At 43.9% G+C, this 67673-nt stretch overlaps 4 protein-coding genes across 5 annotated transcripts; all 4 read right to left on the reverse strand.

Annotated features, from left to right (window-relative positions):
- Positions 1-607: 607 nt before the first annotated feature.
- LOC115178569 (zinc finger protein 239-like) lies at positions 608-1825 on the reverse strand (the record flags this gene model as incomplete). Its single annotated transcript, XM_029739824.1, has 1 exon — positions 608-1825. A coding segment is annotated over one exon (834 nt), but the record flags the coding sequence as incomplete, so codon positions are not given.
- A 13326-nt stretch (positions 1826-15151) lies between these two features.
- Positions 15152-19481, reverse strand: LOC115177818 (gastrula zinc finger protein XlCGF17.1-like). Its single transcript, XM_029738801.1, has 2 exons — positions 18889-19481; positions 15152-15992 (listed from the first exon to the last, which is right to left on the reverse strand). The coding sequence occupies exons 1-2, from the start codon at positions 19187-19189 to the stop codon at positions 15418-15420; spliced, it is 876 nt and encodes a 291-aa protein (XP_029594661.1). The 5' UTR covers positions 19190-19481; the 3' UTR covers positions 15152-15417.
- A 7768-nt stretch (positions 19482-27249) lies between these two features.
- LOC115178227 (zinc finger protein 239) lies at positions 27250-43043 on the reverse strand. Its single transcript, XM_029739325.1, has 2 exons — positions 42970-43043; positions 27250-28418 (listed from the first exon to the last, which is right to left on the reverse strand). Exons 1-2 carry the CDS (start codon positions 43022-43024, stop codon positions 27556-27558), a joined length of 918 nt encoding a protein of 305 aa, XP_029595185.1. The 5' UTR covers positions 43025-43043; the 3' UTR covers positions 27250-27555.
- Positions 43044-48909: 5866 nt separating this feature from the next.
- LOC115178232 (gastrula zinc finger protein XlCGF17.1-like) lies at positions 48910-58510 on the reverse strand. Of its 2 annotated transcripts, none has more exons than XM_029739331.1 (2): positions 58029-58510; positions 48910-49747 (listed from the first exon to the last, which is right to left on the reverse strand). In XM_029739331.1, the coding sequence occupies exons 1-2, from the start codon at positions 58261-58263 to the stop codon at positions 49143-49145; spliced, it is 840 nt and encodes a 279-aa protein (XP_029595191.1). In that variant the 5' UTR covers positions 58264-58510; the 3' UTR covers positions 48910-49142. The 2 variants fall into 2 exon arrangements, with proteins under 2 accessions (XP_029595191.1, XP_029595190.1); XM_029739330.1 differs by having other exon boundaries at positions 48910-49750.
- Positions 58511-67673: the final 9163 nt, after the last annotated feature.

Genomic DNA, 67673 nt, shown 5'->3' on the forward strand with positions numbered 1-67673 from the left:
CAGGGTGTCTGTACTGACACCTCTAGCACTGAGATGAAGTGCCTTAGACCGCTGTAATACAGCCTGGAATCGAACCAGGGTCTGTAGTGTCTTAGACCACTGTGATACAGCCTGGAATAGAACCAGGATGTCTGTAGTGACGCCTCTAGCACTGAGATGCAGTGCCTTATTCTACTGCGCCACTCAGAAGCCCATCATTCCCCACTGGAAGCTAATTTGAAAGAAAACCAACTGCATATTTAAATAATAGTTATTTGTAATGAATGGCTTGTTTTGTTCTTACCTCGTTTTGTGCCAGTAGGCTGTGGGTTATTCTGACAGCAGCTAGTTGACAGCAAGCAAGCTAGTCTTTTAGCTTCCAAAATCTCCCCCATGTGAAATAATAAGTTATATACATAATTAGCCACGGTAAAATATTATTCTACTCCCCAGTGTAACCTAAAACATGATGTCAAGTTGATATGCTGCTTCAATGTATTCACACTCATATCAACTTAAAGATGCACTATGCAGAAATCGCTCCACCATTTCCTGGCTCCTAAATTCTAGCAGTTCACCTAATTTCAGTTTGTGACAAAACAAGCAGTCATTGTGTAGAGAATCATTGTACCATCTAAACCACTGAAATATATTTTACACAACCCAATATTGTTCAGCTGTTTTGAAGCTGGTGTACAAAACCTAAAGTAAAAGAAACAAAAACTAAACTTCAGAACAGGGAAGCATAGAAATTGCACACATGGAACAGATCTACAGCTTCTTGGACTTTCTTTCAATGAGACTAACAGATCTATAACTCATATTTCTATGTGAATGTGTGTCAGGTTTGCCCAAAAAGTTACATATTGTAGGTTTAAAATAGAGTGTCATTATATCACCGAGAAAAGGCAAGGAATTAACAATGTGGCAAAGTGGCAGGTCTCAATTTTCAGGGAGCACAAAAAGTACATAAAACTGAGTAAATAAATATGACTTCACACTAGGAGCATTGCTAACGTTTCTCTATGGTGTGGATTCTTTCATGTTCTTTCAATTGCCTTAATGAGGTAAAACTCTTTACGCACAGGGAGCATTGGTAAGGCTTCTCTCCTGTGTGTATTCTCTCATGCATTTTCAGGTTCCCTAACTTGGTAAAACTCTTTCCACACTGAGAACAGTGATGAGGCTTCTCACCTGTGTGTATTCTCTTATGCATTTTTAGACTCCCTAACTCTGTAAAACTCTTTCCACACAGGGAGCAGTGGAAAGGCTTATCTCCTGTGTGTGTCCGCTCATGTTTTTTCAGGTTGCTTAACTCGGTAAAACTCTTTCCACAAAGGGAGCAGTGGAAAGGCTTCTCCCCTGTGTGTATTCTCTTATGTATTTTCAGGCTCCCTAACTCGGTAAAAGTCTTTCCACACTGAGAGCAGTGATGAGGCTTCTCGCCTGTGTGTGTCCGCTCATGCCTTTTCATGTTGCCTAACTCTGTAAAACTCTTTCCGCACAGTGAGCAGTGGAAAGGCTTCTCTCCTGTGTGTGTTCTCTCATGTGATTTCAGGTACCCTAACTTGGTAAAACTCATTCCACACTGAGAGCATTCGTAAGGCTTCTCTCCTGTGTGTATTCTCTCATGTATTTTTAGGTTCCCTAACTGGGTAAAACTCTTCCCACACTGGGAGCAGTGATGAGGCTTTGCTCCAGTGTGCGTTCTCTCATGTCTTTTCAGGTTCCCTAACTTGGTAAAACTCTTCCTGCAGTGGGAGCAGTCGTGTCGTTTTGCTGGTTTGGACGTCTCTGGCTCTGGTTCCTCTGAGTCTGATCTTTCTCCTGCCAAAGACAAACAGAGGGTTTATTTAAACAGAGAGACCTGAATAAACACTAATTGAAAACACTATTGAACTTCACTGTTGTTATGCAAATCATTTGTGGCATAAGCAAACATTTCTGGTCAAACAGTCTTATAAAACATCTACCAGAATTAGTTTGAAACGGTATTAGAAATAGGCCTGCATCAAAACAGTCTTCAAAAATATCTACCAGAAATAAACAGATGTAGAAGGGATCTTAGAAACAGTCTGAAAATGGATGGGAAACAGTCTGAAAATGGATTAGAAACAGTCTGAAAGGGGATTGGAAACAGCCTGAAAGGGGATGGGAAACAGCCTGAAAAGGTATTGGAAACAGCCTGATTGGAAACAGCCTGATTGGAAACAGCCTGAAAAGGTATTGGAAACAGGCTGCATCAAAACAATCATGTTGAAGTAACTATTATACTTAGTTTCAGATGCTTTATTTTCCTTCTGTACGTTTAAAGAGATTCTCCTTCACTTTTGAATACTTTTTTCTTAAAGTAGTGTTCACAAGCCAAAAGTTGTCCATGAAAATCACGCACTGTCACATGTAGATTTGTGCACCACGATATTACTCTCTTTTTGCTCTGCTGTGGGTGCATGATGAGCCTCTTGCAAGCCATCACTCATATGGTGGGGGGCTGAAGCTCATTTGTTGAACTTGAATTGCTAGGGGGCTGGCCCACGTGGGGGGAAATGTAGGGAGAATGGCGCAGCACAACTGTCACTTTTAAACTAGGAATTTTCGTGGCTAATTGAGGTAAGATATTGATTCTTCTCATAGATTATGCATGTATGAACTACACAGACACATCCGGCTCAAAGAGGAAGGTTTACAAAACGCTTAGTAGTCACCAAAGTTCCGGAGCATGTCTTTAAGAAAGTGGTGGCAGTGCCTTGTCATTTTGTCACTAAAAACAAACATATCATTAAAATATTTTGAGGAGGGTGGATAATATAAGTTCACATAAGTAACAAGTAAAAAGTAGACCAAACAATAACATAGTGTTTTAACTGATATTCAATTGTGTTTATGAATTATTTAGTGATTAAAAGTTATCATTCTGTTACTGCCCAAAAAATCAAGCCTTTTATTTCCATTTACTGTAACCAGCCCTCTCACCCACTGAGCACCGACGGACACCAGACATCCATGGACGTTGAAATACAGTATAGCAGAGCACACTTGAGTACCTGTTTAATTTATTGTATTTTACTTCACTGTACTTTACTGAACTGCACTATACTGAACTCTACTGAGCTCTACTCTACTCTACTGAGCTCTACTGTACTGAACTATACTGAACTCTACTGACCTCTACTCTACTGAACTCTACTGAACTCTACTGAGCTCTACTGAACTATACTGAGCTCTACTCTACTGAGCTCTACTCTACTGAGCTCTACTGAACTATACTGAGCTCTACTGAACTATACTGAGCTCTACTCTACTGAGCTCTACTCTACTGAGCTCTACTGAACTATACTGAGCTCTACTGAACTATACTGAGCTCTACTGAACTATACTGAGCTCTACTCTACTGAGCTCTACTCTACTGAGCTCTACTGAACTATACTGAGCTCTACTGAACTATACTGAGCTCTACTCTACTGAGCTCTACTCTACTGAACTATACTGAGCTCTACTCTACTGAACTCTACTGAGCTCTACTCTACTGAGCTCTACTGAACTATACTGAGCTCTACTGAACTATACTGAGCTCTACTCTACTGAGCTCTACTCTACTGAACTCTACTCTACTGAACTCTACTCTACTGAACTCTACTCTACTGAACTCTACTGAGCTCTACTCTACTGAACTCTACTGAGCTCTACTCTACTGAGCTCTACTCTACTGAGCTCTACTCTACTGAACTCTACTCTACTGAACTCTACTCTACTGAACTCTACTGAGCTCTACTCTACTGAGCTCTACTCTACTGAGCTCTACTCTAATGAGCTCTACTCTACTGAACTCTACTCTACTGAACTCTACTCTACTGAGCTCTACTCTACTGAGCTCTACTGAACTCTACTGAGCTCTACTGAACTCTACTGAGCTCTACTCTACTGAGCTCTACTGAACTCTACTCTACTGAGCTCTACTCTACTGAACTCTACTCTACTGAGCTCTACTCTACTGAGCTCTACTCTACTGAGCTCTACTCTACTGAGCTCTACTCTACTGAACTCTACTCTACTGAACTCTACTCTACTGAACTCTACTCTACTGAACTCTACTCTACTGAGCTCTACTCTACTGAACTCTACTCTACTGAGCTCTACTCTACTGAACTCTACTGAACTATACTGAGCTCTACTCTACTGAACTCTACTGAACTATACTGAGCTCTACTCTACTGAACTCTACTCTACTGAACTCTACTCTACTGAACTCTACTCTACTGAGCTCTACTCTACTGAACTCTACTGAGCTCTACTCTACTGAACTCTACTCTACTGAGCTCTACTCTACTGAGCTCTACTCTACTGAGCTCTACTCTACTGAACTCTACTCTACTGAGCTCTACTCTACTGAACTCTACTGAGCTCTACTCTACTGAGCTCTACTCTACTGAGCTCTACTCTACTGAACTCTACTCTACTGAGCTCTACTCTACTGAACTCTACTCTACTGAACTCTACTGAGCTCTACTCTACTGAACTCTACTGAGCTCTACTCTACTGAGCTCTACTCTACTGAGCTCTACTCTACTGAGCTCTACTCTACTGAACTCTACTCTACTGAACTCTACTCTACTGAACTCTACTCTACTGAGCTCTACTGAAGAGTAGAAGCAGAAGATGTGGTTGTTCTAGCTATCTGTAAGAGGCTCCAAGAGAATCTGGAAACGCAGCCACTATCTGTAAGAGGCTCCAAGAGAATCTGGAAACGCAGCCACTATCTGTAAGAGGCTCCAAGAGAATCTGGAAACGCAGCCACTATCTGTAAGAGGCTCCAAGAGAATCTGGAAACGCAGCCACTTCGTTCATGTAAAAGTCCAAAAAAAGCATGTACCAAAGGCAGATTGCCCCTTGAACATTTTTACAGTACTGAACAACATATTCAAGTGTAGGATTTCAGTTGAATAACTCTTCAAAACGACACATTAGTTGAACAACTGCAGTGTTTGTGCCCCTGTTTTAAAGACGGTTCTCACTGTAGCTGCTTTTAGCAATGCTGGTGTATTTACACTAGTGTTGCTCGCAATTGCGTTGCACAAAAAAACTGGACAGTCAGAAGCCAGAAGTGAAATAAAATGACATTTTAACTTACTGAGTTGGTGAGCTGGACGATTGGTCTTTCAAACGAGAAGAATTTGAGACAAAATAGCTAACTCCAAACGTATTATTAAAACAGACTTTCCAAACGTTCCAGACCCACTTTCTCTCTGCTTTCAAAATAAAAGTTATTACTTTTTTGTGCACATATGGCACAAGTGCAGGACTTTTATTTTGATAAAAGCAGATATACTCACTGGTGATCATCAGATCTTGTTCAGTCTCCTCCTCCTCTCTTTCCTCATCCTCTTTCACTCTAGAAGGCTCTTCCTCTTTTTTCAATATAATATCCTCCTCCTCTTCTTCCTTTTTGATCCTGAAAGCTTCTACCTCCTCTTCTTCTTTCACTCCAAACGGTTCTTTCAATGTGATATCCTCCTCTTCCTCCTTTTTAATTCTGAAAGCATCCATCTCCTCCTCTTCCACAATAACAGTCTCTATCCACTCTTCCTCTTTCACTCCAAACGTTTCTTTCTCCTCTTTCACTGTAACATCCTCCTCGTCTTCTTCCTCTTTTATCATTTTGAAAGCCCCTTCCTCTCCTATCACTGTAATATCCCCCTCTTCCTCTTTTACGACAATGTTCAGCCCCAGAGCTTCTTTCTCCGTCCAACAGACCTCCTCTTCTTTAGCAGAGGAGTAGCTTACTGAGCTCATTTTCGGGGACGTTAGCTAGCTAGCTAGCTATTAGCATTAGCGACTAGCTTAGTGCTAGTTTGACTATCAATTTCAACAAATTGTCAAATACGTTTAAGTTAACTAACGTTACTAGACACGTAAACAGAATTGTGTTTAAAACACAGAGTAATATATCCAAAATGGGCTAAAGCGCTTCAGTGTTTCGCTTTTCTGTTGGCTAGCAAGATACCGAAGTGGTTAAATAAGCAGCTTTGTTGTTGAAGTCCCGTCCACTAGATTATGCGTCACACAAGTAGCATTCACCTGAATCTCACAACGTCATCTGCTGATTGGAGTGGGTAACGCAGTTTAGAAAAATATTCACTGCATTGTTTATTCTGGCCAACAATGTCATAAAAAAACATTTTCTCCTTTGCCAAGATAATCCATCCACCTGACAGGTCAAATACAGTGAAAACAGAGAAATCAAGTACAGAGAGACAGATTTCTCTGTTTTCACAGTATTTGATTTTGCTTTCTGTCTTATTTTGTCTCTATAAAGTGTGCTGTGACTTTGTTAAATGCACTTTAAATAAATTGTGATTTGATCTAGATGGGGAAAAGAACAAACATATTTTTTGAACAATTACTATTCTAGCATTAATTCATAATGTACATACAGTGAGGGAAAAAAGTATTTGATCCCCTGCTGATTTTGTACGTTTGCCCACTGACAAAGAAATTATCAGTCTATAATTTTAATGGTAGGTTTATTTGAACAGTGAGAAACAGAATAAGAACAAAAAAATCCAGAAAAACGCATGTCTAAAATGTTATAAATTGATTTGCATTTTAATGACAAATAAAAATGTAAAAAACAAATAATTACAGAGCAGCAGTAAAATAACAGTAGCAAGGCTATATACAGGGGGTACTGGTACAGAGTCAATGTTAGTCAAGGTAATTGAGGTAATATGTACATGTAGGTAGAGTTAAAGTGACTATGCATAGACAATAAACAGAGAGTAGCAGCAGCGTAAAGGGGACGACGACAATGCAAATAGTCTGGGTAGCCATTTGATTAGCTGTTCAGGAGTCTTACGGCTTGCGGGTAGAATCTGTTAAGAAGCCTTTTGGACAAAGACTTAGCGCTGCGGTATTGCTTGCCGTGCGGTAACAGAGAGAACAGTCCATGACTAGGGTGGCTGGAGTCTTTGACAATTTTTAGGGCCTTCCTCTGACACCGCCTGGTATAGAGGTCCTAAATGGCAGGAAGCTTGACCCCAGTGATGTACTGGGCTGTACGCACTACCCTCTGTAGTGCCTTGCGGTCGGAGGCCGAGCAGTTGCCATACCGGGCAGTGATGCAACCAGTCAGGATGCTCTCGATGGTGCAGCTGTAGAACTTTTTAAGGATCTGGGGACCCATGCCAAATCTTTTCAGTCTCCTGAGGGGGAATAGGTTTTGTCGTGCACTCTTCACGACTGCCTTGGTGTGTTTGGACCATGATAGTTTGCTGGTTATGTGGACACCAAGGAACTCTTACCTGCTCCACTACAGCCCCATCGATGAGAATGGGGGCGTGATCGGTCCTCTTTTTCCTGTAGTCCACAATCATCTCCTTTGTCTTGATCACGTTGAGAGAGAGGTTGTTATCCTGGCACCACATGGCCAGGTCTCTGACCTCCTCCCCATAGGCTGTCTCATCGTTGTCGGTGATCAGGCCTACCACTGTTGTGTCGTCAGCACACTTAATGATGGTCTTGGATTCGTGCCTGGCCATGCAGTCATGAGTGAACAGGGAGTACAGGAGGGGACTGAGCACGCATCCCTGAGGGGCCCCCGTGTTGAGGATCAGTGTGGCGGATGTGTTGTTACCTACCCTTACCACCTGGGGGGCGGCCCGTCAGGAAGTCCAGGATCCAGTTGCAGAGGGAGGTGTTTAGTCCCAGGGTCCTTAGCTTAGTGATGAGCTTTGAGGGCACTATGGTGTTGAAAGCTCAGCTGTAGTCAATGAACAGCATTCTCACATAGGTGTTCGTTTTGTCCGGGTGGGGAAGGGCAGTGTGGAGAAGAATTGAGATTGCATCATCTGTGGATCTGTTGAAGTAAATGAAGTAAAAGTAGGAAAAATAAAGTAAAGTACAGATACTTAAGTAGTACCTTAAAGTATTTTTTCTAAAGTACTTTACAGAACTGGTATTAGCATGTGTGTGTGTTCCATTAAGTGTAGTTTTATCTGTTTTTTAAATCCGATTTTACTGCTTTACTTTGAGTTACATGACGTGGAATAGAGTTCCGTGTAGTCATGGCTCTATGTAGTACTGTGCGCCTCCCATAGTCTGTTCTGGACTTGGGCACTGTGAAGAGACTTCTGACAGCATGTCTTGTGGGGTATGAACAGTATGGGTGTCCGAGCTGTGTGCTAGTCGCTCAAACATACAGCTCTGTGCTTTCAGCTTGTCAACACCTCTCACAAATACAAGCAGTGATACATCTCTCCTCTACTTTGAGCCAGGAGAGATTGACATCCATGTTGTTGACGTTAGCTCTCCACATACATAAGGGCCAGCTGTGCTGCTCTGTTCTGAGCCAACTGTAATTTGCCCATGTACCTTTTTGTGGCACTTGGCCATATGACTGGGCAGTAGTAGTAGTAGTATGTCCAGGTGCAACAAGACTAGGGCCTGTAGGACATGATAGCAATGCCAAGAAAACAGAGCAGCGCTTTATTATTGAGAGACCTCTTCCCATCTTAGCTACTATTGCAACAATATGTTGACTATTGATATGACAGTTTACAACCCAGGGTTACACCAAGCAGTTTAGTCTCCTCAACTCAGTCAATTTCCACATTATTCATTACAAGATAGTTGAGGTTTTTGGGCTTAGTGAATGATTTATCAAGTGATTTCAATTGCTGTAGTAGCTGTCGTGTAGAATGTTGAGTCATCGGCAGACAGACACACAGGCTTTACTCAGTGCCAGTGGCAGGTCATTAGTAAAAATTGAAAAATGTAAGGGGCCTAGACAACTGCCCTGTGGAATTCCGAATTCTACCTGGATTATGTTGGAGAGGCTTCCATTAAAGAATACCCTCTGTTCTCTGTTAGGCAGGTAACTTTCATTTCTTGCTACCCACTCCGAAACTAACTGCAGCTCCTTGTTAAGTGTTGCAGTCATTTCAGTCGCTGTGGTAGCTGACGTGTATAGTGTTGAGTCATCCGCATACATAGACACACTGCCTTTACTCAAAGTCAGCGGCATGTCGTTAGTAAAAATGTTAAAAAGTAAGGGGCCTTGACAGCTGCCCTTGTGAATTCCTGATTCTGCCTGGATTTTGTTGGAGAGGCTTCCATTAAAGAAAACCCTCTGTGTTCTGTTAGACAGGTAGCTCTTTATCCACAATATAGCAGGGGATGTCATAACATACGTTTTTCCAGCAGCAGATTATCATCGATAATATCAAAGGCTGTACTGAAGTCTAACTAAACAAGCTCCCACAATCTTCTTATTATCAATTTATTTCAAACTATCATCAGTCATTTGAGTAAGTGCTGTTGAGTGCCCTTCACATATAAGCATGCTAAAAGTCCATTGCAAATTTGTTTACTGTGAAATATCATTGTATCTGGTCAACAACAAAAAAATCCTAAAGTTTTCTAAGGGTTTGTAACAGGCGTTTGCTAATCTTGGGTAGCAGAATTACTTTTGCTTCTCTCCAGGCCCGGGGGAAAACATTTTCCTATTATTGAAAAAATGGCAAATAGGAGTGGCAATATAGTCTATTATAATCCTCAGTACTATTCCATCCAAGTTGTCAGACCCAGGTGGCTTGTCATTCTTTAAAAAAAATATATTTTACCCCCTTTTTCGTGGTATCCAATTGGTAGTAGTTACTGTCTTGTCTCATCGCTGCAAGTCCCGTACGGACTCGGGAGAGGCAAAGGTCGAGAGTCATGTGTCCTCTGAAACACAACCCAACCAAGCCGCACTGCTTCTTGACACAGCGCACATCCAACCCGGATGCCAGCCGCACCAATGTGTCAGAGGAAACACCGTACACCTAGCGACCTGGTCAGCATGCACTGCATCCGGCCCACCACAGGAGTCGCTAGTGCACAATGAGACAAGGATATCCCTGCTGGCCAAACCCTCCCTAACCCAGACGACGCTGGGACTATTGTGCGTCGCCCCATGGGCCTCCCGGTCGCAGCCGGCTGCGACAGAGCCTGGGCTCGAACCCAGAATCTCTGGTGGCACAGCTAGCACTGCGATGCAGTGCCTTCGACTACTGTGCCACCCGCGGAAGGCCACGGCTTGTCATTCTTGATAGACAACAATTATTTTTTTCACATCTTCCACATTCACTTTGCGGAATTGTACATTACAATGCTTTTCTTTCATAATGTGGTCAGTTACACATGAATGTGTAGGTTTAAAATTAGTTGTTGGCATGTCATGCCTAAATTTGCTAATCTTGCCAATGAAAAATGATTAAAGTAGTTGGCAATATCAGTGGGTTTTATGATTAATGAGCCATCTTGATTCAATGAAGCATGTAGCAGAGTTTGCTTTTTTGCCCAAATTTAATTTACTAATATCCTTTATGACCTTTATCGGTCCCACTTTAACCAATCTGGTTAAAGTGGAATCGCGTGGCGCGAAATACAATACCTTCAAAATGCTATAACTTCAATTTCTCAAACATATGACTATTTTACACCATTTTAAAGACAAGACTCTCGTTAATCTAACCACATTGTCCGATTTCAAAAAGGCTTTACAGCGAAAGCAAAACATTAGCTTACGTCAGGAGAGTACCCTGCCATTTTCAAAGCAAGCATATATGTCACAAAAACCAAAACCCCAGCTAAATGCAGCACTAACCTTTGATGATCTTCATCAGATGACACTCCTAGGACATTATGTTATACAATACATGCATGTTTTGTTCAATCACGTTCATATTTATATCAAAAAACTGCTTTTTACATTAGCATGTGATGTTCAGAACTAGCATACCCACTGCAAACTTCCGGTGAGTTTACTAAATTACTCATGATAAACGTTCACAAAATACATAACAATTATTTTAAGAATTATAGATACAGAACTCCTTTATGCAATCACGGTGTCAGATTTTAAAATAGCTTTTCGGCGAAAGCACATTTTGCAATATTCTGAGTATATAGCCCGGCCATCACGGCTAGCTATTTTGACACCCACCAAGTTTGGGACAACCTAAACTCAGAATTACTATTAGAAAAATTGGATTACCTTTGCTGTTCTTTGTCAGAATGCACTCCCAGGACTTCTACTTCAACAACAAATGCTGTTTTGGTTCCAAATAATCCATAGTTATATTCAAATAGCTCCGTTTTGTTCGTGCGTTCAGGTCACTATCCGAAGGGTGACGCGCGAGCGTATTTCGTGACAAATAATTTCAAAATATTCCATTACCGTACTTCGAAGCATGTTAAACGCTGTTTAAAATCAATTTTTATGCTATTTTTTTCGTAAAATAGCGATAATATTCCAACCGGGCGACGTTGTATTCATTCAAAGGCTGAAAGAAAAAAATTGAGAATTCTCGTGAACGCGCCTCTCAGTCTCACTGTCCCCAGGCTGACCACTCACAAATTCTCCTGCTGTTCTTCGCTCAGAGACAGCAGACACCCCATTCCACTTTCTGGCGCCTTCTGAGAGCCAATGGAAGCCTTAGAAAATGTCACGTTACAGCACAGATGCTGTATTTTCGATAGAGATGCAACAGAAGGACAACAAATTGTCAGACAGGGCACTTCCTGTATGGAATCTTCTCAGGTTTTGGCCTGCCATATGAGTTATGTTATACTCACAGACACCATTCAAACAGTTTTAGAAACTTTAGAGAGTGTTTTCTATCCAAATCTACTAATTATATGCATATTCTCGTTTCTGGGCAAGAGTAGTAACCAGTTTAAATCGGGTACGTTTTTTTATCCGGCCGTGCAAATACTGCCCCCCTAGCCCCAACAGGTTCATGCAGCTTATAAAGGCATCATAAAGCCTTCATAAGCACTACATAAATGTGTCACAAAGCATCTAACCTAAGGAAACACTTACCTTGATGAAAGCCCCCCAACATAAGGAAACTCTGACCTTGATGAAAGCCCCCAACTGAAGGAAACTCTGTCCTTGATGAAAGTCCCCAACTGAAGGAAACACTGACCTTGATGAAAGTCCCCAACATAAGGAAACTCTGACCTTGATGAAAGCCCCCAACTGAAGGAAACTCTTACCTTGATGAAAGTCCCCAACTGAAGGAAACTCTGACCTTGATGAAAGTCCCCAACATAAGGAAACTCTGACCTTGATGAAAGTCCCCAACTGAAGGAAACTCTTACCTTGATGAAAGTCCCCAACTGAAGGAAACACTGACCTTGATGAAAGCCCCCAACATAAGGAAACTCTGTCCTTGATGAAAGCCCCCAACATAAGGAAACTCTGACCTTGATGAAAGTCCCCAACTGAAGGAAACTCTGTCCTTGATGAAAGTCCCCAACATAAGGTAATTGACAGTAAACCAGGTTACATGTTCCTCAAGTACACAAACACAACAATATAACAAGCCATACCGTTCGGTACTGGGCCCAGTCAGGTCTTAGACACATTCGCCCCCCGCTGCTGAAATGATCAGCCACAACATGTTGTCACCATTGTAACAGTTTGTAATCGAGCCCTAGTCTCCAGCATGGGAATAGAAGAGGAATGCATGGTGCTGTAATCTCAGGTAGGACTACTGCAAATCATCTGGGCTCTGATACAAGCACACACACACACACACACACACACACACACACACACACACACGCAAGCTTTGCATGGTGCTGTAATCTCAGGTAGGACTACTGCAAATCATCTGGGCTCTGATACAAGCACACACACACACACACACGCAAGCTTTGCATGGTGCTGTAATCTCAGGTAGGACTACTGCAAATCATCTGGGCTCTGATACAAGCACACACACACACACACACACGCAAGCTTTGCATGGTGCTGTAATCTCAGGTAGGACTACTGCAAATCATCTGGGCTCTGATACAAGCACACACACACACACACACACACACACACACACACACACACACACACACACACACACGCAAGCTTTGCATGGTGCTGTAATCTCAGGTAGGACTACTGCAAATCATCTGGGCTCTGATACAAGCACACACACACACACACACACACACACACACACACGCAAGCTTTGCATGGTGCTGTAATCTCAGGTAGGACTACTGCAAATCATCTGGGCTCTGATACAAACACACACACACACACACACACACACGCAAGCTTTGCATGGTGCAGTAATCTCAGGTAGGACTACTGCAAATCATCTGGGCTCTGATACAAGCACACACACACACACACACACACGCAAGCTTTGCATGGTGCTGTAATCTCAGGTAGGACTACTGCAAATCATCTGGGCTCTGATACAAGCACACACACACACACACACACACACACGCAAGCTTTGCATGGTGCTGTAATCTCAGGTAGGACTACTGCAAATCATCTGGGCTCTGATACAAGCACACACACACGCACACGCAAGCTTTGCATGGTGCTGTAATCTCAGGTAGGACTACTGCAAATCATCTGGGCTCTGATACAAGCACACACACACACACACAAGCTTTGCAGGTCAATCAACTAATTTAAATACCTCTCACGCCCTACAGTAACCTGTGGATCACGAGAGAACCTTCACAAATCAGCAGAACGTTAATAACCTATTCCCGGAAAACACAGAACAGAAAAAAATTAATTTGGGAGAAAAAAAAGTCAAAACTTAGGCCAAAAATAAAAACATATATTTTTTTATGTGCATGTCTGCACTTTAGCGTGTGTGTTATCCAGCAGCACAGCATTTTGGGTAAAGTTGAGGTCAGATCCAATATTAGCTTGGCACCCAAGAGGGAAAGAGGTTGTGTCATCCTGCAGCACAGCATTTTGGGTAAAGTTGAGGTCAGATCCAATATTAGCTTTATGCACCCAGTAATATAATATAATGGGGGAAGTAATATAATACAGTGGGGGGAAAAAGTATTTGATCCCCTGCTGATTTTGTACATTTGCCCACTTACAAAGAAATGATCAGTCTATAATTTTAATGGTAGGTTTATTTGAACAGTGAGAGACAGAATAACAACAAAAATATCCAGAAAAACGCATGTCAAAAATGTTATAAAATGATTTGCATCCTCCTTCTCAACCATACCATGTTTAAATTCCTCATCAAACCACAAGGTTTGGACAGATTTTACAGTCGTTTTCTTAATGGGCGCGTGCTTATTAGTAACTGGGATATGAAACGTCATAAATGTGTCAAGGGCAGCGTCTGGTTGCTCCTCATTACACACCACAGACCAACAAATATTATTTACATCTTCAACATAGGAATCACTACAAAACCTCTTGTATTACCTCTTATACACTATGTTAGGCCCAGCCTCTAGTTTTCCTACATATGGCTCCTATATTGTGATCACTACATCCGATGGATATGGATACTGCTTTAAAGTAGATTTCTGCAGCATTAGTAAAGATGTGATCAATACATGTGGATGATTTCATTACTGTGCTGTTTGTAAATACCCTGTTAGGTTGACTGATAACCTGAACCAGGATGCAGGCACTAGTTACAGTTGGAAGCGTTTTCTTGAGTGAACAGCTTGATGAAAACTAGTAAATATTTAGTCACCCAGAAAATATACCTCTGTTGACATCGCATACATTACCAAGCATTTCACACGTTATCCAGATACTGACTGTTAGCACTTGGTGGTCTATAGCAACTTCCCACAAGAATGGGCTTGAGGTGAGGCAGGTGAACCTGTAGCCATAGTACTTCCACAGCATTTGACATCCGATCCTCTCTGAGCTTAACAGTAATATGACTGAGTATAAACATTGAAATTTCTGTCTCTTCTATAGAGGTCGTAACCATGTATTGCTACCATTGATTCATCAAAGCTATTCTCTAAGTGAGTTTCAGAGATAGTATATGAATGTTATCTGTTACTAGTGACTTACTGATTTCATGACCCTTGTTTCTAAGGCTACACGTGTTAACGTGGACTATTTGTAGCACTTTTCTCAGATTCGAATTGTTACAAGCATTTCACTACACCCACAATAACATCTGCTAAACACGTGTATGTGACAAATAAAATTGGATTTGGGAAGTAGACATGCTCATGTTATTAATGTTAGTGCAGGGTGATATGCACACAGTGGACTTCTTACGAGGGCAAACCATCTCAGTGTTAATAGTATAATTCTGGTTTATAGGCACATGATTGCTGCATACAATAGCTGTTGAATTGACAGAGACACTCAGGGGAGTTAGAGGAACATAAATTGCATAAGGGAATAGACTCTGATTTATTATAAACAATATGATTTAATGTGGCATAACCAAAACCACAAATTCTCAGTCAAAAACATAAGTCAGAACATAGCCTCTCTATTCTCTCATGTGACTTCTGGTCCTCTGACTGGGAAAATGTCTTTCCACAATGAGAGCAGTGGTATGTCTTTCCTCCAGAGTGTCTTCTTTTATGCATTTTCAGGCTCCCTAACTGAGTAAAACTATTTCCACAGTGGGATCAGTGGTAGGGCTTTTCTCATGTGTGTGTCCTCTTATGTCTTTTCAGGCTCCGTAACTGAGTAAAACTCTTTCCACAGTGGGAGCAGTGGAAAGACTTTTCCTCTGTGTGTGTCATCTCATGTGATTTTAGGTACTGTGATCGTAAAAATCTCTTGTCACACTTAGAGCATTGGTAGGGCTTTTCTCCTGTGTGTATTCCTTCATGCCTATTCAGGTTTCCTATCTGGGTAAAACTATGATCACACTGGGAACATTGGAAAGGCTTCTCTCCTGTGTGTATTGTCTTGTGTGTTTTCAGGCTCCCTAACTGAGTAAATCTCTTTCCACACTGAGAGCAGTGGTAGGTCTTCCTCCCTTCTTTGTGTATTCCTTCATGCCTTTTCAGGCTCCCTATCTGGGTAAAACTCTTATCACACTGGGAACATTGGAAAGGCTTCTCTCCTGTGTGTGCCATCTCATGACGTTTTAGGTTCCCTAACGTAGAAAAACTGTTTCCACATTGAGAGCAGTGGTGTGGTCCTGCTGGTTTGGGCGTCTCTGGGTCTGGTTCCCCTAAAGGACTCTTCTCGCTGTCAGAGTCTGGTCTCTCTCCTGCCAAAGACAGAGTATTTGGTTAAACAGAGAGACCTGAATGAAACCTCCATTAAATAAAACTGTCTTCCTATTAGGTTTAATCTGGACTAGATCCCTCACTAACCTCAGGCCAGTCTTTGCAACATTTCATAAAATTCAGTCATGTTATAGGCTGCATTTTATTTCCTTGATATTGTTTTGCTGGTGGCCCATTTCACAGTGCCTATAGAAAATCTACACCCCTTCGAATTTCTTTTTCCAAATTGTCTTGCGCAAGAAAGTGGGATTGAAACAGATGTAATTGCAATTTGTTTTGTCATTGATCTACACAGATATCTACACATAATGTCAAAGTGAAAAGAACATCTAGAAATAGTTGTTGCATAAGTATTCAGTCCCTTTGTTTAGAAGTACAATGTAGCTTAACAAATCACATAATAAGTTACATGGACTCTTTGTGAAATAATAGGGGTTGACATGATTGTTGAATGACTAACCCTTCCTCTGTATGGTCCCTCAGTCAAGTATTACATTTCAAGCACAGATTCAACTACAAAGACCAGGGAACTTTTCAAAAGCCTCAAAGAAGCACGGTGATTAGTCGATGGGCAACAATAACAAATCAGACATTGAATATATACTTAAGCACGGTCAAGTTAATAATGATGCTGTGGATGATGTATTAAACCCCCCAGACATATCAAAGATGCAGTCGTCCTTCTGAACTGAGCTGCAGGACAGGAAGGAAACTGCTTAGGGATGTCACCATGAGGCCATTAGTCAGGTGGTCTCAATTAAATAGAGTAGGCTATATGCATGGGTGTAGAAGCACGGGGCAGATATCTTCACAAGGAAATTTGCATCTATAGGGATGTCACCATGAGGCCACTGGGGATTTTAAAACAGCTCTGGAGTTCAATGGCTGTGATGGGAGAAGACTGAGGATGGATCAACAAAATTGTAGTGATTTAAATGACAGAGTGAAAATAAGAACACAAATATACAGAATACAAATATTCCAAAACATCCATCTTGTATGCAACATGTTTATTTGGCCTAAATACAAAGTCTTATGTTTGGGTAAAATCCAACAGCACATCACTGAGTACCTGCCTCATTATTTTTCAAGCATGGTGGTGGCTGCATCATGCTATGTGTATGTCTGACACCTGGCAAAGACTAGGGAGTTTTTCTGGATTTTTCAGGATGAAAATAAATGGGGATGGAGCTAAGCACAGACAAAATCCTAGAGGAAAACCTGCTTCAGTCTGCTTTACACCAGAGACAGGGAGAGGAATTCACCTTTCAGCAGGACAATATCCTACAACACTAAAGCCCAAATCTTCCCTGGAGTTGCTAACCAAGAAGACAGTGAATGTTCCATAGTTACAGTTTTGACTTAAATCTGCTAGACAATCTCAACAGTATTACAGGGCTACATCCTCTTTGACCTTTTTAAGATGTTGCTGATTGAAAATTAAATAAATAAAAACATTCTAATATCACAATAGGATTTTATTCTCCACCCCCCTGAGTTAATACTTGGTAGATGCACCTTTGGCGGCCATTACAGCTGTGAATCATTTGGAATAAGATTCTACCAACTTCTCACAACTCTTAGGGCAACATACACTGAGTGTACAAAACATTAAGAACACCTTCCTAATATTGAGTTGCACCCACTTTTGCCCTCAGAACAGCTTCAATTAGTCGGGGCATGGGACTCTACAAGGTGTCAAAAGTGTTCCACAGGGATGCTGGCCCATGTTGACGCCAATGTTTCCCACAGTTGTGTCAAGTTGGCTGGATGTCCTTTGGGTGATGGACCATTCTTGATACACACTGGAAACTGCTGAGAGTGAAAAACCCAGCAGCGTTGCAGTTCTTGACACAAACCGGTGTGCCTGGCACCTACTTATTTTAAAAAGTATTTGTTCCCATATTCCTAGCACGCAATGACTACATTAAGCTTGTGGCTCTACAAACTTGTTGGATGCATTTGCTGTTTGTTTTGGTTGTGTTTCAGATTATTTTGTATCCAAAATAATTCAGATTATACTTTATATCCAGAATCTCACAAACCCACTAGTCTGTCAGCAGCGGTGTCTAGTTGCCTACTTGTATAGCCACCTGCTGTTGGTCTGCAGTACATCTCAGTGGCCCTCGAACTGTCCCGGGACAGGGCGAGAGCATGGAGTGGTGAATGTACTGCTAAACGGGTGGGTATAATTTGTGGAACGTCACAACAGGAATCTGTTCCAAAATCTTCGTAAAGTACAAGGTTGCCAACAAACAACGCATACAAATTAGCATGAATAATTCACCTAGCTAACTAGCTAACTGACTAGCTGCCGAATAGGTATCAACTCACCATGTAGCTTATCCTTAATGTTTGTCCCCAGGCTACCAGAGTGAGGACAGACATTTTTCGGGAATAAACTCCTTAACCAGTATCCTATTCTGCCACTATACAACTTTGTATGAGCTGTTTGTTGGCAACCTTGTTATTTACAACGTTTTTGGAACAGATTCCTGTTGGAATGTACCACAAATTATACCCACCCCTGCAAAAACTAACGTAGCAGGCGTAAAAGAAACGCAACGTGCTGCTAACAAGACAAATCCCGGGGGGGCGCAGTCAAACATAACTTACAAACAACTGTTCATGATTCCACTCATTGGCCAAGAGGCAGACGCGATAAGAACTCCGATCAAGAATATAAACGTTCTGAGCTCTGATCAACACTGGGAACGCAATAAGTGGGTAAACGCCAGTTAACAAAATAAAAATGTGTTGAAACAGTGCTTACAGTCCGCTACATCCCTGGTTTTAATGTCTGAATTCCATGGTGATAAAACACACATTAGTTCAACAAGTGTTGAGTTTTTGCCCTGTTTTTAAACCAGTACTCACTGATGTTAATCAGGTCTTCTGTCTCCTCTTCCTCCACCCCCAATACGTCTTCCTCCTCCTCTTTTATTGAGATAGCCTCCTCTTCCTCTTTCACTGCAAAAGGTTCTTCCTCTTTCAATATGAAAGCCTCCTCTTCCTCCTGTTTTATTCTGAAAGCTTCTTCCTCTTCTTTCACTGTAATATTCTCCTCTTCTTTTACGACAATGTTCAGACCCAGAGCTTCTTTCTCCGACCAGCAGCCCTCTTCTTCTTTAGCTGGAGGAGAGTAGCTTAGTGAGCTCATGGTCGGGAATGTTAGCATTAGCGACAAGCCTAGTGCTTGGCTCAGTATCAAACTTAACACGTTTTTTGCAAAGTTAACAAGCAAATTACTTTTAAGTAAATCAGTAGATACGTAAACATAATTGTGTTTAAAACACCTAGATTAATATACGAAAAAATTGCCAAAGAAACGTCAATATTTCGGTTTTATGTTGGCTAGCGAGGTGGTTGAATCAATAGCCTTGTTGCTGTTGAAGAAGCGTCCCGTCCACTAGATTATACGTCACGCAAGAGGCCTCAACTGAAAGACTTAAGTCGCCATCTGCTGACTGGAGTGAGTAACGAAGATTAGACAAATATTCACTACGTTGTTTATTCTGTCGTGAGTCATTGCAAAACAACCAGATCTCATGTTCTCTTACTTCTTACCAGTACTTTTCTATATGCAATGACATCATTTTAAATTGTATTTGTAATGTAATATTATCTTATGTTGTCTATAACAGTTGTGTAAACTGTCATGCATTTATTTGTTTTATGTGTATCTCAGGATGAGTTGCTGCTGCAATAGCTAATGGGGATCCTAATAAAGTTAACACACTTAGACCTGAGGCATACAGAAGAAAGCAGGGTCAATGAGTTAGCCAGCTTACTTGCCTAAATATTCTGAGGGGAAAAAAATTAAAATACAAGCTTGAAATTGACTCAACCAAAAACGTTTTGTAATGAACCAGAAAATCAGTAGTTATTTGGGGTTCTTTATCAAAGTTAGCCGTCTTATTGATACTCCTCTGAAAAAGCCACATTATGTAAGATAAAATATGCAAATAGCACATGATTAACACATACGCACAAACACACACACACACACTGCCAGAGTTTGATACATTCACCTCAATGTGTATTTACACAGGGAAGCTAAATTACAGAATGGCACCTTTTATTTAAAGAAAGTTTTCATCTGTTTTACCGTTTAAAATAAAATGAGGGCATTCTATGGATCTAGTCCATGTGAAGTCATGAGGACAAATTAATTTATGATGTATTCATGTCTGGTACCATACTCCTCTCAGTCACTGACCACATCAAGCTTTTGAGTCTAAAAAAAACGTGTTGGATGTATTTGCAGTTTGTTTTGGTTGTGTTTTGGATTATATTTTGCCCAATAGGCCTTAAAAATGGTGAATAACATATTGGAGTCACTTTTATTGTAATTTTATTGTGAGAATAGATTATGTTTCTGAACACTTCTATACTGAACAAAAATATAAACGCAACATGCAACAATTGTACTGAGTTAAAGTTCAAATAAGGAAATCAGTCAATGCAAATAAATTAATTAGGACCTAATCTATAGATTTCACATAACTGGGCAGGGGCACAGCCATGGGTGGGCCTGGGAGGGCATAGGCCCACCCACTTGGGAGCCAGGCCCAGCCAATCAGAATGAGTTTTTCCCCACAAAAGGGCTTCATTACTGACAGAAATACTCCTCAGTTTCATCAACTGTCCGGGTGGCTGGTCTCAGACAATCCCGCAGGTGAAGAAGCTGGATGTGGAGGTCCGTTTGGACGTACTGCCAAATTATTTAAAACGAGAAATGGTAGAGAAATTAACATTAAATTCTCTGGCAACAGCTCCAGTGGAGATTCCTGCAGTCAGCATGCCAATTGCACACTCCCTCAAAATTTGAGACATGTGGCATTGTGTTGTGTGACAAAACTGCACATTTTAGAGTGGCCTTTTATTGTCCCCAGCACAAGCTGCTTGTCACGCTCTGACCTATGAGAGCTGTTTTTTCTCTGGTTAGTTAGGTCAGGGTGTGATATGGGTGGGCAGTCTGTTTTTTGTTTCTATGTTTTGTTCTTGTTTTTCTATTTCTAGGTTGAGTTTTGGATGATCTCCAATTAGAGGCAGCTGGTTCGTGTTGTCTCTAATTGGAGATCATATTTAAGTTGGGGTTCGTCTATGGGGTTTTGTGGGTAGTTGTTTTCTGTTTTGTGAGTATCACCTGACGGAACTGTTGGCTGTTGTTTTGTTTAAGTGTTATCATTAAAGTTAAGTATGAGCACTCTACACGCCGTGCCTTGGTCCCCTTTATATGACCCCTGTTACACTGCTGATCATCCTTGAGATTTTTCTACAACTTGGTTGGAGTCCACCTGTGGTAAATTCAATTGATTGGACATGATTTGGAAAAGCACACACCTGTCTATATAAGGTCCCACAGTTGACAGTGCATGTCAGAGCAAAAACCAAGCCATGAGGTCGAGGGAATTGTCCATAGAGCCCAGAGACAGGATTATGTAGAGGCACAGATCTGGGGAAGGTACAAAAACCTTTCTGCAGCATTGAAAGTCCCCAAGAACACAGTGGCTTCCATCCCTCTTAAATGGAAGAAGTTTGGAACCACCAAGTCTTCCTAGAGCTGGCTGCCCGGCCAAACTGAGCAATGGGGGAGAAGGGCCTTGGTCAGGGAGGTGGCCAAGAACCTGATGGTCACTCTGACAGAGCTCCAGAGTTCCTCTGTGGAGATGGGAGAACCTTCCAGAAGGACAACCACCTCTGCAGCACTCCAATAATCAGGCCTTTATGGTAGTGGCCAGACGGAAGCCAATCCTCAGTAAAAGGCACATGACAGCCCACTTGCAGATTGCCAAAAGGCTCCAAAAGGACTCTCAGAACATGAGAAACAAGATTCTCTGGTTCTGATGAAACCAAGATTGAACTCTGTGGCCTGAATGCCAAGTGTCACGTCTGGAGAAAACCAGGCACCGCTCATCACCTGGCCAATACGATCCCTACAGTGAAGCATGGTGGTGGCAGCATCATGCCGAGGGGATGTTTTCAGCGGCAGGGACTGGGAGACTAGTCAGGATCGAGGGAAAGATGAACGGAGCAAAGTACAGAGAGATGCTTGATGAAAACCTGCTCCAGAGCACTCAGGACCTCAGACTAAGGCGAAGGTTCACCATCCAACAGGACAACGACCCTAAGCACACAGCCAAGACAATGCAGGAGTGGCTTCAGGAGAAGTCTGAATGTCCTTGAATGGCCCAGCCAGAGCCTGGGCTTGAACCCAATCAAACGTCTCTGGAGAGACCTGAAAATAGCTGTGCAGCGATGCTCCCCATCCAACCTGACAAAGCTTGAGAGGATCTGCAGAGAACAATGGGAGAAACTCCCCAAATACAGGTGTGCCAAGCTTGTAGCGTCATACCCAAGAAGACTCGAGGCTGTAATCGCTGCCAAAGGGGCTTCAACAAAGTGCTGAGTAAAGGGTCTGAATACTTATGTAAATGTCATATTTCAGTTTTGTTGTGTATATATACACATTTGCAACAATTTCTAAAAACCTCTTTTTGCTTTGTCATTATGGGTTATTCTGTGTAGATTGATGAGGGGGAAAAACTATTTAATCCATTTTAGAGTAAGGCTGTGGGCCTCGAGTGTTGCAGCAATCTATGGGACTGCATCACAGTGCTTGAGGCGTCACTACAGACCCGGGTTCGTTCCCGGGCTGTGTCACAACTGGCCGTGACAGGGAGTAACGTAGGGCGGGGCACAATTGGCTCATCGTCGTCCGGGTTAGGGGAGGGTTTGGCCGGGGGTGCTTTACTTGGCTCATCCCGCTCTAGCGACTCCTTGTGGCGGGCCGGGCTCCTGCAGGCTGACTACGGTTGTCAGTTGAACAGTGTTTCCTCCGACACATTGGTGCAGCTGGCTTCCGGTTTAAGCGGGCGGGTGTTAAGGAGCGCGGTTTGGTGGGTGATGTGGGTGACTCGACCTTTGCCTCTCTCGAGCCCATTTGGGAGTTGCAGCGATGAAACAAGATAGTAATTGGATATCACGAAATTGGGGAGAAAAAGTGGGTAAAATAAACAATTTAAAAAATGAATAAGGCTATAACAAATGTGGGAAAAGTGAAGGAGTCTGAATACATTCTGAATGCAGATGCAGGTACAGCAACAGAATAATACGGGGTGGAGAGAGACATCAGACAAGACACAGAGAGAAGAATAGGGGATGGAGAGAGACACCAGACAAGACAGAGACAGCAACAGAAGAATTAGATATGACGGAGAGAGACACCAGAACAGGTCATAACAGAAGGAGACAGTAACAAACGAGAGCCTGAGACAGCAACAGACAAGACAGAGAAAGTGACAGAAGAGGGTAGATGGAGAGAGACAGAAACAGACAAGACAGAGACAGCAACAGAAGAGGGTAGATGGAGAGAGACAGAAACAGACAAGACAGAGACAGCAACAGAAGAAGGTAGATGGATAGAGACAGAAACAGACAAGACAGAGACAGCAACAGAAGAGGGTAGATGGAGAGAGACAGAAACAGACAAGACAGAGACAGCAACAGAAGAGGGTAGATGGAGAGACAGAAACAGAAGAAGGTAGATGGATAGAGACAGAAACAGACAACACAGAGACAGCAACAGAAGAGGGTAGATGGAGAGACAGAAACAGACAACACAGAGACAGCAACAGAAGAAGGTAGATGGAGAGAGACAGAAACAGACAAGACAGAGTCAGCAACAGAAAAGGGTAGATGGATAGAGACAGAAACAGACAACACAGAGACAGCAACAGAAGAAGGTAGATGGATAGAGACAGAAACAGACAACACAGAGACAGCAACAGAAGAGGGTAGACTAGAGAGACAGAAACAGACGATCCCACCATGTTGAGGGAACAAATAGAGACATTAAGCTTAGAATCAAGAAATGTAATATTCAAATTAGGTAGTCAAATTCAATTAGCAATATCCAAATCATGTAGTCAAATTCAATTAACAAGATTCAAATAATGTAATCAAATTAGCAATATTCAAATCACGTAATCAAATTAAATTAGCAATATTCAAATCATGTAATCAAATTAAATTAGCAATATTCAAATTATATAGTCAAATTCAATTAGCAATATTCAAATCACGTAATCAAATGAAATTAGCAATATGCAAATGAGGTATCCAATCAAATGTAATCAAATTCATTTCCCAATATCCAAATCATTTACAAAATACAATTCAATCAATCAATCACATTTATTTATAAAGCCCTTTTTACGTCAGCCGATGTCACAAAGTGTTATACAGAATCCCAGCCTAAATCCCCAAACAGCAAGCAACGCAGATGTTCCTAGCACGGTGGCTAGGAAAAACTCCCTAGAAAGAGGTTAAGGTAAGACTCAAAGGATAAATTTGATTAATCTATATAATAAGTTTATAGACTCGCATCCTGTCCAGGGGAAGTACTTGTACATCCAGCTGCCTCACACTACAGAAACAGGAGATAGGCTTCTGCTCCTATGAGCCGTTCTGGGTCAGACAAGCCAGGGCATTACTGAGGATAATAGCGGACGATATTGCCACTCCTATTTGTCTTGTCTTCAATTTAAGCCTACTAGAAAGTGTGTTCTCTGAGGCCTGGAGGGAAGCAAACGTTATTACCCTACCTAAGAATATTAAAGCCCCCTGAAATAGCCAACCAATCAGCCTGTTACCAACCCTTAGTAAAATTTTGGAAAAAATTGTTGTTTGACCAGATACAATGCTATTTTACAGTAAACAAATAGACAACAGACTTTCTGCATGTTTATAGGGAAGGACATTCAACAAGCACAGCATTTACACAAATGACTGATGATTGGCTGAGAGAAATTGATGATAAAAAGATTGGGGTGGTGTCATGGCTATCAGTGTAGCAGGAAGGGTCAGAGTCAAGGGCAGGAGACGGAGGTCCAAAACACAGATGTTTATTCACACCGTATGGAAAAATGGGCAGCCGCAATACCGGGTGCGCCTAAACACCCGTCAGGAGCACAGCTCCAAAACAATAAAGTGAAGGGGGCGCAACCCGGCAATAATAAATAGACAGCTCCACCAAAACGCTGAACTAACAGGCAGCGTAAATACGAACAGCCCTTCGTAAAGACACAGAACAATCCCGCACGAAACCCTGAACAAAAAGGACAAACTAAATACCCCCACACTAATTACAAACAAGGAACAGGTGCAGACCTAGACAGACAAAACCAAACATCACAGAAACATGGATCGGTGGCAGCTAGTAGGCCGGCGACGACGACCGCCGAGCGCCGCCCGACCTGGGAGGGGCGCCACCTTCTGTGGATACTGTGACAGGGGGGCTGTTTTGTTAGACTTCAGTACGGATTTTGACATTATCGATCATAGTCTGTTGCTGGAAAAACATTTTTATGGCTTTGAGTAAAGTCAGTGTCTATGTATGCGGATGACTCAACACTATACATGTCAGCTACTACAGCAACACTTAAAGAGCTGCAGTTAGTTTCAGAATGGGTGGCAAAGAACAAGTTAGTCCTTGTAACGGCTGTCGAAGAGATGAGACCAAGGCGCAGCGGGTACCTGAATACTCATACTTTAATATTATTATTTAAAGTGAGTAACGGGAAAAAACAAGAAACAGAACGACAGCTAACAGATTTGCAGGCTAAACAAACAGCAGTGCAAATACAACTACCCACAAAAACCCAAACCAAACACACCTATATATAGGACTCTCAATCAGAGGCAACTAGAAACACCTGCCTCCAATTGAGAGTCCAACACCCAAACCTAAACATAGAAAAATTAAACTAGACAGAACGTAGAAATACATACAACTCACAAACCCTCTGTCACGTCCTGACCAACTAATACAATTACTCCCTCTGCTGGTCAGGACGTGACAGTCCTAAATATTTCAAAAACTAAAAGCATTTTATTTGGGACAAATCATTCACTAATCCATAAACCTCAACTAAACCTTGTAATGAATAATGTTGAAATTGAGCAGGTTGAGGTGACTAAACACCAATGCACAAGACATGACACCAGAGGTCTCTTCACAGTCCCCAAGTCCAGAACAGACTATGGGAGGTGCACAGTACTACATAGAGCCATGACTACATGGAACTCCATTCCACATCAGGTAACTGATGCAGTCAGTAAAATTAGATTAAAAAACAGATAAAAAAAACACCTTATGAAACAGCAGGGACTGTGAAGCAACACAAACATAGACACATGCATACAAACACACAATAACATACACTATACACACGTACACATGGATTTTGTGTTATAGATATGTGGTAGTGGAGTAGGGGCCTGAGGGCACACACTTAATGTTATGAAATCTGTTATGAATGTATTGTAATGTTTTAAACATATATAACTGCCTTAATTTTGCTGGACCCCAGGAAGAGTAGTGGGGATCCATAATAAATACAAAGGCTTGTGCAAGGCTACTGTGACGGAGAAGTCCGTCACTGGCAGCATTTGGTACACTAACACACACACACACTCACACACACACACACACACACACACACACACACACACACACACACACACACACACACACACACACACACACACACACACACACACACACACACAGCGCGCCTCCCTGCTCCGTTATCAGCTACATTAATAATGTGGGTCGACACACCAGTTAACGTCTCTATCTTAGTACATACATTTCACACTTACCTCCCGTCGGTAACCGGTTATGGTATAAAGAGTATACAGATAAGCATTCATGTTTAATTGAAGCAACGTTTATTATACAAATCGATGTTAGGGATGAGCACGTTGTTTGTTCTGTTCTGTTCCTCTCTCCATCTCTGTAGCTTCCTGTAATGCTGGATAAGGACCCGTGCTAAGGGAATCGGGCTGACTTTGTAGTGCCTGTCCCGAATGGCTCATTAATGTAAATGGGCATATTAAAATACACCATGTCAGTAGTGTTATGATTTTGTGAATGTTATATTGGGATATTGTTTCATAATAAATGTGTTGCAATGTATAAACTTTAGTGTGTTTGGTTGAATGGAAAATGTAGGTTTGAATAGGTAATTGCTTACTTAATTAGTGTTAATTCTTCTGATGGGAGGGGCTACCCCTACAAAAGGAGCCTCTCTTTCAGTTCATTGAAGAGGCATTTTGGATTGCGCTGTGGATGGGGCAGCATTGTTTTATGCTGTCCCCATCAGGTATACTTTTAATGGCAGTACTGTTACTTTTCTTCCGGAATCACTATGTAAATAAGCACAGAAGAACTTTTGCATCTCTGCCATCTTTTTTTTATTTTGATAGAGGTTAGGTTTTCCAGTTTAGCCTTCTGGCCTACTCTATGTGACAGCTACTTACTTACATAATTATGTACATTTGCAATATGAAAAGCATATGATGAACAACAGAGGGTTTATACTTGTATCCAATCAATCAAAGATCAACAAAACCCAATAGACATCTGATATTAGACATGATCATGTCTCTAAATGAAACAACAACAGGAACCTTATTCTGGTTTCATATATATACAATTTGATTTCATGAGGATGAAACAAAAACACAAATTATCAGTCAAAAACACAAGTCAGAACACAGCCTCTCTATTCTCTCATGTGATTTCAGGTCCTCTGACTCGGAAAATGTCTTTCCACAATGAGAGCAGTGGTATGTCTTCTCCTCCTGTGTATGTATTCTTTCATGCTTATTCAGCTGCCTTAACCAGTTAAATCTCTTTCCACACTGGGAGCAGTGGTAGGGCTTATCCTCACGTGTGTGTGTCCTGTCATGCCTATTCAAGGCTTCTAACTGGGAAAAACTCATTCCACACAGAGAACATTGGTAGAGCTTTTCCTTTTTTTGTGTGTGTATTCGCTCATGCGTTTTCAGGGTCCCTAACCACCTAAAACTCTTTCCACAATGGGAACAGGGGTAAGACTTCTCTTGTGTGTGTGCTTTTTCATGCAGTTTCAGAATCCCTAACAACCTAAAACTCTTTCCACAGTGGGAACAGTGGTAAGGCCTCTCTCCTGTGTGTGTCCTCTCGTGCATTTTCAGGCCCACTAACCATGTAAATGTCTTTCCACATTTGGAGCAGTGGTAAGGCTTCTCTCCAGAGTGTATTCGCTTATGACTTTTCAGGCTCCCTAACTGACTAAAACTCTTTCCACACTGGGAACAGTGGTAAGGCTTTTCTCCTGTGTGTGTTCTCTTATGACCTTTCAGGCTCCCTAACTGACTAAAACTCTTTCCACACTGGAAACAGTGGTAAGGCTTTTCTCCTGTGTGTGTTCTCTCATGTAATTTTAGGTGTTGTGATCGGTTAAAACTTTTTCCACACTGGGAGCAGTGGTGTCGTCTCGCTGGTTTGGACGTCTCTGGGTCGTGTTCCCCTGAATGACTCTCCCCGCTGTCAGAGTGAGAGTCTGGTCGCTCTCCTGCTAAAGACAAAGTATTTAGTTAAATACTAAACAGAGACCTGAATGAAACCTCCATGTGATAAAACTATCTTCCTATGTGGTTTAATGGGTGATAGGTAGCCTAGTGGTTAAGATCAAGTTAAAAACTATTGAATCAATGTTAGAATAAGGCAGTAACATAAAACAACATTTTGAAAAAGTCAAGGAGTCTGAATACTTTACGAATGCACTGTATATCTGGCCTTGTGTATTGGGTTATTGTCCTGCTGAAAGGTGAATTTGTTTCCCAGTTTTCCTCCAGGATTTTGCCTGTACTTAGAGCTATTCTGTTTCTTTTTATACTTAGTCCTTGCAGGTGACAAGCATACCCATAACATGATGCAGCCACCACCTTGAACATATGAAGAGTGGTACTCATTGATGTGTTGTGTTGGATTTGCCCCAAACATAAAGTTAACTTCTTTCTTTACTTTAGTTCCTTATTGCAAACAGGATGCATGTTTTGGAATATTTTGATTCTTTACAGGCTTCCCTTTCACTCTGTCATTTAGGTTAGTATTGTGGAGTGACTACAAATTTTTTTCTCCCACCCTCGGTTACATTGCTTGGCGTAACGCCATCTTTCTGACTGTGCCTTGTCCGTTCTCATATTGACAAATCTATACGCATATAAACAGAACCAAGCAAGACATTATTTCACTCCAAAAGACAATTTATTTTCATATGTGATAGCAAATGGCTGCTTCATTCAATCCTGAATTCTTATTTATATCCAACCCCTGTGTCTGTGGGGAGCGTCTGTAAACCCTACAGAGAGAGGAGCTTCCTCTCTTTCCTTCCTTCACTCCTGAATTCTTATTTTTATCCAACCCCTGTCTGTCTGTGGGCCGGTTTCAGTAATTGTTATTTTCTTTTGACCCGCCTACACTCACTAACAGAATATCCCTTGGGAGCTGAACAGTAATGACCAAATCATGATCTGTTGAATAGTTTATACTATGTCCCTATCAAACAGCGACTGGACAAACATTATTAGGTTTTACATGTATTTATTTGTATTTCACCATAATTGGTTTCATTTTGTCCATTATCCTCCTTTTCTAGTCCAGTAGAATAGATTTGATATTTAGATTATGTGCCATTAGAACAGAGGGAGCCCTGTGGACGGGCCATTAGAATAGAGGGAGCCCTGTGGACGGGCCATTAGAACAGAGGGAGCCCTGTGGATGGGCCATTAGAATAGAGGGAGCCCTGTGGATGGGCCATTAGAATAGAGGGAGCCCTGTGGATGGGCCATTAGAATAGAGGGAGCCCTGTGGATGGGCCATTAGAATAGAGGGAGCCCTGTGGATGGGCCATTAGAACAGAGGGAGCCCTGTGGATGGGCCATTAGAACAGAGGGAGCCCTGTGGATGGGCCATTAGAATAGAGGGAGCCCTGTGGACGGGCCATTAGAACAGAGGGAGCCCTGTGGACGGGCCATTAGAATAGAGGGAGCCCTGTGGACGGGCCATTAGAACAGAGGGAGCCCTGTGGATGGGCCATTAGAATAGAGGGAGCCCTGTGGACGGGCCATTAGAACAGAGGGAGCCCTGTGGATGGGCCATTAGAATACAGGGAGCCCTGTGGACGGGCCATTAGAACAGAGGGAGCCCTGTGGACGGGCCATTAGAATAGAGGGAGCCCTGTGGATGGGCCCATTAGAATAGAGGGAGCCCTGTGGATGGGCCATTAGAACAGAGGGAGCCCTGTGGATGGGCCATTAGAACAGAGGGAGCCCTGTGGATGGGCCATTAGAACAGAGGGAGCCCTGTGGAGGGGCCATTAGAATAGAGGGAGCCCTGTGGACGGGCCATTAGAACAGAGGGAGCCCTGTGGACGGGCCATTAGAATAGAGGGAGCCCTGTGGACGGGCCATTAGAACAGAGGGAGCCCTGTGGATGGGCCATTAGAATAGAGGGAGCCCTGTGGACGGGCCATTAGAACAGAGGGAGCCCTGTGGATGGGCCATTAGAATACAGGGAGCCCTGTGGACGGGCCATTAGAACAGAGGGAGCCCTGTGGACGGGCCATTAGAATAGAGGGAGCCCTGTGGATGGGCCCATTAGAATAGAGGGAGCCCTGTGGATGGGCCATTAGAACAGAGGGAGCCCTGTGGATGGGCCATTAGAATAGAGGGAGCCCTGTGGATGGGCCATTAGAACAGAGGGAGCCCTGTGGATGGGCCATTAGAACAGAGGGAGCCCTGTGGATGGGCCATTAGAACAGAGGGAGCCCTGTGGATGGGCCATTAGAATAGAGGGAGCCCTGTGGATGGGCCATTAGAACAGAGGGAGCCCTGTGGATGGGCAATTAGAATACAGGGAGCCCTGTGGATGGGCCATTAGAATAGAGGGAGCCCTGTGGATGGGCCATTAGAACAGAGGGAGCCCTGTGGACGGGCCATTAGAACAGAGGGAGCCCTGTGGATGGGCCATTAGAATAGAGGGAGCCCTGTGGACGGGGCCATTAGAATACAGGGAGCCCTGTGGACGGGCCATTAGAACAGAGGGAGCCCTGTGGATGGGCCATTAGAATAGAGGGAGCCCTGTGGATGGGCCATTAGAATAGAGGGAGCCCTGTGGATGGGCCATTAGAACAGAGGGAGCCCTGTGGACGGGCCATTAGAACAGAGGGAGCCCTGTGGATGGGCCATTAGAATAGAGGGAGCCCTGTGGACGGGCCATTAGAACAGAGGGAGCCCTGTGGACGGGCCATTAGAATAGAGGGAGCCCTGTGGACGGGCCATTAGAATAGAGGGAGCCCTGTGGACGGGCCATTAGAATAGAGGGAGCCCTGTGGACGGGCCATTAGAATACAGGGAGCCCTGTGGACGGGCCATTAGAATACAGGGAGCCCTGTGGACGGGCCATTAGAACAGAGGGAGCCCTGTGGACGGGGCCATTAGAACAGAGGGAGCCCTGTGGACGGGGCCATTAGAACAGAGGGAGCCCTGTGGATGTGCCATTAGAACAGAGGGAGCCCTGTGGACGGGCCATTAGAATAGAGGGAGCCCTGTGGATGGGCCATTAGAATACAGGGAGCCCTGTGGATGGGCCATTAGAATAGAGGGAGCCCTGTGGATGGGCCATTAGAACAGAGGGAGCCCTGTGGATGGGCCATTAGAATAGAGGGAGCCCTGTGGACGGGCCATTAGAACAGAGGGAGCCCTGTGGACGGGCCATTAGAATAGAGGGAGCCCTGTGGACGGGCCATTAGAATAGAGGGAGCCCTGTGGACGGGCCATTAGAATAGAGGGAGCCCTGTGGACGGGCCATTAGAATACAGGGAGCCCTGTGGACGGGCCATTAGAATACAGGGAGCCCTGTGGACGGGCCATTAGAACAGAGGGAGCCCTGTGGACGGGGCCATTAGAACAGAGGGAGCCCTGTGGACGGGGCCATTAGAACAGAGGGAGCCCTGTGGATGTGCCATTAGAACAGAGGGAGCCCTGTGGACGGGCCATTAGAATAGAGGGAGCCCTGTGGATGGGCCATTAGAATACAGGGAGCCCTGTGGATGGGCCATTAGAATAGAGGGAGCCCTGTGGATGGGCCATTAGAACAGAGGGAGCCCTGTGGACGGGCCATTAGAACAGAGGGAGCCCTGTGGATGGGCCATTAGAATAGAGGGAGCCCTGTGGACGGGCCATTAGAATACAGGGAGCCCTGTGGATGGGCCATTAGAATAGAGGGAGCCCTGTGGATGGGCCATTAGAATAGAGGGAGCCCTGTGGATGGGCCATTAGAACAGAGGGAGCCCTGTGGACGGGCCATTAGAACAGAGGGAGCCCTGTGGATGGGCCATTAGAATACAGGGAGCCCTGTGGATGGGCCATTAGAATAGAGGGAGCCCTGTGGACGGGCCATTAGAACAGAGGGAGCCCTGTGGATGGGCCATTAGAATAGAGGGAGCCCTGTGGATGGGCCATTAGAACAGAGGGAGCCCTGTGGATGGGCAATTAGAATACAGGGAGCCCTGTGGATGGGCCATTAGAATAGAGGGAGCCCTGTGGACGGGCCATTAGAACAGAGGGAGCCCTGTGGACGGGCCATTAGAACAGAGGGAGCCCTGTGGATGGGCCATTAGAATAGAGGGAGCCCTGTGGACGGGCCATTAGAATACAGGGAGCCCTGTGGATGGGCCATTAGAATACAGGGAGCCCTGTGGATGGGCCATTAGAATAGAGGGAGCCCTGTGGATGGGCCATTAGAACAGAGGGAGCCCTGTGGACGGGCCATTAGAACAGAGGGAGCCCTGTGGATGGGCCATTAGAATAGAGGGAGCCCTGTGGACGGGCCATTAGAATACAGGGAGCACTGTGGATGGGCCATTAGAATAGAGGGAGCCCTGTGGATGGGCCATTAGAATAGAGAGAGCCCTGTGGATGGGCCATTAGAACAGAGGGAGCCCTGTGGACGGGCCATTAGAACAGAGGGAGCCCTGTGGATGGGCCATTAGAATAGAGGGAGCCCTGTGGACGGGCCATTAGAACAGAGGGAGCCCTGTGGACGGGCCATTAGAATAGAGGGAGCCCTGTGGACGGGCCATTAGAATAGAGGGAGCCCTGTGGACGGGCCATTAGAATAGAGGGAGCCCTGTGGACGGGCCATTAGAATAGAGGGAGCCCTGTGGACGGGCCATTAGAATACAGGGAGCCCTGTGGACGGGCCATTAGAATACAGGGAGCCCTGTGGACGGGCCATTAGAATACAGGGAGCCATGTGGACGGGGCCATTAGAACAGAGGGAGCCCTGTGGACGGGGCCATTAGAACAGAGGGAGCCCTGTGGACGGGGCCATTAGAACAGAGGGAGCCCTGTGGACGGGCCATTAGAATAGAGGGAGCCCTGTGGATGGGCCATTAGAATACAGGGAGCCCTGTGGACGGGCCATTAGAATAGAGGGAGCCCTGTGGACGGGCCATTAGAATAGAGGGAGCCCTGTGGATGGGCCATTAGAATAGAGGGAGCCCTGTGGATGGGCCATTAGAATACGAGGAGCCCTGTGGATGGGCCATTAGAATAGAGGGAGCCCTGTGGACGGGCCATTAGAATAGAGGGAGCCCTGTGGACGGGCCATTAGAATAGAGGGAGCCCTGTGGACGGGCCCATTAGAACAGAGGGAGCCCTGTGGACGGGCCATTAGAATACAGGGAGCCCTGTGGACGGGCCATTAGAATACAGGGAGCCCTGTGGATGGGCCATTAGAATAGAGGGAGCCCTGTGGATGGGCCATTAGAACAGAGGGAGCCCTGTGGATGGGCCATTAGAATAGAGGGAGCCCTGTGGACGGGCCATTAGAATACAGGGAGCCCTGTGGACGGGCCATTAGAATAGAGGGAGTCCTGTGGACGGGCCATTAGAATAGAGGGAGCCCTGTGGACGGGCCATTAGAATAGAGGGAGCCCTGTGGATGGGCCATTAGAATACAGGGAGCCCTGTGGATGGGCCATTAGAATACAGGGAGCCCTGTGGACGGGCCATTAGAATAGAGGGATCCCTGTGGATGGGCAATTAGAACAGAGGGAGCCCTGTGGATGGGCCATTAGAATACAGGGAGCCCTGTGGACGGGGCCATTAGAACAGAGGGAGCCCTGTGGACGGGCCATTAGAATAGAGGGAGCCCTGTGGATGGGCCATTAGAATAGAGGGAGCCCTGTGGACGGGCCCATTAGAATAGAGGGAGCCCTGTGGATGGGCCATTAGAATAGAGGGAGCCCTGTGGATGGGCCATTAGAATAGAGGGAGCCCTGTGGATGGGCCATTAGAATACGAGGAGCCCTGTGGATGGGCCATTAGAATACGAGGAGCCCTGTGGATGGGCCATTAGAATAGAGGGAGCCCTGTGGATGGGCCATTAGAATACGAGGAGCCCTGTGGATGGGCCATTAGAATACGAGGAGCCCTGTGGATGGGCCATTAGAATACGAGGAGCCCTGTGGATGGGCCATTAGAATACAGGGAGCCCTGTAGATGGGCCATTAGAATACGAGGCGCCCTGTGGATGGGCCATTAGAATACCGGGAGCCCTGTGGATGGGCCATTAGAATACAGGGAGCCCTGTGGATGGGCCATTAGAATACCGGGAGCCCTGTGGATGGGCCATTAGAATACCGGGAGCCCTGTGGATGGTCTATTAGAATAGAGGGAGAACTGTGGATGGGCCATTTGTTCTTGTCATGTCACAGCCCTGCAGCTGGATGCAGAACAGTTGGAGTCTATGAGAAAGAGATTGTTGTAAAGTACAATATAAATCACTAGTATTCCTTTTTTGGTGGGAGGGGAAGGTTTATATCAGCTGAAACCTGGGGAGGGCTCTTGGGAAATGTAGTTTATTTAATTTTAACATATTCTATGCTTATATTGACTACATCTATTTACTTTAAAATGGGATCGTGCTACACAGTAATACCTACTATTACACATGTACTATATAGTAATACCTTCTATTACACATGTACTATATAGTAATACCTTCTATTACACGTGTACTATATAGTAATACCTACTATTACGCATGTACTATATAGTAAAACCTACTATTACGCGTGTACTATATATTAATGCCTACTATTACACGTGTGCTATATAGTACTATCTACTATTACACGTGTACTATATAGTAATATCTACTATTACACGTGTATGCTGATATTGACTATATAGTACTACTTATGAGATCAGGTTTTCAGAATATTGCCAATATTTAAAAAACACTTGTGTTCATCATAATAATAAATATACATTGTATGTGGACACCCATTCAAATGAGTGGATTCAGCTTTTTTAGCCACACCCATTGCTGACAGGTGTATAAAATCGAGCACACAGCCATGCATTCTCCATAGACAAACATTGGCAGTAGAATGGCTTTACTGAAGAGCTCAGTGACTTTCAACGTGGAACCGTCATAGGATGCCAACTTTCCAACAAGTCAGTTCGTCAAATTTCTGCCTCTGAAAGCAACATCAGCACAAGAACTGTTAGTCGGAAGCTTCATGAAATGGGTTTTCATGGCCGAGCAGCCGCAGACAAGCCTAAAATCAACATGCGCAATGCCGTCGGCTGGAGTGGTGTAAAGCTCGCCACCATTGGATTCTGGAGCAGTGGAAATGCGTTCTCTGGAGGGATGAACCACGCTTCACCATCTGGCAGTCCAACGGACACATCTGGGTTTGGCAGATGCCAGGCAACGCTACCTGCCCCAAAGCATAGTGCCAACTGTAAGGTTTGATGAAGAAGGCATAATGGTCTGTTTTTCATGGTTCGGGCCCCTTGAAGGGAAATTGTATTTATACATTTTTTTACCCCCTTTTTCTCCCGTATTTAGTGATTTTCCAATTGGTAGTTACAGTCTTGTCCCATCGCTGCAACTCCCGTACGGACTCAGGAGAGGCGAAGGTCGAGAGTCATGCGTCCTCCGAAAACATGACCCTGCCAAGCCACACTGCTTCTTGACACACTGCTCGCTTAATCCAGAAGCCAGCCACACCAATGTGTCAGAGGAAACGCCGCACAACTGGCGATGGCATCAGCGTGCATGTGCCCTGCCCGCCACAAGGAGTCGCTAGAGCGCGATGGGACAAGAACAACCCGGCTGGCTAAACCCTCCCCTAACCCGGACGACGCTGGGCCAATTGTGCGCCGCCTCATGGGTACCCCTGTCGTGGCCGGCTGCGACACAGCCTGGGATCGAACCTGGGTCTGTAGTGACTGTGATGCAGTGCCTTAGACGCTACAACATACAATATCATTCTTGACAATTCTGTGCTTCCAACTTCGTGGCAACAGTTTGATGAAGGCTCTTTCCTTGTTTCAGAATGACAAAGCCCCCCGTGAACAAAGCGAGGTCCAGGCTGAAAGAGACAGCAGCATGGAAGTATTATACATCCTCCCTTGTGGACATGTAACAATCAAAACACTTCAAGTTTTCAAGTTGATAGAGAGAAGTGGAGTTATTACAGTTTAATTGAAGACAATTATTTTTAACAAAGATGACATTTTATTTAATCTTTAGAGATATTGTTTATTTTAGAGGCCAACCGATTAATCGGAATGGCCGATTAATTAGGGCCGATTTCAAGTTTTCATAACAATCGGAAATCGGTATTTTTGGACGCCCCCGATTTGGCTGATTTTTTTTATTTTTTATTTTTTTTAGACCTTCATTTAACTAGGCAAGTCAGTTAACAACACATTCTTATTTTCAATGACGGCCTAGGAACGGTGGGTTATCTGCCTTGTTCAGGGGCAGAACGACAGATTTTTACCTTGTCAGCTCAGGGATTCAATCTTGCAACCTTACGGTTAACTAGTCCAACGCTCTAACCACCTGCTTTACATTGCACTCCACGAGGAGCCTGCCTGTTACGCGAATGCAGTAAGAAGCCAAGGTAAGTTGCTAGCTAGCATTAAACTTATCTTATAAAAAACAATCAATCAATCATGATCACTTGTTAACTACACATGGTTGATGATATTACTAGTTTATCTAGCCTGTCCTGCGTTGCATATAATCGCTTAGGTACACGTTGCTCCAACTATAAACATCAATGTCTTTCTTAAAATCAATACACAAGTATATATTTTTAAACCTGCATATTTAGTTAATATTGCCTGCTAACATGAATTTATTTTAACTAGGGAAAATGTGTCACTTCTCTTGCAAACAGAGTCAGGGTATATGCAGCAGTTTGGGCCGCCTGGCTCGTTGCGAACTGTGAAGACTATTTCTTCCTAACAAAGACAGCCGACTTCGCCAAACGGGGGATGATTTTACAAAAGCGCATTTGCGAAAAAAGCACAATCGTTGCACGACTATACCTAACCATAAACATCAATGCCTTTCTTAAAATCAATACACAGAAGTATATATTTTTAAACCTGCATATTTAGCTAAAAGAAATCCAGGTTAGCAGGCAATATTAACCAGGTAAAATTGTGTCATTTTGCGTTCATTGCACGCAGTCAGGGTATATGCAACAGTTTGGGCCGCCTGGCTCGTTGCGAACTAATTTGCCAGAATTTTACGTAATTATGACATAATATTGAAGGTTGTGCAATGTAACAGGAATAACGTTTTGTTTTCGAGATGATAGTTTCCGGATTCAACCATATTAATGCCCTAAGGCTCGTGTTTCTGTGTGTTATTATGTTATAATTAAGTCTATGATTTGATATAGCAGTCTGACTGAGCGATGGTAGGCAGCAGCAGGCTCGTAAGCATTAATTCGAACAGCCCTTCGCAATGCATTGCGCTGTTTATGACTTCAAGCCTGTCAACTCCCAAGATGACGCTGGTGTAACCGATGTGAAATGGCTAGCTAGTTAGCCGGGTGCGCGCTAATAGCGTTTCAAACGTCACTCGCTCTGAGACTTGGGGTAGTTGTTTCCCTTGCTCTACATGGGTAACGCTGCTTCGAGGGTGGCTGTTGTCGATGTGTTCCTGGTTTGAGCCCAGGTAGGAGCGAGGAGAGGGACGGAAGCTATACTGTTACACTGGCAATACTAAAGTGCCTATAAGAACATCCAATAGTCAAAGGTATATGAAATACAAATCGAAAAGAGAAATAGTCCTATAATTCCTATAATAACTACAACCTAAAACATCTTACCTGGGAATATTGAAGACTCATGTTAAAAGGAACCACCAGCTTTCATATGTTCTCATGTTCTGAGCAAGGAACTTAAACGTTAGCTTTTTTACATGGCACATATTGCACTTTTACTTTCTTCTCCAACACTTTGTTTTTGCATTATTTAAACCAAATTGAACATGTTTCATTATTTATTTGAGGCTAAATTGATTTTATTGATGTATTATATTAAGTTAAAATAAGTGTTCATTCAGTATTGTTGTAATTGTCATTATAAAATTAAAAAAATGGGCTGATTAATCGGAATCGGCTTTTTTGGTCCTCCAATAATCGGTATCGGCGTTGAAAAAGCATAATCGGTCGACCTCTAGTTTATTTGTTGTTTATCTTTACTCAAACGTACTAGAGACAGACATGATTTGAGTTAATGGACTTTGAGTTTGGCGTCGATCAGATGTTTGGTTTATGAGAAGATATGGCGGAGGTCATAGGTTCATGAGGCAAATACGTTCACTATGATGAGAAACACTTGTACCGAGGTTCTAGGTTGTACATCAAACAGGGTGGCGGGCTGAACCTTCTACTTTGAATGCTTCTTACAGTGCCACCTATGGGCCAATCTGTGACTTTTTGGTGTCTGAGTAGTAGTGTTGACATACAGTACTTCAATATTGTTGAAGTATACTTTTTCCAAACAATCAGGCATTGAGATATTTGCAACAAGTGCAAAAGAATAATAAAGAAAAATATTTAGTTTGTTTTATTTCACCTTTATTTTAGTGGGGAGTCCCATTGAGATACAGATCTATTACAAGGGAGCCCTGCTTCACTGCTACTTATCACCACTAACAGTAGAGCTTCACATCTAATCTATTACAAGGGAGCCCTGCTTCACTGCTACTTACCACCACTAACAGCAGAGCTTCAAATCTAATCTATTACAAGGGAGCACTGCTTCACTGCTACTTATCACCACTAACAGTAGAGCTTCAAATCTAATCTATTACAAGGGAGCCCTGCTTCACTGCTACTTATCACCACTAACAGCAGAGCTTCAAATCTAATCTATTACAAGGGAGCCCTGCTTCACTGCTACTTATCACCACTAACAGTAGAGCTTTAAATCTATTCTTGTTTCATGGTTTTGTCATGGTTAGAGGCTGAGCAGAGCTCTATAATAATAGACAATGTCATGTTTGTAGGCTGAGCAGAGCTCTATAATAATAGGTAATGTCATGTTTTAGGCTGAGCAGAGCTCTATAATAATAGATAATGTCATGGTTACAGGCTGAGCAGAGCTCTATAATAATAGATAATGTCATGTCTTTAGGCTGAGCAGAGCTCTATAATAATAGATAATGTCCTGTCTTTAGGCTGAGCAGAGCTCTATAATAATAGATCATGTCAAGATAATTTCCTGGCTTTAGGCTGAGCAGAGCACTATAATAATAGATAATGTCATGTTTACAGGTCTTTTTGCTGATGCTGTGTTTGACTTTGAATGTGAGTTTGCGTGAACTCAGGCTGGCTGGGCTGGCTGGTCTGGCCCATCTTGGTAGGGGGGCCGACCCATCTCGGTAGGGGGGCCGGCCCATCTCGGTAGGGGGGCCGGCCCATCTCGGTAGGGGGGCCAACCCATCTCGGTAGGGGGGCCAGCCCATCTCGGTAGGGGGGCCAGCCCATCTCGGTAGGGGGGCCAGCCCATCTTAGTAGGGGGGCCAGCCCATCTTGGTAGGGGGCCGGCTATTGCCCACTGATCAGCCAAAGGCTCATTATGGATTCAGTAACCCAATACATCATCAAACTGTACTGATCTCTATCAGAGATTCAGTAACCCAATACATCATCAAACTGTACTGATCTCTATCAGAGATTCAGTAACGGTCACGTCCTGACCATAGTAAGATGTCATTTTCTATGGTAGAGTAGGTCAGGGCGTGACAGGGGGTGTTTTTCTATGTTTTGTATTTCTATGTTCATGTTCTAGTTTTGTATTTCTATGTTGGTTTTGTTTGGGATGATCTCCAATTAGAGGCAGCTGGTCCTCGTTGTCTCTAATTGGAGATCAGTTTTACAGCCCGGAACCTCCAGCGTCCCGGAACCTCCAGCGGCGGCCTGCAGCCCGGAACCTCCAGCGGCGGCCTGCAGCCCAGAACCTCCGGCGATGATCCACGGTCCAGTGGCACAGAAGCAGAGGGATCAGCGGGCGGAGCGGGGGTTACGCCCCGAGCCAGAGCCGTCTCCTTTGTTGGAGGATCCGCGGGATAATAAAGTTGTGTACTGCACCAGAGCCGCCATAGACAGTAGTTACCCACCCTACCCTCCCTTTTTTTTTTTTTTTTTTTGGGGGGGGGGGGGGGGGAGTTTGTTGTTGTTTTGTTTAGGTGCGGTCGGAGTCCGCACCTTTGGTGGGGGGGTACTGTCACGTCCTGACCATAGTAAGATGTTATTTTCTATGGTAGAGTAGGTCAGGGCGTGACAGGGGGTGTTTTTCTATGTTTTGTATTTCTATGTTCTAGTTTTGTATTTTTATGTTGGTTTTGTTTGGGATGATCTCCAATTAGAGGCAGCTGGTCCTCGTTGTCTCTAATTGGAGATCATACTTCAGTAGGGTTTTTTTCCACCTGGGTTTGTGGGAGATTATTTTTGAGTAGTGTATGTTTCACCTCTGCTTCACGGTTTGTTGTTTTGTTACTTCAGTTCATTGTTTATGTATCGTATAGTTTCACAGTGAAAATAAAATGTGGAACGACACACACGCTGCACTTTGGTCGGCTTCTCCTTTCGACAACCGTGACATTAACCCAATACATCATCAGACTGTACTGATCTCTATCAGAGATTCAGTAACCCAATACATCATCAAACTGTACTGATCTCTATCAGACGTGGATAAGTGTAGTTCTAAGGTATTGTATATGTATTTCTATGTTGAAAAGGATTCAAAGGGAAAATGGCATATGGCATATGATACGCCTTTTAAGTATCTAAATATGTGGGATATGGACCAACAACTGGGATATCTAACAACACTATAGGTAGGTGTTGAAACAGGTGGGATATCTAACAACACTATAGGTAGGCGTTATAACAGGTGGGATATCTAACAACACTATAGGTAGGCGTTATAACAGGTGGGATATCTAACAACACTATAGGTAGGCGTTATAACAGGTGGGATATCTAACAACACTATAGGTAGGCGTTATAACAGGTGGGATATCTAACAACACTATAGGTAGGTGTTATAACAGGTGGGATATCTAACAACACTATAGGTAGGCGTTATAACAGGTGGGATATCTAACAACACTATAGGTAGGCGTTATAACAGGTGGGATATCTAACAACACTAAAGGTAGGCGTTATAACAGGTGGGATATCTAACAACACTATAGGTAGGTGTTATAACAGGTGGGATATCTAACAACACTATAGGTAGGTGTTATAACAGGTAGTATATCTAACACTATAGGTAGGTGTTATAACAGGTGGGATATGGTAATGAGAGGCCCTTAGCTTCATCTGGAAGTAATAGGAGACAGACATTATGAGTCAGCAAACTATTGACCACATCACTAAAGCCCATTCATGTCTCCATGTTGTTAAGGTAATGGTTCTCTAAGTGTTTACCACATCACTAAAGCCCTTTCATGTCTCCATGTTGTTAAGGTAATGGTTCTCTAAGTGTTGACCACATCACTAAAGCCCATTCATGTCTCCATGTTGTTAAGGTAATGGTTCTCTAAGTGTTTACCACATCACTAAAGCCCATTCATGTCTCCATGTTGTTAAGGTAATGGTTCTCTAAGTGTTTACCACATCACTAAAGCCCATTCATGTCTCCATGTTGGTAAGGTAATGGTTCTCTAAGTGTTGACCACATCACTAAAGCCCATTCATGTCTCCATGTTGGTAAGGTAATGGGTATCTAAGTGTTGACCACATCACTAAAGCCCATTCATGTCTCCATGTTGGTAAGGTAATGGGTATCTAAGTGTTTACCACATCACTAAAGCCCATTCATCTCTCCATGTTGGTAAGGTAATGGTTCTCTAAGTGTTGACCACATCACTAAAGCCCATTCATGTCTCCATGTTGTTAAGGTAATGGTTCTCTAAGTGTTTACCACATCACTAAAGCCCATTCATGTCTCCATGTTGTTAAGGTAATGGTTCTCTAAGTGTTTACCACATCACTAAAGCCCATTCATGTCTCCATGTTGGTAATGTAATGGTTTTCTAAGTGTTGACCACATCACTAAAGCCCATTCATGTCTCCATGTTGGTAAGGTAATGGGTATCTAAGTGTTTACCACATCACTAAAGCCCATTCATGTCTCCATGTTGTTTTTCTCAAATTTGAGCTTTTTTGTCATTTTGGTATTGACAAGGTTAAGTGTCATAAAGGGGGTGTTTGAGAAAAGACCCTCATTCTGAACGCATATAAGTGACACATTTTAAATAACTTGTGCTCATCTAAGGACTACTCCACTAGATGATGCATCATGGGGGGAATAAAACTTAATACAAACAAATATTGGAGTTTTTACAGCAACTTGAACAAGTGTTACGGTAATGAGAAATATGTCCACAGATACTTTTCATGAGAATCACCTCATGATTGAGAAAGCTAATTTCAACTGTCCAGTGTTGCACATAATTTTTATTTATATAATAAAATGTTTAACAAATCACTTAATTTCAATAGCTCATTCACAATGTGACCGAGAAACCTAAAACCAATTTAGGATTGTTCACAGGGTAGGTTTTCCCATAGGATTGTTCAACCTATGGTTTTCCCATAAAGTACTTACACGTTTATATATAAATATTAGTCACTTTTAAATTTCAATAGCTGGTTTTCAAACATGTGACCTAGCAATCTTCAAGGACTGAAGAGTTTGTGTCCCAGTTTTTAAGACCGTACTTACTGGTTTTACTCAGATCTCCCGTCTCCTCTTCCTCTCCTTCCTCTTCTTTCAACATGAAAGTAATCTGCCCCTCTTCCTCTCCTTCCTCCCCCTCTTCTTTCAACGTGAAAGTAATCTGCCCCTCTTCCTCCCCCTCTTCTTTCAACGTGACAGTAATCTCCCCCTCCTCCTTCACTCCGAAAACTCCTTCTTCCTCTTGTTTAACAGTAACATCCTCCTCCTCTTTCACTTCAAAAGCTTCTTTCTCTTCTGTCACTGTAACTTCTTTCTCTTCTTCTTTTACTGTAACAACCTCATCCTCTACTTCTTGTTTAACTGTGACAGCCTCTTCTTCTTTAGCAGGAGTGGAGTAGCTTAGTGAACTCATGGTCGGGGATCTTAGCTAGCTGGCTACTTAGCATTAGCGATTAGCCTAGTGCAAAACTAATTTGGCAAGCCAGCTACCTGATAAACAACGTAAATAATACATTAAATGGACCAACAAGTAGACAAAACAGAAGTATGTTTAAAACACAGTGACTAATGTACATCAAAACAGCCTAAAAACATTTAATGTTTTCGGCTACGGAGGTGGCCGACTATCTGTTGTTCCTGTTGAAGAAGTGTCCCGTCTACTACATTAGACGTCACACTGGCAGTATCGCCTGAAATATGCACATCGCCATCTGCTGATTGGAGTGGGTAACGCAGTTGATCATTATTTCTTTTGGGGGGGCAAACATTTCTTTAATCGAAGTGTAATATTATATGTAAACGTACAATGAGAAGCGTGTGTTGATGGATTAGTGCAGATTTTTTAAAAGAGAGAATTTAAATACTGTACTACACAACAGTAGTAGGCCTGATTATCAACAATGACGAGACATCTACAGCAGGGGTGGGCAACCCCGGTCCTCAGGGGCCTGATTGATGTAACACTTTTTCTCCATCCCTATCAAACACAGCTGATTAATCAAACTGTATTCTAAACTGAAGATCCTGATTAGGTGATTATTGGAGTCAGGTGTGTTAGCTGGGGATGGGGTAAAACTGTGACACCAATCAGGCGCCAGAGGACTGGAATTGCCCACCCCCCGGCCTACAGGTGAGGGCCCTAGCGATTGGTGCCAGGAAAATAATCTCTCCCTCAACGTCACCAAAATGAAAGAGCTGATCGAAAGCGCTGACCCCATCCACATCAACGGGACTGCAGTGGAGAAGGTGAAAAGCTTCAAGTTCCTTTGCGTACACATCACTGATAATCTGAAATGGTCCAGACAGTGTGGTGAAGAAAGTGCAACCCTCCAGGACACCTAAAGTACCCGATGTCACAGGAAGCGCTGCCTGTTCACCCCGCTATCACCCAGAAGGTGAGGTCAGTACAGGTGCATCAAAGCTGGGACAGAGAGACTGAAAAACAGCTTATATCTCAAGGCCATCAGACTGTTAAATATCCATCACTAGCTGACTACCACCCGGTTACTCAACCCTGCACCTTAGAGGCTGCTGCCCTATCTATATACATAGACATGGAATCACTGGTTACTTTAATAATGGGAAACTAGTCACTTTAATAATGTTTACATACTGTTGTACTCACTTCATATGTATATACTGTATTGTACTATATTTTAGTGAATGCCACTCCGACATTGCTCATCCTAATATTTATATATTTCTTAATTCCACTCTCACTTTTAGATTTGTGTGTGTGTGTGTGTGTATTGTTGTGAATCGTTAGATACTACTGCGCTGTTGGATATAGGAACACAATCATATCGCTACATCCGCAATAACATCTGCTAAATATGTGTATGTGGCCAATACAATTAGATTTTATTTTACAGCACATCCGCATGAGCATTTAAGCCCTAGTTCATGCAGCGCTCTATCGCCGCACCAAACAAAAAAATGTCACTTTCTCTTAGGAAAGATTAACGACAGAGTGGCCTGTCGACTCAAACTGAATTATTCCACTGTTCTGTCGTTCGCTACATACTTCAGTCTGAGACTGACGTCATTGAAGTCGATTGTGGTGACGTCAAAATGAGGGGTGTTACACAAAACAAAGTAATCAACGATTGGCTCATCCCCAACCAATCAGAGTAGCAACTCCAATGACGATTTTTCAAACCACTGCTCTGACCCAACCCATCGGTTTCTGTGACCAATCAGAACAGTTATTGTTTCTGTTCTAGAAGTTGTCGTGGAGGTACACTGACCCAGACTAATTGCGGAGAACAAACTCATGTATGTGGCTTAGCGTTTGGCCGGAGCAAGGAGATTGGTTAGCCGTCTGAAACAATAGAGTGCGCCTTGTTGTACTTTTGACGATTGTTCGGCAGCTTCTGCTGCTCTTTCGGCGTGGTGCAGGTGTAGTACGACTCTGTTTCATGAAGCGTGCTAGAGCAGTTCTTCCATTGTCGGGAGAAATGATAATGCATATTAATATATGTTAATTACATCCAAATAAAAGTTTATTTTCTACCACACCCACAACGGAAGCATAATCATGGCCACGGATTCGCAGATGGAGGATTTCTGTGAGAGGTCGTCATTATACCTAATTTCGACCCTAGACCAACGAGGGAGTCTGCTGCAGTGTTGAGAGCGGTTGTATGAATCCAATCGTTACGTCAAGCAAAGATCTTAACCCTGCCAAGCTGCTCTTAATTGTTCCCTTAGATGAATTGTGGAACGGTCTTATTCAGTTAGTACTTTAGTACCTTAGTCACATGCGATATCTCAGACAACACTGGCCTGATTTTGACTAAACTTGGTGAATGATATGTCTTGCCATAGAGATCTGGCATTTACCAAATTACACTGATTGGCCAGATGGTGGCACTGAAAATGTAAGCTTTTGAAAGGTCACGACCTTTCCACCCGTTTGACCTAAAGTCATCAGTGCATTGGTTCCTTGTGAGAAAAGGGACCAATTTGCCTCAGTGACCCATGGTCGTCACTAGTTACCACAGTCACAAAGTCAGAAGGCCCGCCTCCTCGACCAATCAGATGACCGGCTTCATAAGTGCCATGGGATCTTTAGTGACCACAGACTTGGGACATCTGTTTTAAAGTCCCATCTTCTTCCATTTTGTTGAGGAACATTCCATTGTTAGTTAGTAATTCAACATTAAAATTAAATTAGTTGTAAAAATGTATTTTATACATTTCAATGACCAGTCTAAGCAATTACTGCCTTCTTGTAAATTCAGCCTCACATTTCCTTTGTTTGTCTGTCTTTCCTCTTGGTGACATTCATATGTCTTTGTGCCAACAACTTGAAATGGAACCCCATTTAAATAGGATCCTTTTCCTCTCCCAACTGTTGTTTTCCTGTTAAAGGCTGGACATCTGGTGAAGGTTAACAACATGATATATTACTATTAGAATGAAAGGCTTGTATGGAAACTAACAACGTTTCTCTATCCAGTAGAATAACTCCTCTGTGCTTGGAATGGAATCCCTGATGCCAGCTAGCGAACTCATTTTAGATGAGGCTATTAACAGTTAGCTACTAGGCATCTGAAACAAGAGCATACTACTTACCCTTTTGACCAAAATAATGGTCCTTTCTCAATGTTATGAATGTTAGTGACATTGCCAATTCTTGTTCCCGAATGTCATCAATCTACACACAATACCCCATAATGACAAAGCAAAAACTGGTTGTTTGAAATGTTATCAAATTTACAAAATTAAAATACATATGACATTTACATAAATATTCAGAAGCACCTTGGGCAGCAATTACAGACTCGGGTTTTCTTGGGTATGACGCTACAAGCTTGGCACAACAGTATTTGTGAAGTTTCTCCCATTTTTCTCTGCAGATCCTCTCAAGCTCTGTCAGGTTGGATGGGGAGCATCGCTGCACAGCTATTTTCAGGTCTCCAGAGATGTTCGATCAAGTTCAAGTCCGGGCTCTGGTTGGGCCACTCAATGACATTCAGAGACTTGTCCCGAAGCCACTCCTGCGTTGTCTTGGCTGTGTGCTTAGGGTCATTGTCCTGTTGGAAGGTGAACCTTCGCTCCAGTCTGAGGTCCTGAGTGCTCTGGAGCAGGTTTTCATCAAGAATCTCTGTACTTTTCTCTGTTCATCTTTGCCTCGATCCTGACAATTCTCACAGTCCCTGCCACTGAAAAACATCCCCACAGCATGATGCTGCCGCCACCATGCTTCACTGTAGGGATGGTGCCAGGTTTCCTCCAGACTTGGCATTCAGGCCAAAGAGTTAAATCTTGGTTTCATCAGACCAGAGAATGTTGTTTTTCATGGTCTGAGAATCCTTTAGGTGCCTTTTGGCAAAACTCCAGTGGCTGTCATGTGCCTTTTACTAAGGAGTGGCTTCTGTCTGTTCACTCTATTATAAAAGCCTGACTGGTGGAATGCTGCAGAGATGGTTGTCCTTCTGGAAGGTTCTCTCCCTTGATTGCTCAGTTCGGCCAGGTCTAGGAAGAGTCTTGGTGGTTCCAAATTTCTTCAATTTAAGAATGATGGAGGCAACTGTGTTCAATGTTGCAGACATTTTTTGGTAGCCTTCTCCAGATCTGTGCCTCAACACGATCCTGTCTCGGAGCGCTACGGACAATTCCTCCGACCTCATTGCTTGGTTTTTGCTCTGACACGCACTGTCAACTGTACGACCTTATATAGACAGGGGTGTCTTTCCAAATCATGACCAATTCATAGAAACAGGATGCACCTGAGATCAATTTCAAGTCTGAAAGCAAAGGGTCTGAATACTTATGTAAATAAGGTATGTCTTTTTTATTTTTAATACATTTGCAAACATTTCTAAACCTGTTTTCGCTTTGTCATTATGGGTTATTGTTTGTATATTGAGGATTTTATTTAATCCATTTTAGAATAAGGCTGTAATGTAACAAAATGCGGAAAAAGTCAAGGGGTCTGTATACTTTCCGAATGTCTTTTAAACAAATGTTTTCCCGCAAATCGGAATACACTCCCTTATCTGATTGGTCAAGTAGGCGGGCCTTCTGACTTTGACTGTGGTAACTTTTGAATTTTGTGAAAAACACTTAAAACGCTACTCTTCTGGCACTGAATGATCGATCTGCACCAAACTTGATATGTGGCATCTATGGCCAAAGGTCTCTAAACACCCCTGTGGACTGTCACATAAAGGCATATAAATCAGTCAGGGATATTCGTATTGTAACAACATTTGCAGACACTGTCAAGACTCAATATATTAAAGAACATTCATATCAACCACACGGTGGTGCTATAATGGGCACATGTTTATATCTCTTTATCTGTTTGACTCAGAGTGCTGAAATTTGGCACACATGCTCAAAGATATGAGTCTAGTATCTGACACCACTGGCCCAACTTTGACGAAACTTGGGTGAATGATGAGTCTTTCCATAGATCCGGTATTTGCTAAATTACACTGATTGGCCAAAGGGGGCGCTGCATCATTCGTGGGGGTCAACATGTTTACTGTTATTTTTCTATTCAGTTCAAATCGCCATAAATTCAGCATCCGAACAGTGCGTAAGGCAATTTCATATTAATTCAAGTAGACTTAACAGATAATATTAAAATGAACAGACTAGGTCTTTACTCCTCCTGCATGGTGTAACAATACATAGATGTATATAATGAACGTCCACTAGTGGCTAACACACTTCAAAGATATGAATATTTTAATCCAGAAAAGTATGTTGCATTAATCAAATCCGTGTTCTCTCATGGTGGAATAATGGGACTTTTAAAACAACTGGGAAAGTCGGAGCGCTATACACACATGTACACATGGATTTTGTGTTCTAGATATGTGGTAGTAGAGTAGAGGCCTGAGGGCACACACTTAATATGTTGTGAAATCTGTTATGAATGTATTGTAATGTTTTAAAAATGTAGAACTGCCTTAATTTCGCAGGACCCCAGGAAGAGTAGCAGGGATCCATAATGAATACAAATACAAAGGATTGTGAAAGGCTACTTACTTATATAATTATGTACATTTTGCAATATGAAAAGCATATGATGAACAACAGAGGGTTTATACTTGTATCCAATCAATCAAAGCTCAACAAAACCCAATAGACATCTGATATTAGACATGATCATGTCTCTAAATGAAACAACAACAGGAACCTTATTCTGGTTTCATATATCCAATTTGATTTCATGAGGATTAAACAAAAACACAAATTATAGGTCAAAAACACAAGTCAGAACACAACCTCTCTATTTTCTCATGTGATTTCAGGTCCTCTAACTGGGAAAATGCCTTTCCACAATGAGAGCAGTGGTATGTCTTCTCCTCCTGTGTATGTATTCTTTCATGCTTATTCAGGTGCCTTAACCAATTAAATCTCTTTCCACACTGGGAGCAGTGGTAGGTCTTATCCCCTCCTGTGTGTGTCCTGTCATGCATAATCAGGGCTTCTAACTGGGTAAACCGCTTTCCACACAAGGAACATTGATAGAGCTTTTTTTGTGTGTGCATTCGCTCATGCGATTTCAGAGTCCCTAACCACCTAATACTTTTTCCACAATGGGAACAGGAGTAAGGCTTCTCTCCAGAGTGTATTTGCTTATGACTTTTCAGGTAATCTAACCGAGTAAAACACTTTCCACACTGGGAACAGTGGTAAGGCTTTTCTCCTGTGTGTGTTCTCTTGTGTGATTTCAGTTGCTGTGATCGGATAAAACTTTTTCCACACTGGGAGCAGTGGTGAGGTCTCGCTGATTTGGACGTCTCTGGGTCTGGTTCCCCTGAATGACTCTCCCCGCTGTCAGAGTGAGAGTCTGGTCGCTCTCCTGCTAAAGAAAAACAAATGATTTAGTTAAATACTAAACAGAGCCCTGAATGAAACCTCCATGTGATAAACTATCTTCCTATGTGGTTTAATGGGCTGTCTGTGCGCCGGGTTCAGTTATTGTTATTTTCTTTTGACCCGCCTAGACGCACTAAGAATATCCCAGGCAAATCATGATCTGTTGAATTGTTTATAGTATGTCCCTATCAAACAGCGACTGGACAAACATTAGGTTTTACATTTATTTATTTGTATTTCACCATAATTGGTTTTGTTCGGTCGATTATCCTCCTTTTCTAGTCCAATAGAATTTATTTGATATTTAGATTATGTGGCATTAGAACAGAGGGAGCCCTGTGGACGGGCCATTAGAATAGAGGGAGCCCTGTGGACGGGCCATTAGAACAGAGGGAGCCCTGTGGACGGGCCATTAGAACAGAGGGAGCCCTGTGGACGGGCCATTAGAACAGAGGGAGCCCTGTGGACGGGCCATTAGAACAGAGGGAGCCCTGTGGACGGGCCATTAGAATACAGGGAGCCCTGTGGACGGGCCATTAGAATACAGGGAGCCCTGTGGACGGGCCATTAGAATACAGGGAGCCCTGTGGACGGGCCATTAGAATACAGGGAGCCCTGTGGACGGGCCATTAGAATACAGGGAGCCCTGTGGACGGGCCATTAGAATACAGGGAGCCCTGTGGACGGGCCATTAGAATACAGGGAGCCCTGTGGACGGGCCATTAGAATACAGGGAGCCCTGTGGACGGGCCATTAGAATACAGGGAGCCCTGTGGACGGGCCATTAGAATACAGGGAGCCCTGTGGACGGGCCATTAGAATACAGGGAGCCCTGTGGACGGGCCATTAGAATACAGGGAGCCTTGTGGATGGGCCATTAGAACAGAAGGAGGAGGTTTATATCAGCTGCGACTTGAGGAGGGCCCTTGGGAAATGTAGTTTATTATTATTTATTTTTTTACATATTCTATGCTGATATTGACTACATCTATTTACTTTAAAATGGGATTGTACTACATAGTAATACCTACTATTACACGTGTACTATAGTAATACCTACTATTACACATGTACTATATAGTAATACCTACTATTACACGTGCACTATATAGTAATGCCTACTATTACGCGTGTACTATATAGTAATGCCTACTATTACACGTGTGCTATATAGTAATGCCTACTATTACGCGTGTACTATATAGTAATGCCTACTATTACACGTGTGCTATATAGTAATGCCTACTATTACACATGTGCTATATAGTAACCTATTACACGTGTACTATATATTAATACCTACTATTACACGTGTATGCTGATACTGACTATATAGTACTACTTACTATTACATTCTGACCGGGTTTTCTGGAAAACCAGGGAATTTATGGAAAGTTACCAGATTTATGCAATCCTACTTCCTATGAGTTTTAAGCCAGACTAGATCCCTCCATAACCTGAGTTCAGAACATTTGAGGTGTAGTTTTTTAGAATATTTCCAATATTTAAAAAACACTTGTGTTCATCATAATAATAAATATACACTATATATACAGCAGTATGTGGACACCCATTCAAATGAGTGGATTCAGCTATGTCAGCAACACCCGTTGCTGGCAGGTGTATAAAATCGAGCACACAGCCATGCAATCTCCATAGAGAAACATTGGCAGTAGAATGGCCTTACTGAAGAGCTCAGTGACTTTCAACGTGGAATCGTCATAGGATGCCAACTTTCCAACAAGTCAGTTCGTCAAATTTCTGCCCTGCTAGAGCTTCCTGGGTCAACTGTAAGTGCTGTTATTGTGAAGTGGAAACGTCTAGGAGCAACAACGGCTCAGCCACAAAGTGGTAGGCCACACAAGCTCACAGAACGAGACCACCGAGTGCTGAAGCACGTAGCATGTAAAAATAGTCTGTCCTCGGCTGCAACACTCACTACCGAGTTCCAAACTGCCTCTGAAAGCAACATCAGCACAAGAACTGTTAGTCGGAAGCTTCATGAAATGGGTTTCCATGGCTGAGCAGCCGCAGACAAGCCTAAAATCAACATGCGCAATGCCGTCGGCTGGAGTGGTGTAAAGCTCGCCACCATTGGATTCTGGAGCAGTGGAAATGCGTTCTCTGGAGGGATGAATCACGCTTCACCATTTGGCAGTCCAACGGACAAATCTGGGTTTGGCAGATGCCAGGAGAACGCTACCTGCCCCAAAGCATAGTGCCAACTAAGGTTTGATGAAGGAGGCATAATGGTCTGTTTAAATTGTATTTATAATTTTTTTTACCCCCTTTTTCTCCCGTATTTAGTGATTTCCAATTGGTAGTTACAGTCTTGTCCCATCGCTGCAACTCCCGTACGGACTCAGGAGAGGCGAAGGTCTAGAGTCATGCGTCCTCCGAAAACATGACCCTGCCAAGCCACACTGCTTCTTGACACACTGCTTGCTTAACCCGGAAGCCAGCAGCACCAATGTGTCAGAGGAAACACCGTACAACTGGCGACGGCATCAGCGTGCATGCGCCCTGCCCCATGTAACGATCAAAACACTTCAAGTTTTCAAGTTGATAGAGAGAAGTGGAGTTATTACAGTTTAATTGAAGACAATTATTTTTATTTTTAACAAAGATGGAATTTTATTTAATCTTGATTTTTTTATTCGTTGTTTATCTTTACTCAAACGTACGAGACACAGACATGATTTGAGTTAATGGTTAATGGACTTTGAGTTTGGCGTCGATCAGATGTTTGGTTTATGAGAAGATATGGCGGAAGTCATAGGTTCATGAGGCAAATACGTTCACTATGATGAGAAACACTTGTACCAAGGTTCTAGGTTGTACATCAAACAGGGTGGCGGGCTGAACCTTCTACTTTGAATGCTTCTTACAGTGCCACCTATGGGCCAATCTGTGACTTTTTGGTGTCTGAGTAGTAGTGTTGACATACAGTACTTCAATATTGTTGAAGAATAATTTTTTCAAACAATCGGGCATTGAGATATTTGCAACAAGTACAAAAGAATAATAAAGAAAAATATTGAGTTTGTTTTATTTCACCTTTATTTTAGTGGGGAGTCCCATTGAGATACAGATCTATTACACTGGAGCCCTGCTTCACTGCCACTTATCACCACTAACAGTAGAGCTTAACATCTATTTTTGTTTCATGGTTATGTCATGGTTAGAGGCTGAGCAGAGCTCTATAATAATAGATAATGTCATGTTTATAGGCTGAGCAGAGCTCTATAATAATAGATAATGTCATGTTTATTGCCTGAGCAGGGTTCTATAATAATATACCTTACGAAAATATAAACAACGCGTAAAGTGTTGGCCCCATGTTTCATGAGCTGAAATAAAAGATCGCAGAAGTTTTCTATACTCACAAAAAGCTTATTTCTGCATCTTTCTCTGGAGCGCACGGGGCAAGAGGAGTGGCTCGCTCATTACAGCAGCAGGCCCCGGTGAAACAGGGGCAGGGCACACACACTTTCACTACAGGAATCATGAGGATAATGCACTTTACTGTTTGACCAAATCATTGTTTTAGCCAAACGAAAAACGTTTTGAGTGAGGTGTCAATGTAGAAAGTTTTCTTTCTACGTTTAGTCACCCTTTCCATTGCATTCGGTCCATGATCTTGGCTGTCTAACTGACGACAGAGTCAAACGTAGGTCTCTTTTCTGATGCTGCGGTTGACTTTGAATGTGAGTTTGTGTGAACTTAGCTCAGCCTATCAGAAAACCGAGCTGGCTCATCTTGGTAGGGGGACCTCAGCTCAGCCTATCAGAAAACCGAGCTGGGCCATCTAGGTAGGTGGGCTGGCCCATCTTGTTAAGGGGGCTGGCCCATCTTGGTAGGGGGGTAGGCTATTGCCCACTGATCAGCCAAAGGCTCATTATAGATTAGTATAACAGAGAAAATAGCTGTCACTTGACAAAAAAATATATATTTTCCACCATAATTGCTCTTGGATCACTAAGATTCAGATCTGTATTTATCTATTTCATAATAATTATGTTATTTTTATGTACACATTTGGATAAAGAACAAAATGCACAATCAATCATATTAAGACAACATTACGTAGTATCCGTTTTAATGAGACTAATATTTCATAAATATTGGTGCATTACGGTACCATCTTGGTAGGGGGGCCGGCTGTTACCCACTGATCAGAGATTCAGTAACCCAATACTTCATCAAACTGTACTGATCTCTATCAGAGATTCAGTAACCCAATACATCATCAGACTGTACTGATCTCTATCAGAGATTCAGTAACCCATTACACACTAGACAAAATGGCGCCAGAAGAAATGGCAGCAGTTTTACGGGCGCCCAACCAATTGTGCTATGTGTTTTTTTTTGCTATATTTGTAAATTATTTTGTACATAATGTTTCTACCACTGTATCTTACAGCAAAAAAGAGCTTCTGGATATCAGGACAGCGATCACTCACCTCGGATTAGACAAAGATTTTTTCAGCAACAAGCAAGACTCACACGATATTCTCCAAACACCCGGCAGGGTCGACCTGCCAGTTATTCGCAAGAGGAAGCGACGCGGGTACAGAGGACGAAGAGCCGGATGCCTGGTCAGGACCCGCAGAAGGTGTGTAGGAAAGCTGCCGTTACCGTCAATATTACTGGCCAACATGCAATCATTGGACAATAAACTAGACGAGGTACGATTATGAATATCCTACCAACGGGACATCAAAAACTGTAATATCCCATGTTTCACGGAATCGTGGCTGAATGACGACATGGATATTCAGCTGGCGGGATATACACTGCACCGGCAAGAAAGAACAGCACACTCCGGTAAGACGAGGGGGGGGGGGGGGGGGGCGGTCTATGCATATTTGTAAACAACAGCTGGTGCACGGAATCTAAGGAAGTCTCTAGATTTTGCTCGCCTGAAGTAGAGTATATTGTGATAAATTGCAGGCCACACTACTTGCCTAGAGAGTTCTCAGCTATACTTTTTGTGAATGTTTATTTACCACCACAGACAGATGCTGGCACTAAGACCACACTCAGTCAGCTGTATAAGGAAATAAGCAAACAGGAAACCACTCACCCAGAGGCGGCGCTCCTAGTGGCCGGAGAATTTAAAGCAGGGAAACTTAAATCAGTTCTGCCAAATCTCTATCAACATGTTAAAATGTGCAACCAGAGGGGAAGAAAAAAATTTCTAGATCACCTGTACTCCACACACAGTGACGCTTAAAGCTCTCACTCGCCCTCCATTTGGTAAATCCGACCACATCTCTATCCTCCTGATTCCTGCTTACAAGCTAAAATTAAAGCAGGAAGCACCAGCGACTCGGTCTATAAAGTGGTCAGATGAAGCAGATGCTAAACTACAGGACTGTTTTGCCATCACAGACTGGAACATGTTCCAGGATTCTTCCGATGACATTGAGGAATACACCACATCAGTCACTGGCTTTATCAATAAGTGCATCGAGGGCGTCGTCCCCACCGTGACTGTACGTACATACCCAAACCAGAAACCATGGATTACAGGCAACATTCGCACTGAGTTAAAGGGTAGAGCTGCCGCTTTCAAGGTGCGGGACTCTAACCCGGAAGATTACAAGAAATCCCACTATGCCCTGCGACGAACCATCAAACAGGCAAAGCATCAATACAGGGCTAAGATTGAATCATACTACACCGGCTCCGACGCTCGTCTTATGTGGCAGGGCTTGCAAACTATTACAGACTACAAAGGGAAGCACAGCCGCGAGCTGCCCAGTGACACGAGCCTACCAGACGAGCTAAATCCCTTCTATGCTCGCTTCGAGGCAAGCAACACTGAGGCATGCATGAGAGCATCAGCTGTTCTGGACGACTGTGTGATCACGCTCTCCGTAGCCGAAATGAGTAAGACCTTTAAACAGGTCAACATACACAAGGCTTCGGGGCCAGAAGGATTACCAGGACGTGTGCAACGGGCAGGTGTCTACACTGACATTTTCAACATGTCTCTGACCGAGTCTGTAATACCAACATGTTTCAAGCAGACCACCATAGTCCCTGTGCCCAAGAACACAAAGGCAACCTGCCTAAATGACAACAGACCAGTAGCACTCACGTCCGTAGCCATGAAGTGCTTTGAAAGGCTGGTAATGGCTCACAACACCATTATCCCAGAAATCCTAGACCCACTCCAATTTGCATACCGCCCAAACAGATCCACAGATGATGCAATCTTTATTGCACTCCACACTGCCCTTTCCCACCTGGACAAAAGGAACACCTATGTGAGAATGCTATTCATTGACTACAGCTCAGCTTTCAATACCATAGTACCCTCAAAGCTCATCACTAAGCTAAGGACCCTGGGACTAAACACCTCCCTCTGCAACTGGATCCTGGACTGCCTGACGGGCCGACCCAGGTGGTGAGGGTAGGTAGCAACACATCTGCCACGCTGATCCTCAACACTGGAGCTCCCCAGGGTTGCGTGCTCAGTCCCCTCCTACAGGACAACTTCACCGCATCAAAGGGATGATGGACGGGGCCATGTACCGTCAAATCTTGGGTGAGAACCTCCTTCCCTCAGCCAGGGCATTGAAAATGGGTTGTGGATGGGTATTCTAGCATGACAATGACCCAAAACACACAGCCAAGGCAACAAAGGAGTGGCTCAAGAAGAAGCACATTCAGGTCCTGGAGTGGCCTAGCCAGTCTCCAGACCTTAATTCCATAGAAAATCTGTGGAGGGAGCTGAAGGTTCGAGTTGCCAAACGTCAGCCTCGAAACCTTAATGACTTGGAGAAGATCTGCAAAGAGGAGTGGGACAAAATCCCTCCTGAGATGTGTGCAAACCTGGTGTCAGACGTTTCTTGTAGTTGGCCCTCTGTGATTGCCAACAAGGGATTTGCCACCAAGCACTAAGTCATGTTTTGCAGAGGGGTCAAATACTTATTTCCCTCGTTAAAATGCAAATCAATTTATATCATTTTTGACATGTGTTTTTCTGGATTTTTTTTTGTTGTTATTCTGTCTCTCACTGTTCAAATAAACCTACCATTAACATTATAGACTGATAATTTCTTTGTCAGTGGGCAAATGAACAAAATCAGCTGGGGATCAAATAGTTTTTTCCCCCCACTGTAGGGTTTTTACACCCATATTTATTGACCACCCCTACTTAGTCAGATAACTGATGGTTTACAAAATAATCTATACATTAGGTGAAAGCAGTGGTCCTAGTAAATAATTAAAGTTACCAGCACAGCACACCCATTGACGATACATTAGAATTAGCTTATTATCATTACCAAAATGAAGGTTCTCATTACCGAAACAGGCCTAAAAGTGATGCGGTAAAGAGAAATGTGTGTTTTAGTAATGAGAGGCCCTTAGCTTCATCTGGAAGTAATAGGAGACAGACATTATGAGACAGCAAACTATTGACCACATCACTAAAGCTCATTCATGTCTCCATGTTGGTAAGGTAATGGTTCTCTAAGTGTTGACCACATCACTAAAGCCCATTCATGTCTCCATGTTGGTACGCTAATGGTTCTCTAAGTGTTGACCACATCACTAAAGCCCATTCATGTCTCCATATTGGTAAGGTAATGGTTCTCTAAGTGTTGACCACATCACTAAAGCCCATGCATGTCTCCGTGTTGGTAAGGTAATGGGTCTCTAAGTTTCTCAAATTTGAGCTTTTTTGTCATTTTGGTATTGACAAGGTTAAGTGTCATAAAGGGGGTGTTTGAGAAAAGACCCTCATTCTGAACGCATACATTTGAAAAATGTTAAATAACTTGTGCTCATCTAATAAATACTCCACTAGATGATGCATCATGGGGGGAATAAAACTTTATACAAACAAATATTGGAGTTTTTACAGCAACTTGAACAAGTGTTACCAGTAATGAGAAATATGTCCACAGACACTTTATGAGAATCACCTCTTTCACCACATGATTTAGAAACCTAATTTCAACTGTCCAGTGTTGCACACTATTTTTATTTATATAATAAAATGTTTAACAAATCACTTAGTTTCAATAGCTCATTCACAATGTGACCGATAAACCTAAACCCAACTCAGGATCGTTCACAGGGTAGGTTTTCCCATAGGATTGTTCACCCTATGGTTTTCCAATAAAGCACTTACACGTTTTTAAATAAATATTACAAACTTTAACATTTCAATAGCTGGTTCTCAAACATGTCACCTAGCAATATTCAAGGACTGAAGAGTTTGTGCCTCAGTTTAAGACCGTACTTACTGGTGTTACTCAGATCTCCCGTCTCCTCTTCCTCTCCTTCCTCCTCTTTCAACGTGAAAGTAATCTGCCTCTCCTCTTTCACTTCGAAAGCTTCTTTCACTGTAACTTCTTTCTCTTCTTCTTTCACTGTAAAAGCCTCATCCTCTACTTCTTGTTTAACTGTGACGGCCTCTTCTTCTTTCTCCGTCCAGCAGACCTCTTCTTTAGCAGGAGTGGAGTAGTTTAGTGAACTCATGGTCGGGGATGTTAGCTAGCTAGCTACTTAGCATTAGCGATTAGCCTAGTGCAAAACTAATTTGGCAAGCCAGCTACCTGACAAACAACGTAAATAATACATTAAATGGACCAACAAGTAGACAAAACAGAAGTATGTTTAAAACACAGTGACTAATGTACATCAAAACAGCCTGAAAACATTGAATGTTTTCGGCTACGGAGATGGCCGACAAACCTGTTGTTCCTGTTGAAGAAGTGTCCCGTCCACTACATTAGACGTCACACTGGCAGTATCGCCTGAAATATGCACATCGCCATCTGCTGATTGGAGTGGGTAACGCAGTTGATCATAATTTTTTGGGGGGGCATAATCGAAGTGTAATATTATATGTAAACGTACAAAGTGAAGCGTGTGTTGATGGATTAGTGCAGATTTTTTTTAATGAGAGAATTTAAATACTATACGACCCAACAGTAGTAGACCTGATTATCAACTATGACGAGACATCTACAGCAGGGGTGGGAAACCACAGTCCCCGGGGGCCTGATTGGTGTCACACTTTTTCTCCATCCCTAGCAAACACAGCTGATTAATCAAACTGTATTCTAAACTGAAGATCCTGATTAGGTGATTATTGGAGTCAGGTGTGTTAGCTGGGGATGGGGCAAAACTGTGACATCAATCAGACACCCGAGGACTGGAATTGCCCCCCAGGCCTACAGGGAGGATGTGAGGGCCCTAGCGGATTGGTGCCAGGAAAATAATCTCTCCCTCAACGTCAACAAAACGAAAGAGTTGAACGTGGACTTCAGGAGACGGCAGAGGGAGCTCAACCCTATCCACATTGACCGGACCGCAGTGGAGAAGGTGAAAAGCTTCAAGTTCCTTGGCGTACACATCACTGATAATCTGAAATGGTCCAGACAGTGTGGTGAAGAAAGCGCAACCCTCCAGGACACCTAAAGTACCTGGTGTCACAGGAAGCCCAAAAAGATCATCAAGGACATCAACCACCCAAGCTACTGCCTGTTCATTTACATTTACATTTTAGTCATTTAGCAGACGCTCTTATCCAGAGCGACTTACATTTCATTTTCATTTCATACATTTTTTTTTCTCCGTACTGGCCACCCGTGTTCACCCCGCAATCATCCAGAAGGCGAGGTCAGTACAGGTGCATCAAAGTTGGGACAGAAAGACTGAAAAACAGCTTCTATCTCAAGGCCATCAGACTGTTAAATAGCCATCACTAGCTGACTACCACCCAGTTACTCAACCCTGCACCTTAGAGGCTGCTGCCCTATGTACATAGACATGGAATCACTGGTCACTTAAAAAAAATGGGAAACTAGTCACTTTAATAATGTTTACATACTGTTGTACTCACTTCATATGTATATACTGTATTGTACTATATTTTAGTGAATGCCACTCCGACATTGCTCATCCTAATATTTATATATTTCTTAATTCCACTCTTTCACTTTTAGATTTGTGTGTGTGTATTGTTGTGAATCGTTAGATACTACTGCGCTGTTGGACGGGCCATTAGAATACAGGGAGCCCTGTGGACGGGCCATTAGAATACAGGGAGCCCTGTGGACGGGCCATTAGAATACAGGGAGCCCTGTGGACGGGCCATTAGAATACAGGGAGCCCTGTGGACGGGCCATTAGAATACAGGGAGCCCTGTGGACGGGCCATTACAATACAGGGAGCCCTGTGGACGGGCCATTACAATACAGGGAGCCCTGTGGACGGGCCATTACAATACAGGGAGCCCTGTGGACGGGCCATTACAATACAGGGAGCCCTGTGGATGGGCCATTAGAATAGAATATATTTTTTTACATATGCTATGCTGATATTGACTATATTTACTTTAAAATGGGATTGTACTATACAGTAATACCTACTATTACACGTGTGCTAATGTAACAGGGTTGGTTATGCTTCCACTTGCCTCTAAAGCAATGTGTACTTAATGTTCAAGCATTCGCATTGGTTGGTTCAACTGATGACAATAAGGTGTGTTGTGATTGGCCCCGCTTGCAGATAGGGGGAGATCGCGAACGTCAGGTCTTCCTAGTATGAAAATGTGATGCAAGGGCTTTTGCCATCGACAGCCATCGGTATCATTAAGCCCTGCACAACTACCGTGCTGTTTCTCATTTAACAACAGGAATAAATGATGCTCAACTGGGACCACTGGCTGATGTGATTTATTAGGAGAAAACACAACGCAAGGAGAGTACGATATACATCTGTTACACTGGTGCCGTGACTCGTCTTCTTGTCTTCGCCGGACGTCACGTGGAGGGATCCGAGACCCGGCTTCAAGAAGTACTGCGGTTGCTGATGCACGCCAGAGGCCTAGGTTTCGCAGTCTGCACAAGTGGAATTCTCAGGGAGCTCCTGGTAGCATGAGTGAGTGAGGGGAAATATAATGTACTGGTTATTACTTGTATGTGGTGATGCTATGATTATTTAGTGATGTAATTGTGCTGTTATGCTAGTAACCTTCTGAAGCCAATTAACGTGATGGCAACGCCATTTTCTACCACACGGTGGCGACAAATATTTATGATGGCGTTTCTTGTTACTTTTCTGTGTTGATTCTTGGTCTTGTTAGACATCTACTACTGAACGTTTGTTTTGAGTGGATTATGTTCATTTTGATTTGATAGAATTGTTCATATTGATTGTGATTTTTTGTCTAAATATTTATATAAAAAAAAGAACAATTTTATTTTTATTTTATTTTAAAAATGGAAGGTTTTGGGAGAGGTAGGGGAATTTTCATGTTTAACCCTTCACCGCCAGTGGGTAGGGGGGCAGCTATTTCTCCAGTTACTTCCACACCTCTGGCCAGGCCAACTGCACAGGCAAGTGTGCGCTTTCCACATGATTTAGAGCTACCTCAACTCAGTGCATTCGAGCCAGTTTCACCTAGTCCTAGGAAGGAGGATGTCTCTATGGATTTCCTGGCAGACATTGTTAAGCAGATAGGTCACTCCATAGGTGAAAATATTGCCTCTTGTTTGGAATCAAAGGCTATGGGAGATGGGGTAGGACAGAAGGTCGATTATGTTGGTGGTACCATGGCTGGGGCCAGCTCTAGTCTAAATATAGTGGTGAAAAATGATGTCAGGGAACCAGTGTGTTTCAGGGGGGATGGTTCAGAGAAATGCACAGTGCATGAGTGGGAGGAGACCCTGTTGGCGTACATGCAGAGGAAGGGCTATGATGGGCAGGAGAGGTCAGATGAAGTTTTGGGTAAACTGTCAGGGCGGGCACGTAACGTGGTAAGAGTGAGCCTTCGCAGTAACCCAGTTGACTTAAGCCAGGGCCCTAGACCAGTTTTTGACATTCTGAAGCGTCACTTTAGCGACACAGTCAACTCCGACATGCCCCTAGCTGATGTTTATTCTACGTTGCCAATGGAAGGGGAGACTCCATTTGACTACTGGATCAGACTGAACAGGGCCATAGAGGTGGCAGAGGACTGTTTGAAGAGGCAGAACAAGGAGCTAGACAATCCATCACGTGTTCTGACTGTCATGTTCATCAAGCACTGTCCGAACCCAGAGCTGTCATTGATATTCATGTGCAAGCCATTGCATGAGTGGACGGTTGCGGAGGTCCATGGCAGGCTGGAGGAGTACCAGAGGAAGTGCAAGGCTCCACATCCCCTGCGGCTGGCCCCACTGGTCACCACACTGACGCAGGAAGTAAGTAGGCCAGGGTCAGCTGTTGCAAACTGTCCGGACCCCTTGCAGCAGCCCACAACTGGCTCATCCGAGGCATTGGATCGGGTGATTGGCATGCTTGAACGGGTCTTGGAGCAGAGGCCACAGCAACCTGTAGGCGGCTATGATAACCGTTTCCAGGGGAGGCCCAGGAGAAGGGTGAACCCGTCTTTGCAATGCAAAGTGTGTGGTGATGCGAATCACAGCACAATGGATCATTGTTATTCTAACCACCTATGCTTCCTCTGTTATGCAGCTGGGCACTCACGTCAAGAATGCCCTCGCACTTCATCGGTAACTCCCGTCGCTCCATCAAACAGCGACACGACACAGCGGCAGGAAAACTAGCTGGCCCGCACGGGATGGGGGGAAGTGCTGGGCCTTGTGAGGTGCCCCAATCAGTTAGTGGTGTAGATCTAGAGTCAGTATATTCAAATGTTTGTGATGAAGTCAAGTCGAACGAAAAAGTTGTTATGCAAAATACACAGAGAGTGCTCCACAACGATGAACTCTTCTATACTAGTGTGTTACTGGGGGATGTTATAGAGGTGAGCGCTATGATTGACAGCGGTTCTATGGCATGCACATTGAGCTCAACAGTGGTGCCACGCCTTGAGAAAGCAGGTGTGCTCAAGAGTGGCTCCCTCAGTCCAACTGAAGTGGTGTTGGTTGGCTGCGGGGGGTTGAAGACCAAGCCTGTAGGTGTGTGTGAATTGAATCTGTCTGTGTATGGCAGCAGTGTCTCTGTCCCTGTTCTAGTAGTGGATGGCCAACGTGATGAGCTTATCCTGGGCAGCAACGTGATTAAACACCTCATCAGGGAGCTGAAGACGACTGGTGACTTCTGGGAGAAGATGTCATCATCTGAACACAATGGAGATGACAAACTGTTCCGTCTGCTGGCTAATGTAGAGAGATGGAAAGGGACTGAAGTGCCAGAAAGAGTGGGCACAGTAAGGCTGAAGCGGGCGGTCACATTGGAGCCTATGCAGGAACATTTAGTCTGGGGCCGGCTGTGTACGCCTCAAAATGTATCCGCAGGCAGTGCTGTCGTTATTGAGCCTACGAGGGCACGCTCAAGGCCAAAAAACATTCTCGTGGGGAGAACAGTAGCGACATTGTGGAGCGATGGCTGGGTCCCTGTCAAAGTTATCAACCCCTCACCAAAGCCAGTAACGGTGAGACGGAATGCCAAGATAGCGGATGTTTTTCCTTGCATGGCATTAGAGGACTTTGACACTGACTATATGGATGGGCCCACTGTCAAACCGGTCCCCCTGGTGCAGCAGGTACACAAAATGGATGACAATCCAGACTTTGACAATGGTAGTGGAGATAGCTTGACCGTTGACAGTACCGTCAACCCGCACAGAGTGACAAGTGAGGTGTTGCACGAGTTAGGGTTAGGTGACATTGACATTGAGTCCACTCAGTTGTCGCAACAGTGTAAGGCCAGGCTAGTTCAGCTTATAGCCCGCTACGAGTCTATCTTCTCCCGGCACAAACTAGATTGCGGGAAGGCTACGGGATATGTCCATCGCATCAGACTCAGTGACACTAAGCCTTTTAGGCTACCTTACCGTAGGCTCTCCCCTAACCATTATGACAAGCTCAGGCAGGCCTTGGATGAGATGGAAGAGCGAGAGATAATCAGGAAATCCAGCAGTGAGTATGCCTCCCCACTCGTCCTTGTCTGGAAGAAGTCTGGTGATCTGAGACTGTGTACAGACTTCCGATGGCTCAATGCTCGCACCGTAAAGGATGCCCACCCTCTACCTCACCAAGCTGATGCTCTGGCGGCCCTGGGTGGCAATGCTTTCTTCTCTACAATGGATTTGACCTCCGGCTACTACAATGTGGAGATGCATGAAGACGACAAGAAGTTTACAGCCTTCACTTCTCCTTTTGGGTTATATGAATATAACCGTCTTCCACAAGGACTATGCAACAGCCCAGCTACATTCATGAGGATGATGTTGAGCATTTTTGGGGATCAAAATTTTTCTAGCCTCCTATGCTACCTGGACGATGTGCTGGTTTTTGCCCCGACTGAAGAACTTGGATTGCAACGCTTGGAGTCAGTTTTTGAGCGTCTCAAAGCCCATAATCTGAAATTGTCTCCAAAGAAATGCCATTTCATGAAGAGGTCAGTGCGGTTCTTGGGGCATGTCATCAGTGAAGGAGGTGTGGCCACAGACCCAGAAAAAGTGACGGCTATTACAGGGATGACAGAGAAGGATCTCATGGAGGATAACACGGACGTGCCTTCCCAGGGGAAGATTCGGTCCTTTCTCGGAATGATAGTCTATTACCAGCAGTTCATTGAGGGGTGCTCCACCATCGCTAAGCCGCTGCATGGGCTGACAACGGGGACGAAGGCACCACGCCACGGGAAAGGCAAGAGGAAAAGAGGAATACATAGGAAACTCACAGCAGCAGACTGGACTGGTGAGTGCAAACAGGCCTTTAGTCAGTTGAAACAAGCTCTCCTCGATCAGGTCATGCTAGCCCACCCTGATTTTAGTAGACCTTTCTTGCTGTCTGTAGACGCATCTAGTAATGGATTAGGTGCTGTCCTTTCCCAGGTGCCAGAGGATGGGTCTGCAGCCAGACCGGTAGCATTCGCTAGCAAATCACTTACTTATGCACAGTCAAAGTATCCTGCCCATAGGTTAGAGTTTTTTGCTTTACGGTGGGCTGTCTGTGAGAAATTTAGTCATTGGCTAAGGGGCAAGCCTTTTACTGTATGGACAGACAACAACCCATTAACGTACATCCTGTCCAAGCCCAAATTGGACGCCTGTGAACAGAGATGGGTTGCTAAACTTGCCCCATTCGAGTTTGACATCAAGTACATTCCCGGTCCCAAAAATGTCATTGCTGATGCACTCAGTAGACAGCCGTTTGTGCAGCCGAGTGCTCTCCACCGCATCACAAGGGTTCCATACAAGGCCTTGCTGGAAGAAGCTGCGGGAGTACGTGCTGAGAAGGTGCAAGATGTGCTCCGCTGGTCGACCCACCCATTCGACCTCGAAAGCTGCTCACCGTCAATTGAGGCAGATGCCTGTGAAATTGTCATGGACTGCCAAACCTCCTCTTATCCTTCTCCTGGTTCTCTGTCAAAGGAAGCGGTGTCAGCAGTCCTGAGGTCGCAAGGGGAGGCTGGTCTACAGAACTGTGCGCTGCTACTGCCTCAGCTCACTCAGTCACTGGTGCCGTCTGAGATGTCAGATGTGAGAGTGCTATCCCGTGACGACCTGATATCAAAGCAGCGCCAGGATGACGCTCTCGCCAGAGTTGTCTTCTACGTGGACAGGGGCCGTAGACCTTCTAGGAGGGAACGTGGCCATGAACCACTCGAGGCTCTGCGGATTCTGAAGACCTGGGAGAAGCTCACTCTGAAAATGGGTGTACTGTATCGCGTTACCAAAAGTTTGCTGTCAAAGAAGAAGACGTACCAGTATGTAGTACCCACCTCAATGAGGGCGACAGTTTTGAAGGGTGTCCATGATGAAGCCGGTCATCAGGGGCAACAGCGGACGTTGTACTTGACGAGACAGAGGTTCTTCTGGCATGGTCTGGAGTCGGATGTCAGAGAGTATGTCAAGACCTGCAAGAGGTGTGTGTTCAGTAAGGCCCCCGAGCCAGAGGCCAGAGCTCCACTGGAGAACATCATCACGACTGAGCCCCTCGAGTTGGTGTGCGTGGACTTCTGGTCTGCTGAAGACTCCAACAACAAGTCCTTGGATGTCCTGGTCGTCACTGACCATTTTACTAAGATGGCCCATGCCTTCTTGTGTCCGAACCAATCAGCTAAAGCAGTGGCCCTTCAGCTATGGAACAACATCTTCTGTGTGTATGGTTTTCCTCGTCGTATCCACTCTGACCAAGGGGCCAACTTTGAAAGTAAATTGATTGCTGAGTTGTTGAGTGCTGCAGGAGTCCAGAAGTCGCACACAACTCCCTACCATCCAATGGGGAACGGGGGAGTCGAAAGGTTCAATAGAACGCTGGGAAACATGATCAGGGCTTTACCTACAAGAGCGAAGCACAGGTGGCCCCAGAAGCTGAAGTCATTGACCTTTGCCTACAACTGTACGGTCCATGAAACCACGGGCTACGCCCCTTTCCAGTTGATGTTTGGGAGAACCCCACGTCTGCCTGTCGACATGATGTTTGGTACGGTGCTGCAAGACTCAGAGGTTGTAGACTATGACGAGTACATAAAGTCCCTGACGAGAGACCTGAGGGAGGCCATGGAGACGGTACAGGTGTCGGCAACCAAACAGCTGAAGAGGCATGCGGGCCTCTACAACAGGAAGATCAGGGGGGCTCCAGTGGAGGTCGGTGATCGGGTGCTGCTGGCGAATAAGGGTGAACGTGGAAAGAGGAAGCTGGCGGATCGTTGGGAGAACAACCTCTATATTGTTACGGAGAAGAATAGGGACATCCACATCTTCAAGATACAGAACATGTCGACTGGCCAGGAGAAAACGGTCCACCGTAATCTGATAATGCCTGTAAACTTCTTGCCTCTACCTGACACTGCCTTGGAGACACCTAATATGGGAGACCGTGAGGATCCGAGTGAGGAGATGGAGGACTCATCCGTGAACGATATACCAGAAATGGACATTGGTGAGAGGACTAGTGTGTGGGTATCAGAACAGACCTCGGGGGAAGGACAGCCGGAGCACTCTGAAAAAGAAACCCCAGATGTGCTGGAAGATGGGCCACTGGCGAGGGACCCTCAGAACTCACCACATTCTGAGGGTGCCACTGGTGGCACAAGCGTGTCAGAGCTAACCTTTGGGGAAGAAATGTCTGAACCCTCTGAAGAAAAAAGGCATTCTGAAGATGCCGCTGGTAGCACAAGCTCCAGCAACAGTCACGGAACCCTTGACCTTGACTATCCACCGACTGTGGAAAGTGACCCACCAGTGGTGGTTGTAGGTGAACAGGTTAAACGTATTAACTCTGTTAGGCCTGTCAGGTCAGCGGCTGGTCGGGTTAAGAAACGCCCAGTGAGACTCATAGAGACTATGCAGACACAGAGGGTTTTTCATACAGAATTCATTAGAATACCTGTGTGGGTGTAGGATTAGAATCCAAGTCTGTAGTCCATTTTTTTTTTTTTTTTTTCCCTTTTTTTTTCTCATTCAAGAGACCCCATGGGGGTCATGGGTCAGAGGTCAAGTAGACCAAGGTTTTTCTGTGAGGTTCTCATTGTCACTGAGTGTACTGAACATGTAACAGGCATGTTTTCCTACGGGGTCTTTGAATTCCCCTAATTCTCTTTGGAGAATAGTCTTTGCACTGGAATATTTGGTGACATATGTATTGCAAGGTATTGCGTACCTCATTTTGTTTCTTTATAGTGTGCAAGTGTAATTCAGCAGGGGAGAATGTAACAGGGTTGGTTATGCTTCCACTTGCCTCTAAAGCAATGTGTACTTAATGTTCAAGCATTCGCATTGGTTGGTTCAACTGATGACAATAAGGTGTGTTGTGATTGGCCCCGCTTGCAGATAGGGGGAGATAGCGAACGTCAGGTCTTCCTAGTATGAAAATGTGATGCAAGGGCTTTTGCCATCGACAGCCATCGGTATCATTAAGCCCTGCACAACTACCGTGCTGTTTCTCATTTAACAACAGGAATAAATGATGCTCAACTGGGAC

Source organism: Salmo trutta, chromosome 38 (genome assembly GCF_901001165.1).
Source record: "Salmo trutta chromosome 38, fSalTru1.1, whole genome shotgun sequence".
In the NCBI taxonomy this organism is placed as follows: domain Eukaryota; kingdom Metazoa; phylum Chordata; class Actinopteri; order Salmoniformes; family Salmonidae; genus Salmo; species Salmo trutta.

Coding starts and splice junctions, on each gene's coding strand:
- LOC115177818 (XM_029738801.1), bottom strand. CDS start 19,189: ATGCTAACATTCCCGACCATGAGCTCACTAAGCTACTCTCCTCCAGCT. Junction 15,993..18,888: donor AGAAGACCTGATTAACATCA/GTGAGTACTGGT, acceptor TGTCTTTGGCAG/GAGAGAGACCAGACTCTGAC.
- LOC115178227 (XM_029739325.1), bottom strand. CDS start 43,024: ATGTTGAAAGAAGAGGAAGGAGAGGAAGAGGAGACGGGAGATCTGAGT. Junction 28,419..42,969: donor GGGAGATCTGAGTAAAACCA/GTAAGTACGGTC, acceptor TGTCTTTAGCAG/GAGAGCGACCAGACTCTCAC.
- LOC115178232 (XM_029739330.1), bottom strand. CDS start 58,263: ATGAGTTCACTAAACTACTCCACTCCTGCTAAAGAAGAGGTCTGCTGG. Junction 49,751..58,028: donor GGGAGATCTGAGTAACACCA/GTAAGTACGGTC, acceptor GTTTTTCTTTAG/CAGGAGAGCGACCAGACTCT.